At 41.3% G+C, this 67,906-nt stretch overlaps 1 protein-coding gene across 1 annotated transcript; it reads right to left on the bottom strand.

Annotated features, from left to right (window-relative positions):
• Positions 1-9,589: 9,589 nt before the first annotated feature.
• On the bottom strand, positions 9,590-34,376 carry LOC311001549 (uncharacterized protein; the record flags this gene model as incomplete). Its single annotated transcript, XM_083992633.1, has 3 exons — positions 33,990-34,376; positions 24,961-25,110; positions 9,590-9,636 (listed from the first exon to the last, which is right to left on the bottom strand). The coding sequence occupies exons 1-3, from the start codon at positions 34,180-34,182 to the stop codon at positions 9,590-9,592; spliced, it is 390 nt and encodes a 129-aa protein (XP_083848759.1). The 5' UTR covers positions 34,183-34,376.
• Between the last annotated feature and the right edge of the window lie 33,530 nt (positions 34,377-67,906).

Raw genomic sequence — 67,906 nt, 5'->3', positions numbered from 1 at the left:
CGTTTTTGGTATTAGTGCATATACTACTGTGGCATTTTTTTACACAGCAGCTGTCCCACCATGATTACTTTTAAGCGACTTTGGGGAACTTTTTTTAGGGAGACGAGCAAGTGTTTACATCCACGATCCTCCAAAGATGGCGCCCAACGTCCCACGGCGTGACGTAACTTCACATTCTCTATATGGGCAATATTTCAACAAAATTGACTTGGCTGATCTGGGCAATATTGGAGTAGTTTTAGGGGTTATTGATGATGCTGAATCCATTTCTGACATTTTAAAAATTCAAAATGGCTGTCTAAACCGGAAATAACCCAATTTTAACCGCCAGTGGGCCGATTTTGATGGATTTCAATCTGGTCACTTCCGGTTTAGACAGCCATTTTGAATTTTGAAAATGTCAGAAATGGATTCAGCATCATCAATAACCCCTAAATCCACACTAATATTGCCCAGATCAGCCAAGCAGTTGTTGAAATATTGCCCATATAGGCAATTATGCAAATGTATGCTAATTATGTAAATTATGCAAATTGCCCAATATTATCATCCGGCAGTTTCTGAATACTGGGGACCCATACTATTTCTAACATAAAACTTTGGGGTACTCAACATTTCCGTGTACTCATTGTTGACAAGCTAAAGAAGACAGTTCGCTGGATATTTGTAATAAATGTTCCAAGCAACTTCCAGGAGGAGGGAAACATAGTGCGAGCTTTAATACTTCAAACCTGATCAGTCCTGAAACAAAACCGTCACTTCGACAGAGTTTTTAAAGCTACGAGGAAAGACGCTAGTAGCATAAAGCCACCGGGACATAAACACACACACTATCTCCTTCTCTCTCTCTCTCATACACACACAGACACACACAAACTCGGTCTGTCTCTGTCTTCCTTGAGAGAAAAAAACACACACAAAAACAACAGAACCTCATTTGCTTCTTTTTGTAACTTTATGTAGTCAAATTTTTGATAGCCACAAAAAAGAAGATAAATGGAGAACAACATGTCCTCTTTCTCTTTAAACAAGGACTCTGAGGTTCATGGATGTAAAACTGAATCACCAACCTGTTTTGTTGAGAACGACTCGAGGCTGCAGGAGAACATCCAGCAGGTTCCTCTGCCGCTCGATCTCCTGTCTGAAGCCCGAAGCCTCCGCCTCGTAGCCGGCTACGACTCTGTCCACGGCCGCTAAGATTTCCTGGGAGGCGGCGGTGAGTCTCTCGGTAACGAATCCTCTCAGAAACTCCACCTCAGACATTTTACTGTCGTTGATCCCGCCAAATGACTCGTTAGTGTGACTGATTACCGTACAATTAAATTGTAAGAATAATTCAGGCACACTACATCCTGGAAGACGCCGTGATATCGCTCGTCTCGATGCTTTTCCGGTGTCAGTGCGTGTCTTCAAGTCGTCCGACTAGAAACTGAAACCTATCCTACTCTTCTTCTTAGCCACGTGGTTGGAATAAACCGCCATCTGCTGGATTTAAAACTGCTACTGCAGGGAAACACTAGAAGATGACGAGCTAGGAGTTGACCAAGGCAGTAATGTGCTTTACATAAAGACAAAAACCTTTAAAAAGAACAGCATAAAAATATTGTAAACATTAAGCATAGAGTAAAGAAGGAGAAAAAGGTCTTAAAGTTCTTAAAAAGAGCTCAGCCATAAGCACATGAAAAGAGAAATGTTATTAACCTGGATTTAAAAGTACAATCAATAGAAAGAAAACCACATAATGTGGCAACATACCGCACACTGAAGCAACACGTTTCGCATATAGCTTCTTCAGCCTGAAGAAGCTATATGCGTAACGCGTTGCTTAAATAAATCATAGATCCTCCATACCGTCTTAGTGTGCGGTATGTTGCCACATTTTGTCGTTTTCTTTCTATCGATTGTACTTTTATGCCACACTACCAGCACCTAGACTGTTTGCTGTGCACGGGCATTTTTCTAAATTCTGGATTTAAGGGGTTACAGTTGGGGCTGATTTCAGTTTCAGAAGAAAGGAAAATGTATTCAGTATGTTCTTTCGTCTATTTTATAATTGATTTATAATATAGAATCTACACACTAGACACAGATGATGATGCAACAAAAATCCTACTTAAAAGGCACTGAAAAAAATAGACATTATGATGCTTCAGACTTTTTTGTATAGATTTGCAACTTTAATTTGATTAACAAGAAACCGTGGAGGATTCATAAGCAAAGTGACAATATTAAAATATAAAAACTGATCCTGAACCAGTTTTAATCATTAAACCCAAAACTTCAGTGAAAATGGTATTCCAATTTAAAATGAATGAACCCTCAATTTGTTTAGTAACAAAACAAAAGATGTTTCCACAAAGTACAACAATACCAGAAAGAGATTTTACAGAATTTGCTACCCTTTGACAATAACTATAAAAATTTAACACGATTCATTTTTTTCAACTTGTAACTGCAGCTTCACAAACTGCTGCAGCTTTCAGTAACATTCCTGAGTTTATGTACTCAACACTCACTCGCTTACATTTATATAGCGCTCTTCATGTCACCCAACGCGCTTGAAACCATTATTCATTTATACAACATTCTTGTGTGCACGTAAAGATCTTCTTGTTGACAAAATCTCATCAAATAACTGCAACTTAATGATTTAAGGTGTCTTTTAAGACTACCTACTGCTATATATCTGCTATATACTCCACACACACTACAAGCAAATAGTTTAACTTCTGTATGGACTTTCATGTTCCTCTCAAGACAACAACTGAACTTTCCCTCCTTTATAGGATTTCATGTGCATCGTCAAATTCTCCAGCTCCATAAATGTTTTCCCACAAACACTGCAACCAAATGGCTTCACTTTTGAATGGACTCTTGTGTGTAACAAAAGATGTGACTGCTGGATAAATATGTTTCCACAAATAGCACAAACAAATGGTTTGTGCTGCGTGTGTTGTTTCTTGTGCAAAATAAAAGATGGTTGAAGCCTACATTTTTTACCACAGGTAGCACAGCCAAATGGCTTCTCTCCTGTATGAATTCTCATGTGGAGTTTAAGACTCCCTCTTCGACTAAATTTTTTACCACAGGTAGCACACTCAAATGGTTTCTCTACTGTATGGATTATCATGTGCTTCGTCAAATACCCTTTTGTGCTAAATGTTTTACCACAGGAAGCACAGTCAAATGGTTCTCTCCAGAATGGATTTTCATGTGTTTACTCAAAACGCCTTTGGAGATACATTTTTGACCACAGGTAGCACACTCAAATGGCTTCTCTCCTGTATGGACTCTCATGTGGAGTATAAGATGACCTCTTCGACTAAATGTTTTACCACAGGTAGCACACTCAAATGGTTTTTCTCCTGTATGGATTCTCATGTGGACCTTAAGTTGATCTCTTCCACTAAATGTTTTACCACAGGAAGTACAGTCAAATGGTTTTTCTCCTGTATGGATTCTCATGTGGCGTTGAAGATTCTCTCTTCGACTAAATGTTTTACCACAGGTAGCACACTCAAATGGTTTTTCTCCTGTATGGACTCTCATGTGGACCTTAAGTTGCTCTCTTCCACTAAATGTTTTACCACAGGAAGTACAGTCAAATGGTTTTTCTCCTGTATGGATTCTCATGTGGACCTTAAGTTGCTCTCTTCCACTAAATGTTTTACCACAGGAAGTACAGTCAAATGGTTTTTCTCCTGTATGGATTCTCATGTGGCGTTGAAGATTCTCTCTTTGACTAAATTTTTTACCACAGGTAGCACAGTCAAATGGTTTTTCTCCTGTATGGATTCTCATGTGGCGTTGAAGATCCCCTCTTTGACTAAATTTTTTACCACATGTAGCACAGTCAAATGGTTTTTCTCCTGTATGGCTCCTCATGTCAAGTTTAAGATGCTGTCTTTGACTACATTTTTTACCACAGGTAGCACAGTCAAATGGTTTCTCTCCTGTATGGATTCTCATGTGGATTGTAAGACTATCTTTATGACGAAATGTTTTACCACAGGTGGGACAGTCAAATGGTTTCTCTCCTGTATGGATTATCATGTGTACCTTCAAATTCCTCTTTGTGCTAAGTGTTTTCCCACACTCTGAGCAGCGGTGAGACTTCTTACCAGTGTCACATTCTTCATCACTTACATGAACAGCTTCACTGTTCAAACCTGACTCAGGTGCTCTGGTTTCTCTCCAGTCATCATCACTGTCTTCAGCTTCAGAGAACGACTCTGAGACCTCATCATCTGTATCTGGTTGAAGATCTTCAGGTTGATCTGAGTTCCTGGCTGGTTCAGATCCTGCACAGTCGTCTCCATCAGCCTCCATCTGTTCAGCTGAGCTGCTGGATGGAGGCTCTGCCTCAGTTTGTCTTTGATGAGGTTGTAGGGACTGAGGTTCCTCCTCCTCATCCTCACTCTTCTCATGAACAGAAGTGAAGGGGAACTCTGGAGTGGTCAATAGTTCTTCCTCTTCTTCTTTAATATGTAGACTCTCTGGGTTCTCCTGATCCAGACTAGTGGTCAACTCAGGAGGATCCTCTGTTTTTATCATCAACATGTGCTGATCATCTGCAGAAACAATGAAACACATCATGAACAACAGTGTCTTCATACTGTCACTCATATAACTGGTGTCTGTATGAACCCCAATTGTCTTCTCAGTGGACACCAACAGCATCTCCTGCAGCCATGTTCACCCATTCATCAATCAGTAATCCATAAAGTCACCCTGATCAAACAGAACCCTCCAGTTACCACCATCAAAGTACACCTCCATAGAAAATGACTAGTAGTAATAAAGTATTGTAGACTATTTACAACCAATTCCCTGAGAGCCCTGAGCTGCATCAAAGCTTTCAGACTGAGATAGAAAAACAATGAAATAATTAAAAGTAAGATCAATACTATTGTTACATTTTAGTAGAACTTGTTGAGCTGGTCCAACATGTACTGTTATGTCATTACTAGTGGTTAACCCTGTAAAACCCAAATATAGAAAGACGCAAAAAAAATTTTTTTCAACCATTCAGATTAAGGATGTCCCGATCAGGTTTTTTTGCCCCCGAGTCCGAGTCCGAGTCATTTGATTTTGAGTATCTGCCGATTCCGAGTCCCGATCCGATACTTCTAAATTGCAATTTAAAAAATGAAGACAGCGAAGTAACAGATCCAGGATGTCCCTGATTTTTTATTTTATTCACTTATTTTATCATTTAAAACTTATAAACAGAGCACTTCTGTGAGGTAGCTTGAACAATCAAGTAATAAAAGAATTCTTCACATTAGAGTTTAGTGCAACAATGTCTAATATAAAAATAACAGCAGCTCAACTTGAAATACCTGGCAGGCATGTAAACAAATAAGCAAATAAAAGTGCCACAGTGTTATAAAGTAAGGCCAGTAAAGTGCTTTTTGGAACTGCACTCTTAATTCTTACCCTCCTCCTCTGGCTTCACAGAAGGAAATGTATGTTTTTCTTGATGAAAACCAACATCTCTACCTTTTCAGGTTTGAGCCTGTTCCTTTTCTCATCAAGGATGTTAGCGACAGCACTAAAAAGTCTCTCACTGTCCACAGAGCTGCAGGGGGCACAGAGATACTGGGCTGCAACAGCCGCCATGGAGGGGAACTGATTAGCATGTTCTTTCCAGTACTGAAGTGGATCACTTTTCTTAGGGGTTGTTTTCTCTGACAGGTAGGTCTGCACCTGCACTTCTGCCGATGTGCTACTCACGGACCGGGCCTGTAACTGCCTCTCTTGTAGGATTTCTTCAAAGGCGCTGTCCAGGCTGCTGCATGATTCACGCCGTGGTGCCTTGCTCACTGGGTCTGCTGAAGTCCCTGCTTCTTCTGGGACTGCACTGGCGACCCTCGTCCCCTCTATCTTTGCCACCTCCTGGATGAGGTGTTCCTTTGCCAGCGTCAGGTTGGCAGACTTTGTGAAGAAGCTAGAAATAGATAAATGTAACACACAATTTAAAACAACAAAAGATAAAAGACAACACATATCACAGTTCTTCAGTTAGGCAACTGCCTTACACATGTACTCAATTAATAAACAATTAAAAATCTAAACACAGAACCAAATCTAAATTAAAAGGGAAATCAAAAATAAATTGGCCTAATACTGGTGTCTGATGATGATGACTTGACTTTATATGAACATGATGTACAAAAGGTGCATTATACTTGCCCATCTTTGTATCTGGGATCTAGTAGAGTGGCAATGTAGAAGAGTGGCTCAGTTTCAATATCAGCAAAGCGCTTCTCCACAGCCTCCAGGAGCGTCCTCCTCATGGTCTTGATTCCCTGGTCATCATTCTCCTCCCGAGACAGAATACGTTTGATGGCTAGTGAATGAATGAATGAATGAATGCATGCAATGATGATTTCTTTCAAACAATATCAATAAATGTTACAATATAAAATAATAAATAAAAATACAAATTACCTGTTATGGCAGGGATCACGTCAGCTGCAGTTGCAGTCTCCCTGCTCACGTCCCTGGTCAGCTCTTCAAAGGGGGCTAGCACATCAGCTGTCTTCTTCATCAGCTCCCACTGGCTGGCTGTCAGTGTTGCTGGTAGAGTGCGCTCAGCTGCATAGACACTGAGAGCTCGTTTTTGTTCTAGTAGGCTCTGCAGCATGTACAGTCCCTCCAGGAATTCGCGATGTTGCGATCGCAACAATTAACGCAAATTCAGCCAATCCCCGCGAATTTTTGCGATCTTGCAATTTTGTACAATCACCGCAACTTTTCCGCAAATTGGACCAATTGTCGGTGCTTTCCGCGAGTCTGGACGGAGCGCTGGTTGAAAGTGAGTCCACGGAGGAACAGCGTGGCTGGGCTGACGGCAAGAAACTTGATACAACGTGCACAAAGTGATAAGTAAAGGAACACAAGCTGAGTTGAACGTGTTGAGTGTGTGAGTTGTCCTGGTTGACCACCCGAGGCTGTGTCAACCCCACAGCACTCGCCGAGGGGGAATCCAGTGAGTGCGCCACTGCAGGGCCGGAGTGGAGCAGCCGGCGGCCAGGTGCCCCTTCCCCCATCCTGAGGCCCTGGCCCTGGACTTGAGTAGCCACCCTGCCCTTTTTATTCAAAGACTGGACTGTTTTAATAAAACAGTTCTTTTACCACGATTTTTAAACAGACATTTTAATTAAGTAAAACAACTTTCAACTCTATATAATTTTCCTGTGCCTTTCTTAACAAGTGGAAAATTGCTGGTATAACATGACATCACATTAATTTGTGACATTTCAAAATTTTCCTTTGATTTTTAATTATTCAGAACAAAACTGCAACTTTTTTTTGCAACTTTCGCTGTCTCCCGCAATTTAATCACAACAAAAGGGCTTAAAACATCGCAACATGCACCGCAATTTTTTCAAAATGTGGCCGCAAATTCAGGCATTTTAGGCCGCAACAATCACAAAAAAAGCCCGCGAAATCCTGGAGGGACTGCATGTAGAGGCTGCTGTTCCACCTTGTCTGCACATGAGACAGAAGAACAAAAATCACTTTATTTTTGTGCAAATTGGAATAGCCAGGTGCAGTGCAAGTAAATTATTAGTGGTCTATTAAATTAATTTAAAAAGTTAATGGAATTAAATCAAATAAAGTTATGAGAGGACTCTGACCTGCACATCTTGTTGTAGGCGCTTGATATCCATATTCAGGTCCATCTGGATATCTTCAAGGCGAGAGTAGGCCAGTGTGGAGTGCTTGAAATGACCTACAATCTTCCTCGCGGTGGCCAGGGTGTCTGTCACACTGCGCTGGGAAAGCAGGCCCTCATGCACGCAGAGTTGGCAAGAATGCGCGACACAGCCCAAACTCCGCACTCCCATATCTCCCATGCCTTTCTTCATATTTGCAGCGTTGTCGCGCAAAATTACGTGGACCCGTTGCTTGTCGATTCCCCAGTTGTTTAGCATCTCCTCCATCGCCTGTCGGATGCGCTCTGCTGTGTGGGATCCACGAAATTCCTGGGCATGCAGGGTCGCGCGGCGTAAAACAAAACTGGAGTCGATCCATTGTATAGTGAGACTCAGTAGTGCCATCGGAGCCACAGACGAACTCCAGATGTCTGTGGTTAATGACACATGGGGCACGGCTGATAACATGATACGGAGTTTGTCACACACCTTTTTCTGAAGCGCCGGCAGAGCTTTCTCGGTGAAATAGTGCCGTGAGGGCATGTCAAAACGGGGCTCCAAATATTCCATTAGCATACGAAAACCTGGGTCTTCCACAAGCGCGAATGGTTGGTCACTCATGGCAATCATTTGCGCTATTTTACCTGTAATCCCCCGTGCCTTCTCGCAGTCGCCGGGCATTTTTTCTCTTCTCTTCAGAGTCTCTTGCAGCGTGGGCTGACTCGTTTTCACCTGGGTTGCCTGCGTAAATTCCTTGTGTTGTGCCGGGTGTTTATTTTTAAGGTGTCGGATTAGGTTTGTGGTGTTGAATGCAGCCTTGTCCTTGCCACCTCTTGAAATCCCAAGTTTGCAAATGTTACAGTTTGCGAGAGCAACATTTCTGTCGTCGATATTAAAATACTTCCACACCGCAGACATGTTCGCGCTCCCAGCTTCAAGCTGCTGCTGTCGTCTTCTGCTTCCGCAAAGTGACGTCATGCCGCAGACGGTCTGACTCTGCACCACCACGTAACCGTAAATACCAAGCTGTAATTTTTCCCATTTGTTTTGAAATATTATAGATCAGATTTTTTTAAATCACGAGAATAAATATGCATATATCCGATCCCGGATCGGGGTGTAACGTCCGATTCCGATCGAGTCTGAAATCACGTGATCGACCCCGATTTCCGATCACGTGATCGGATCTGGACATCCCTAATTCAGATGTTGTTGTAGGAGGCCTTTGGGGCTGAAAATGGAGTGTTTTCAAAAATGTTATGTTTTAGTAAGGTTTTACGGAAATGTTGTAATATTAATGGGGAGCAGAATCTCCTGTATTTCCACTCATTGTCTGAACAGCAATACAGAACTAAGGATTCATTTGCAGGGTTTTGCTTTTCCCAAGCCAGTATATAACATGAATTATAATCTCAGTCATGTTGTTATGAAGAGTCATTTATTCCAACAAGAAGAACTTTGACATGTATTTACATTATTTACAGTGATAGTCCCAGAAGCAGTTCTTGTCCTCTGAAAAACAGAGGCAGACATCTAACCAGCATCACACTTGCTTTGGGTATTAGTATACCTTTTTGAATGCTGTACTCATTCGTATTTGTTGCCAGAGCTTCAACCATGTCTTCTGACACAAACTTTTGGAAGTATTTCAGTGGTGTGAGGAGGGAGTTGACATCATCAGTGAGAGCTGGACCAGAAAAATCAGTATTGGGACTGATAAAATCTCTTTTTTTTGCCAGCGACATCTGTCACGGGGCATGATGTGTTTGTTTGATTGGGGCTCAATGTCCACAAGCCAATCAGTAGGTTCTTGGTTTTCTTTGTCCACACAGGCATCGCTATCGGATTCTTCGTCACTTGCATCAGTGTCGTCGAAATCCATGTCCACATGTCCCATGTCCTCTCTCCGTTTTGGACAATGGCAATTACTTCCTGCACGCTGTACCGATGATCTTGCCTTGCTGGTGGCATTCTGAAATGGAAAAAATAAAATTGAAACAAATGTATATACAAATAGCACACATGCTTACTAGATTCTAGATGGCCAGAAGGAAAGATGGGGTGATGGGGAGACTGATTTCATTATGAAGTGTTTACACTTTGCACTGAAGTAGCCTGTTCACACATTTCACTGGTCACACAATACTGACCTATTGACCTATTGGAGACTGTGATTATCATCGTAATAGGAAATGCATGTAGCCTCCAGCTTACAACCACACCTTACATCCATGAACATTAGTGTTGAAGGTGGTTAGAAATTAAGTAAATTAAATTAAGTAAATTAAAATGTTTAAATATGGCAATATATCTTTGCTCTTTAGTTTCTAATACAATAAAAATATGTAAACATGTAATCCAATATAAGGCTGAAGGCTAGAATGTGTGAATCATGTGTAGTTTAAAGTTATATTGTGAAATTTTCAATTGAAGTTCCTCTCAAAAACAGGCTGTTTTGGCTACCACTCTGACCCAGCGTTGTAATATTGCAACAATTATAGAACAAGCTCTAAATAAAATGTAGGGCATATTTTCCACAAAAACTATATATGTTCATGTTCTAGACATTGTAATAAACACAAAAAAAATATTCAAAGCATTTTACTTACTTGAATTAGATGAATCCAGTCCAGTGAATCGAAGGGATGTTGCTCGATCAAAAAATTGGAGGTTGTGTGACTTCTTGACCTGGGGGCGGGCCTTATATACAAATGTTGGATCCAATCGCAATGTGAGAACAAACTATAGGACCCAATGATCATGTTAATATGGTTGAACCAAAAAAAAAAAAAAAAAATTAGACGCTTTTTGGGGATAACCAAAATTGTTGTAATTCTGCAACACTGGGTCTTACAGGGTTAAAGGAGCAACATGTAAGAATGTGGCCAAAATTGTTACTGCAATCAAATTCAAAACACAGCAGTGCGTTGTCCCCCCTCCCCTACCCCCCGGACTCCAGGTTGCGAGACAGCGACGTGCTAACCTCCGCTCTAAAGTCTCAGTAAAAAGCTAAATATTAGGGCTGCCCCCGACCAAAGATTTTGTTGGTCGACCAGTAGTTGTCACTTATGGCGATTAGTCGACCCCCCACCTTGAGGGGAAAAAAAAAAAAAAAGTTTTTGTTTGGTTGAGAATGAATTAATTAATGCTTGTGACTGGTGTTGGGTCCGAGATTCAACAACAAGCCGGTCTGGTTTCACCGTTATTACCAGCAGAAGGCCCGTTTATCACCAATAAACACAGTAGATGAGGAGCTCAGGCTGGTGGGGTGGGTGGGTGGGGGGGGGGTCTATGCCCGCACCGCTCCACGCCGCGGGTTGAAACGCGGGTCGACCCGCTAACAATCGGCATTTGGCCCCTTTCCCATTGACCAAAATGAGCCGAGCCGACTTTTATTACCAACCGGCTGGACTACTGCAATGCTCTGTATGTGGGCCTAGACCAGTCCTCTATCCAGCGTCTCCAGCTAGTCCAAAATGCGGCCGCTCGCCTTTTAACAAATACTAGGAGAACTGAGCATATAACCCCAGTATTGAGGTCTCTCCACTGGCTCCCTGTCTGCCAGAGGATACATTTTAAAATTTTATTGTTGACCTTTAAAGCCATGAATGGCTTGGCTCCCCTCTATTTAAGTGACCTGCTCGTTCCCCACACTCCAAGCAGAGCATCACGGTCAGCTGACCAATTCCTCCTCAGCACACCAAAGTCAAGATTAAAGACAAGAGGCGATCGAGCTTTTGCAGTCGCCGCTCCTAAACTCTGGAATAGCCTGCCAGTCCCAGTCAGAACAGCTCCAAACTTAGTACATTTTAAATCTCTATTGAAAACCCACCTCTTCTCCCTGGCTTTTAACCCTTGACCGATTGTTTTATCATTGCAGTTTTATTGTATGTTGTGCTTTTATCCAATGTTTTATCCAATGTTATTTTATTTATTGTGCTTTTATTATTGTGTTTTTATCTGATGTTTAAACTGTATTTGAAATTGTTTCAACTGTAAAGCACTTTGGTTCAAGGTGCTATATAAATAAACCTGACCTTGACCTTGAGTCTGACAGAGCATAAACCAGTCGTCCCGCTCTCATCCGCGGTGCAAGAAACACAGTGTCATGCCACAGCCAATTCAATTCAAAACAACTTTATTAATCCCACAAGGGGCAATTCATTTTGAGCAGCAGGTTGTCGTGGTTTGTATGGCCTACATGGCCCACAATAAATAGATAATCAGTACAACACACATCAGACAACAACACGGAGCTTGAAATGGGTATAGTATAAAAAATAAAAAAAATAGAGAAACCCTATGAGGAATTTAATAGTCTGAGTGCTGAGGGGACGAATGATTTAGAGAAGCGGTTTGTTTTACACATAGGAAGGGCATAACGGCGCCCTGAAGGCAACAGAGCGAATTCACCCACAAGGACATGGCTTAGTGGGACACAAAAATTTGAGTACACCTAAATTTTGTGCTGGTGCACCTACAAATAAAATAAATAATCTCGGCGTGCCATATTAAGTTTCGCTTTCACCACGCGCGCTGCTGTTATGCATGCACGCTTCTCTGTGGTGTGTATGTGTGTGAGAAGATGCGGAGATGAATGAAGGCGCTCGTCCGATGGGGGGGGCGGCGGCGGCGGCGAATATCGCTACATTTTAACTTTTTTAAGACGTTAGTTTAGGCGACAGCTCTTTGTTGTTAAGGCGGCCGCCTTAACAGGAAAGCGCTGCGGGAAACCCTGAATTCTTCTCTTTAGCTGCAACTCAGACTAACTGGGCTACAACAGCAAGCTGTGTATAAACGGCAGAGAAGCCGATTATTTCTACTGTGTGATATCAAGGAAATATGACCATAATAACCGATAATAGAAAACAATCTTGGTTTTTTCCCCTGCGATCTCGTTTTATCTCCCAGCCGTAGCGGCAGCTCAGGCAGCCTGGAGGCTGAAACGCCACTGACGCCGTGACTGGGAGAGAGCGCTAGGTGGAACAGGCCAACACGTAGAATTAAAAACATGAACGTGATTTGCGGTCCTAAAATTTTTTTTTTTGATGTGAATATTCTGGCTGTACTATTGTTGTTAGTGAGTTCATCATGTTATATAACATTATTCCTGAGTCTCTGTGACATATCAACACTTCTTAAAATGTTTTTTTGTGTTCATCTCTCTTTCTTTTTTGTGGCATTGTCGTGTGAGCTACTGACTAATTTGAATTTCCCTCCAAGGGATGAATAAAGTATTCTCTATACTTAAAGAATAAAAGCAAAGACGGTTTATACATACTGTAGGCCTATATGTGTATTCTGTACAAGTTCAAGAACCATTCTTATGCATTTTCTGAGTTGTTCACCTTTATTTTAGGCACCAAAAATGTTGGCTGGTATAAAACCACTGTGGCAGGTGGATTTCAAAATCTACCTGCCACAGTGGCTGGTGGCCAAAAAAGTTAACTTCAGGCCCTGATTCTGGCTGTACTATTGTTGTTAGTGAGTTCATCATGTTAAACATTATTCCTGAGTCTCTGTGACATATTATCACTTCTTAAAATGTTTTTTTGTGTTCATCTCTCTTTCTTTTTTGTGTCATTGTCGTGTGAGCTACTGGACTAATTTGAATTTCCCTCCTAGGGATGAATAAAGTATTCTCTACTCTATTCTCTATATTAGGAGGATTTTACGGCCAGTTGCTTTAGATTTCTTACATATTGTACCTTTAAATCCTGAAATAGAAAAGAATCTGCAAAACTTCAGTCAAAAAATTTACTACTCAAAATCCCTTTTCTAAAAACTTAAGTCTGTGTGTGATGAAGACACGATTCAGCACCTGGACCTAAAACAATGGTGATTTCCTGTAATTTGGTTTTAAAAAAAAAACTACAGAACAGAAAACCATGTGGGGAAAATAACTATAAATCTGTAGATGTTGGTGATGACTCCAAAAAAAGGACTATGAGAATAAATTCAAAACAGTAAACAAAACTTGGTAATCAACAACAGCAATGTTGTTTTACAGAGTAAGTCGCCTCAACACAGCTACCTTCTTAGTTTTTGTAACTTCCTGCAGTAAAATTTTTAATAGCCACAGAAAAGTTAAAAGATAAATGGAGAAAAGGGACTCTGAGGTTCATGGATGTAAAACTGAATCACCAACCTGTTTTGTTGAGAACGACTCGAGGCTGCAGGAGAACATCCAGCAGGTTCCTCTGCCGCTCGATCTCCTGTCTGAAGCCCGAAGCCTCCGCCTCGTAGCCGGCTACGACTCTGTCCACGGCCGCTAAGATTTCCTGGGAGGCGGCGGTGAGTCTCTCGGTGACGAATCCTCTCAGATCCTCCACCTCAGACATTTTACTGTCGTTGATCCCGCCAAATGACTCTATTGTTTCCCTAACCGCGACTCTCTTCCAGTTTGGATAAACATCATCCGAGTACAAACGTCAACTCCATCAAACGCTTCGTCAACCACAGACTCAGGTTAGTGTGACTGATTACAATTAAATTGTAAGAATAATTCAGGCACACTACATCCTGGAAGACTTCCGTGATATCGCTCGTCTCGATGCCTTTCCGGTGTCAGCGCGTGTCTTCAAGTCGTCCGACTAGAAACTGAAACCTATCCTCCTCTTCTTCTTAGCCATGTGGTTGGAACAAACCGCCATCTGCTGGATTTAAAGCTGCTACTGCAGGTAAACACTAGAAGATGACGAGATAGGAGTTGAATGAAGTCTGAATGCAAAAGTATGGCAAGGCAAGGCATCTTTATAGCACATTTAATACCAAGGCAAACTCAATGTGCTTTGCACAAAGACAAGATATTTAAAAAGAACAGCATACAAAAGGTAAACATTAAACATAGGGCAAAGAAGAATTAAAAAGGCAGAGGAAAATAAAATAGATGAAGTTTAAAGTTCTTTAAAAAGAGCTCAGCCATAAGCACATTGTAACAGTTGTAAATGGGTCAGTGACATATACACCAGAAAAAAGTGTTTTTTCAAAAATTTCAAATAACAAGCATGAAAATGGTTGACTTTTGTTCTACTAACTCTCATCTCTATAGAAACATATGTGGTTTTTAGATTTTCAGTTGGAATCAGATTTTATGTGACAATTTGTTTTATTAGCGCCTAAAATCGTCATATGGTGTGACATGAAAATAATTGTATATAAACTGAAAATGGATTATAGCTCTCTTAAGTTACTCACTTTATCAAAGTCATTTATCATAACTAAACTGTGAACTATTATACTTTTGTGGAAATTAATTAAATTTGTGTATTATTTTCTAAATCATTGCTCAATGTGAGACCTATGCCGTCGGTCTTTCAACATATTTTCTATTTATTGTGACAAACATTGCTATAAAATTATAAAAATATTTGTGACTCTTGCTGATACTATTTTCTATGTATTCCATGAACATTTTCACATTTTATCATTCATAAAGGTATGTCATTTTCACAATTTGGAATGTCACACCAAATGATATAGTGTCACACCATATGATCATGTCGCCATGTGTGAATGCAAACCATGTATTATCCAACTTATTATCATGTATTATTATTATTATTATTACTATAAATTAGTTGCACTGCCTACAGTGTTCTAGTCCTATGGTATTTTAGCTATCATGTATTGCCAGGCTTCAAGAAATCTGCCTAAAGGCCTTTTGAATCAACAGTGAAAGCACCCTCCCTCCCTGAATGGAAACAAGAAGTTGTTGTTTAGGCTACTTTTCTTTTCTTTTCCTCAGCAACTCCTCTCTCATTGCAGGGTCAGAATTCTGTCTCTCCCTGTATCTCTTTGTCCTCTCTGCACTTGTCATAATTACTGCCTCAAATTGACCAAAGAAAAGGGAATATGGTTTGAGGTGAAGACAAAACATTGTTTAGACTTAAACAGCATTCTAAGGTTTCTGTGAAGGGGTCTGCTGTGTCTGTCTGATAAACTAGAAATCTGTATCACCGAATAAAACTAAACTAAACTAAACACAATAAATTGTGGATAATTACAGCCTTTATGTGATGATGGACCCAAATAAATGTTTAAAAGGACAAAACATACATTTTACTTTGTTATTTATAGTTATAATAGCAGGAAATTACAATTCATATCATATGGTGTGACAATAAAATCATATGGCGTGACAGGCAGACATGTCACACCATTATGATCAAGTGTCACACCATATGATGTTTTCTGCACTTAGCACAACCTTGAGTCTTGTAGCTACACATTATCATACTAACAACATGCTAGATGTAACAAAGCAACATAGGTTTACATGAAAATATGACAAAATAATAAAATTTCTTTTGCATCTTTATGAAAAATGTGTCACACCAAAAGACATCTGGAAGTGGGACCTTTGTCAGAGTGCCAACAAGATCTGATTTATTGTAAAAATAAAAAATGATGGCACAACTCAGGTTGTACAGTAGGCTACTAGCAATACATTGCCAGTACTGTACAGTCTTCTTGAAGAGGGTCCTCTCCTTCCCAAGGGTGTCAAAGCAATTGCCCGTTGAAATATCCCAAAACAGTGTCACACCATATGATTGTGATTTTTGTGACAAAGTAATTTTGATTAGAATTGACTCAAAACATCATGCTTGGACATTGAAAAGAGTAGGCTCACAAATAGACATCTGTATTATTTTTCTGTATTTTTTTGAGAATTTTTGCATTTATTTTTCTTAGTTTTATTCAGATTCTCACTTTGAGAAAGAAGTGTCGGACAGTCACACCATATGACTTTTGTCATGTTTAGTTGAAAATTCTGAAAGAATGAGTGATGAACTGTTTAAATGTTGAGTATGTTCACATAAAGCATGATGTTCTGCACAATATTGAGAAGGTGTTTGGCAAATATATTTTTTATTCATACATGTTTGACACTGAAGACAGCAAAACTGCCATGTCACGTCATCCACCCAAATGTTCCTTTAAGAACGTAAGCGTGGCGGCGCCGGGACGTCATTGAGCGTCGCGCCGCGTTGTTTTGTTTTCAGTTGAGAAGAAGGCTACCCGATGAGTGGACGCCATTAGCTTACTGAGCTGCCGGTTTCTCCCTATGGTTTCTCCTTTTTCTTCTTCTTAACTCAGCTAACAGTGAGTAAAGTGAGACCGCTTCTTTGTCATGTATGATAGTATGAAGTGTTCGGCTCAATAAAAGGGCAAGAGTGAAGTCCCAAGTGAACTATTTTTGTGGACATTATTGTTTTTCCTGCTCACACGACCGACTCTCCCTCACGAACTGTTACAACATGGATAGAGAAATGTTATTAACTCATTGAGTGCCGCGCTCCTTTCCAAAGTTTTAGTCAAGTGTACCGGCAATTTAGACCATTTTTGACTTTTTATGTAGAGCCACAGTGTATTCTATATTATTGCCACCAACACATACTGTGGCTCAATTGAAAGGTTTACCTTAATGCTTCAAGTGGCCACAAACCGTTTGTTTCTACGTGCCTCTGTTCCTGAGAAAAGTCAAGCTAAACATGGCTGGGTTTCACCAAAATCCCTCCTTTTTTTCTAGAAAAGGAGATAGAGCGTCTTTTATGAAAGGTGCGCTGTTTGTGTCTGTCGCTCTTCTGACACTCGCATTTCTGGATCAAAGGGCTCGTATAAGATAAATATATACAACAGTTGTTGTTCTATTCACAAAACCACCATCGGGGGCGCCACTAAACAACAATAACACAGACGCACCGTGCCGTGTCACAGCTTCTCCCCGCGGAGCATGAGGGTCTGTCGGCCACCGCGGCTCGGGAAGACCGGTCCCGCCGGTGGTCGCGGTCCTTCTGTGGTACGGGTCGGTGATGCCGGTCTGCTTTGGTCCAGAGACCATCAGATTTTACCGCGGGAGGACTTTGGGGAGGACACGGTGTTGCTCCAGCTGAAGACCGGGCGGACTGTCGGCTGAGAGCTTCCTGGTTCAGCTCCGAGCAGCTCGAGCAGCTGGAGCAGCAGCGCAGGTGAGAGCAGAGCAGCTGCTGCATCTGCATGCAGAACTCGTTTGCAGAAGCCGAGTTATGATAAAAACTTCCAGATCATGAGCTGTCATGTGACTTTGATCGTCATCTATTTCAGTTCTCCTCGTCGTAGAGTCCCCAAATTTACATATAATGTGTATTAAAGTGTCTATTTTCATAATTTAAAAAAAAAGCAAAAAACGTAAAATTACGTTTTCGGCACTCAACGCATGGGAACGAAAAACGAGAAATTACGTGGTTGGCACTCAATGAGTTAACCTGGATTTAAAAGTGTTTACAGTTGGGGCTGATTTCAGTTTCAGAGGAAAGGAAAATGTATTCAGTATACGTTCTTTCGTCTATCGTGTTCATTTATAATCTAGAATCTACACACTAGACACTATGGTGATGCAACAAAAATCCTACTTAAAGGCACTGAAAAATAATAGACATTATGACCAGTCCCAGCCTGGTCAGCTGCGTACATGAACTGATGAAGCCTCTTGGATGAGAGGTGAAACGTCTTCCTAGACAAATAACTAAGTCCAGTTGCTTTCGATTTAACCTCCTTTGAAAAAAAAAAAAAAAAAAAAAAAAAATAGACATTATGATGTTTCAGACTTTTTTGTATAGATTTTTAATTTGATAAACAAGGAACCGTGGAGGATTCATAAGCAAAGTGACAATTATATCTTAAAATATAAAAACTGGTCGGCTCGACCAGCATCTCCGCCACCACTAATAATAACAAAATAACCATAGAGACAGAACGATATATTTATCGAAAATGGGCCCATTAACAAGTGTGGGTAGCGGAGATTCATCCACATTAACGTGAGACTTTTTTATTACCGAATAGAAACTCCTCGTTGTCCCTTTAACATAAATGAACCCTAAATTTGTTTAGTAACAAAAACAAAAGATGTTTCCACAAAGTACAACAATACCAGAAAGATTTTACAGAATTTGTTACCCTTTGATAAAAACTATGAAAAATTTAACAATTTATTATTATCAACTTGTAACTGCAACCTCACAAACTGCTAGGGCTGGGCGATATAACGATCTCGATACGGGATCGCGATACATTTTTGATCGATTTCGATGATAAGCCATGGCCCTATTCCTCGATATCACATGAAAGTAAATATGCGCGACAGCACCAGCCGGTCACACTTCCGTCTGATACTCCGCCTCCTGTCCTGAGCATGCAGAGTTTGTTTGAGCAGCTGCAGCTAAAGGGAGGAAGGATAAGATTTTTATGACCGCGCGGACTCGATCTGTTTCAAATGTGACACTGTATGCTCGCCTATGAAACCGCAAAAGTCCGCGGACAGTGCGCGCAGAGTCATCGCCACTCACAGTATGCGCCGACAGTCTCTCTCCCTCCCTCCCTCTCTCTCTCTCTCTGTGTCAGCGACACACACACACACACACACACACACACACACACACACACACACACACACACACACACACACACACACACACACACACACACACACACACACACACACACACACACACAGCGAAGTGAAACAACAACCTGCAGATCACCTGAGTTGACGTGAACTGCGCTCGTGGTTACCGAGTCAGATCAATAAATAGGCTTTATGCACAGCTCCACTACTTCCTGAGCTCAAACAGGCTCCTTTCCTTCCTGTCTTACATTATTGGACAAACTGATGAATCCAGGTGTGTCTGACCATTGTTGTGACTACTGAGGTCAGAGTCAGACACACCTGGATTCATCAGAGCCTGTTAAGTTCAATAAGTAGTGGGGCTCGGCATAAAGCCTGTTGTCAGAGTAGCTAAATAGCTAAATATTTGTCTACAACCTGTTCAAATAACTAGAAAGACTAAAGCCTTGTGATTGACACATTTTAGAGCTGATGTATGGTAGAAAAAAGACAACAGAAAACAACAACAACAATGTAAATCAAATCAAACTGTGGATTATTGAACTGTTCCACCCTTAATGAACATTGAAGTGAACTCATGTCATCCTCCCAAACTGAACACATTCTCTGGTTTCTTCAGGATTCAGTCAGGATGCTGCTCGAACTGGCAGCGTCAGCAAAAAAATACATATTGAGATGATATCGCGAATCGATCGAGAATCGATCAATATGGAAAAACATATCGTGATAAAGTTTTTTGCCATATCGCCCAGCCCTACAAACTGCTTCAGCTTTCAGTAGCATTCCTGAGTTTACATATACTCAGCGCTCTTCATGTCACCCAAAGCGCTTGAAACCATTATTCATTTATACCACATTCTTGTGTGCACGTAAAGATCTTCTTGTTGACGAAATATCTCGTCAAAAAACTGCAACTAAATGATTTAAGGTGTCTTTTAAGACTACCTACTGCTTTATATCTACCCCACACACACTGCAAGCAAATAGTTTAACTTCTGTATGGACTTTCATGTTCCTCTCATGACAACAAATGATGCAAAGCCTGCGAAGCTAGTTCAAGCAGAATATGCTATCCATGCTGTGCTTCAGCTTGCTATGCTTATGCTCAATAAATGATTTCTTCTCATTCCAGAGATTTTAGGGTCACGATTCGATTCTCGATTTTTTTTCTTTTTCTTACAGCACAGAGGCCTATGCTATTTTCAGACTAGTCTAGTCTACGATCATTGGTTTTATTCATCAAATTTTGTACAGTAAATCTTATTTCAAAAGATGGGATACATATAAGTGATGCAATTTCCATAATGTATCACATTAGGCACTAATGGTCACATTTAAATAATTTCTTTACAATATAAAGGTAACATGCCCCCAAAAATCATGATCCAGGGGCCAAAATTGCCCCCAAGGTTTTGAAACAAATATACATTATCATAATTTTATTTTCATTAATTTACCGTCGTGTCTCATTATTCTCCTGATGTCGGCTTAATGTAATACGAGATTGCGCTGATAAGCGAGAGTCATGTGACAGACAGCGGGGCAGAGCTGCAGCTGCTGTGCTGCCATGGACCTGATGATCAGGTCCCGATCAGACTGGCGGTGGCCCACAGTCAATCAGTCCCGGATCCTCCACCGTCACCAGATCCCCCGAAAGCCCCCGCAAATAATACATCGACAAAAAGTGGCAAGTTGCACCTTTTCGTCGGCTTATTATTTGCGTTTTTTTTTTTTTTAATCTTATAACGTCTCTGCAACATGCGGCTCTCAGTGCTTGTCGGTGTTGTGTAGTTAGAGCTGTGTCTCCCTCCTGTTCCCCAGGTAGGAGGGGGACAGTAGCCCACCAGGACTGGGTGATAAAACGCTATAAATTGTGAAATAACTTTTCTTCGATAGAAATATGAGACGTGGTCGATAGTTTTCATTCATCCATGTTTTGGCAAATAGCCAATGATATTGAGAGTTGCGCCGTGTCGAACCAGTCACGTGGCTGGAATAGAGCCAGTCAACATGTGCATTTGTTTGGGTTGCTGCAGACGCGCACATCAGCTGACACCGCCGGTAAAAAAAACAAAAAACAGAGTGACTGTTGTCTCGAAATAAAAAGTAAAGGAAAACTCGGACCAGTGACTGACAAACGCTTGGTGCGCAATGGGGACCACGGGCAGTTGTAGCTTTGCGGGGGGGGGGGGTCGTCGATCCTCTCTTTGACTTCGATGCTCGAGATCGCGACGTAATTTCGATCGATTTCGATAAAAAATCGAAATCGTGACACCCCTACTGATTGAACTAAACTTTCCCTCCTTTGTGGGATTTCATGTGCATCGCCAAATTCTCCAGCTCCATAAATGTTTTCCCACAAACACTGCAACCAAATGGCTTCTCTTTTGAATGGAATCTTGTGTGATACAAAATATGTGACTTTTTGGTAAATCTTTTTCCACAAATAGCACAAACAAATGGTGTCTCCTGTGTGTGGACTCTTAAGTGCAAAGTAAAATTCCCTCGAGACCTAAATTTTTTACCACAGATAACACAGCCAAATGGCTTCTCTCCTGTATGGATCCTCATGTGGTTATTTAGAGTCCCTTTAGCACAACATTTTTGACCACAGGTACAGATGTAGCCACCTAGAAGTTCCCCCTGGTCCCTGGTGGGACCTCTGCGGGACCGTGATGGGTCCGTGGTGGGTCCATTAATGCATGTTGCTCACATGCTTTTATTTTGTAAAAGTCTGTTGCTGGTTGCTGCGGTGTAGAGTCGCCGGACACCGTAAACATGCGCTGTGCACCTCTGTAAAATTCTCAATAAAATTTCATGAATGGGTGTATTTTTCACCACAGAATACTAATATCCCTCCCCCTGCGCTATGCTGACCTGACGCGTCTAGGAGTGGTTGACAGCTCTCTCTCTTTTCACTTTTAATGATAAAGTCACGTCAAACCAGCCATTCCCATTAAGAGAGCCAAATGTCTGACGCGCGATCTACCGGCACTGACGCACCTGTCTTAATATGGAACTCAACTCTTATTTCCATCTCACCCCACACACGTCGACCTGTGTCTTGTGAGGACGTACAGCGCGATGGAGAGAGAGAGAGAGAGAGATCATACAGTAGACTATACAGCGCGCACTGCACACCAGCTGATCCACTGAGTGGTATAAGCAAGTTAGTCAGATAATCAGGGCCGTTGCTAGGAATTCTGGGGCCCCTGAAAGAATACTAAAGTGGGCCCCTGACTTTTCCACTTTTTTTCTTAGACTACGTATGTATGATCATTTTTTATTTAGCCTACTTTGTTTTGATGCTAATGCAGCATTACTATGAGTATTAATCAGGGTCTTATGCAGAATAATTCAGTCATACAAAGATTAGACTAGGTGCAGCAGGTGTCTTCAACTTTGTGAAGTTGTGATATCAAATCGGAATGGGGTTTATAGGGGGATTGACAGTATAGGCTAGTGCTATAACTAGTAAATTATAGTGAAAAATCAATACATTTAATTAATAAATTTAATCAAGAGGAAGTACAGAGTTAAATGAAATTCCAGCACTGACTCCATGTGTGTGTGTGTGTGTGTGTGTGTGTGTGTGTGTGTGTGTGTGTGTGTGTGTGAGACAGTTGAGGGTCCTGTCACTATGCCTCCTATTGATTATGCGCCCTGGCTACTTGGCCAAGGGGATGTCCCTTTGGCCCAATGGTTAGCGCACATGACTGTTACCCGAGAGTCTGGGGTTCGAAGCCCGCCCTGGACCCTCTTCACCTTGCCACATGTGCCTTTCCTAACCTCTGCCATGAAGCACTGTTGCAAAATTACAACATTTTTTGTAAGATAGATAATAATGTAAGATAATCATGAAAATAAAAATGTTTAAAGCAGGACCTTCTAAGGAAATACCTGCTCATTTTCTAATCAATTCATAGTCAAAGTGGTGGGGGATGCTTGGAGATGGTAATGCTCTGGAACAGGTGTGAATGTTCAGGGGTTTGGGGTGTGTTGCTCAGCAGAGAGTCTGGTCCAGCTAGCCTTCCAACATAACCTCCCCTCCCCCGGTCCTCCTTCAAAGTTGAACAGCCAGCTCCATTGCAGGCTCTGTGCGATTTGTGTGACAATGGGTGACCAATAGGTGGCCCATTAGGGCAAACAAAAGATTGAGCAATGATAATGCTAATTCCCTGGTCGAAGGCATGCACTGAATACCTGCAACTGCAAACATCTTAAAAAGGCTTTCATCACTCCCTTAGTTTTTTCCTATTTAAATGTAGAGTCACAGTAAATAAATTGTGATAAAAAAAATTGACAGTAGGTATTATTAGCTACAACAATTTATTTCCAGATAAAACAGTGGCCAGCGCATCTCCAGTAGCTAGGTCTGTTATAATTTCACTTCTTAAATCAAACATGTACGTGGTTCTATGAATTATGTGAATTTCCACTCATCGCAGCGGCGGCACTTTAAATGCCGCCTCTGGCTATATGTACTGTTCTGTGAGAGAAGCGCCATCTCCTGGTCATGTCATGTATTGCATTGAATGGGTGGAGTTCCAGTAAAAACTAGTCACACCCAGGAAAAGGAGGGGGTCACTCCAGCTGCTGGGACTTTGCTGGAGCTCTGCTGGAACTCTCATGGGAACAGCATGGGAACAGCATGGCAGGGGAATTTCTATGTGGCTCCCACTGTAGCACAGTCATATGGTTTTTCTCCTGTATGGATTATCATGTGGAGTTTAAGATTCCCTCTTCGACTAAATTTTTGACCACAGGAAGCACAGTCAAATGGTTTCTCTCCTGTATGGATCCTCATGTGGAGATTAAGATGACCTCTTCGACTAAATTTTTGACCACAGGTAGCACAGCCAAATGGTTTTTCTCCTGTATGGATTTTCATGTGAGTTGTAAGACTACCTCTTTGACTAAATTTTTGACCACAGGTAGGACAGTCAAATGGTTTTTCTGCTGTATGGATTCTCATGTGAGTTGTATGACTACTTCTTCGACTAAATTTTTGACCACAGGTAGCACAGCCAAATGGTTTTTCTCCTGTATGGATTCTCATGTGGAGTTTAAGATTAGCTCTTCGACTAAATTTTTGACCACAGGTAGCACAGTCAAATGGTTTTTCTGCTGTATGGATTTTCATGTGAGTTGTAAGACTACCTCTTTGACTAAATGTTTTACCACAGGTAGCACAGTCAAATGGTTTTTCTGCTGTATGGACATTCATGTGAATTGTAAGACTACCTCTTCGACTAAATTTTTGACCACAGGTAGCACAGCCAAATGGTTTTTCTCCTGTATGGATTCTCATGTGGAGTTTAAGACTACCTCTTCGATTAAATGTTTTACCACAGGTAGCACAGTCAAATGGTTTTTCTGCTGTATGGATTTTCATGTGAGTTGTAAGACTACCTCTTTGACTAAATGTTTTACCACAGGTAGCACAGTCAAATGGTTTCTCTCCTGTATGGACATTCATGTGGACTTTAAGATTACCTTTAAGCTTAAATGTTTTACCACAGGTAGCACAGTCAAATGGTTTCTCTCCTGTATGGACTATCTTGTGTATCTTCAAATCTGAGGGTTTTTTAAATGTTTTCCCACACTCTGAGCAACGGTGAGTCTTCTTACCAGTCTTACATTCTTCATCATTTACATGAACAGCTTCACTGTTCAAACCTGACTCAGGTGCTCTGGTTTCTCTCCAGTCATCATTAATGTCTTCAGCTTCAGAGAACGACTCTGAGACCTCATCATCTGGTTGATCTGAGTTCCTGGCTGTTTCAGATCCTCCACAGTCGTCTCCATCAGCCTCCATCTGTTCAGCTGAGCTGCTGGATGGAGGCTCTGCCTCAGTTTGTCTTTGATGTGGTTGTAGGGATTTAGGTTTCTCCTCCTCATCCTCACTCTTCTCATGAAGAAAAGCGAGGGACAACGTCGGAGTGGTCAATAGTTCTTCCTTTTCTTCTTCAATATGTAGACTCTCTGGGTTCTCCTGATCCAGACTAGTGGTCAATTCAGGAGGATCCTCTGTTTTAATCATCGACTGCTGATCACCTGCAGAAACAATGAAACACATCATGAACAACAGCATCTTCATACTGTCACTCATATAACTGGTGTCTGTATGAACCCCAATTATCTTCTCTTATCATCCCAATTATCTTCTCTTATCATCTCCTGCAGCCATGTGCATCCATTCATCAATCAGTGATCCATAAAGTCACCATGATCAAACAGAATCCTCCAGTTACCACCATCAAATACACCTCCTTAGAAAATGACTAGTAGTAATAAAGTATTGTAGACTATTGGACTATAACCAATGCCCTGAGAGCCCTGAGCTGCATCAAATCTTTCAGACTGAGATAGAAAGTGTACAGAATGAAACAATTAAGAGTACCATCATCAATACTATTGTTACTCTTTAGTAGAACTTGTTGAGTTGGTCCATCATGTATTGTTATATCATTATTAGGGTCCGGGCAGCACAGCTGCCAGGACACTATTGTATTCCTAGGAATTCTTCTTCTTCTTCTTCCTCCAAGGAAGTCATACTTCCCATGGGTGAAAACTCACCAAACTTCACAGAAACGTCCGACCCCATGCCAGATTCACTCAACTCCAAGGACATGTGCCCCCCCCTCCCCTCCTAGGGGGGGCACAATAAGCGTTTAAATTTAAAAACTTTAAAAAATTCCTACCAAACCAACGGTAGATGCTACAGTTTTGAAACTTCACCACAATGTAGCCTCAATACTGCTGAAACTTTTGTCCACTTAAACTCATTACAAATTATGAAGTCCATCACTCTGTTTTTTTCAATAACTGTAAAACTTTTAAAATGTATCTCCTCCCACAATTTTTGCTCGATTGTCACCAAAGTTGCTACAGAGCATCTCCAGACTGTCCTCCACAAAACTTGTTTCTCTGATTTTTGATTAAGCAAAAATTGAGCCTACAGTGCATGAAAACGTTTGACTGTAAACAGTACTGTAAACATATACCATCAAATTCTTGATAAATACATTCAGGGTTTCCCCCAGTGTATTATAAGCCTGGCGGCCCGCCAGGCCTTCCTTGCCCCCCCGCCAGGCTAAGCATCATTTATTATTTTTTTTAAATCAGTTTTTATACTCAATAAACACGTGATCAGGTGTCTTTTTCATCACCTGACAACGTCACAACTTCGTCGCACATAACGGGACACGTCACGGACATCATGCTCCTCAGACCGCATCTATGATCAGACCGCTGCTTCACCAGCTGACCGAGAGGAACGCACCGAGTCCATGTTAACGTGAGCCGAGCCACGGCTCCAGAGGCTGTCAGCTGCTGCAGCTGGTAGCTGTTAGCACGTCGTCCCCTGCCATAGATATCCCCTGCAGCGTCAGAGCTCCGGACTCCTGTGAGCCGCGGGGCTTTTACCTGATGTGAAAATGATCCATTGTTTCATTTTTCAGCTCGTAAAGTTCGCGATCACACACGTTTGTTTTCTCTGGTCCAAACAGTAATCCGCGAGTGTCACGTTTCCATGACGACTGACTGGAAAAAGAGCGTGGTACGTCATTGCGTGACTCCAAATCTTTTACAGTCTATGCTCCAGCTGTAAAAAATCTCGGAAAATAAAAATAATAAAATCTGAGAAATAAAGCTAAAGGAGACACCAGGCAGTTGATCTTTTTAGTTTTTAATGCAAACAGTTGATGCTATTTATTTAAATATTATTTTATAATTATAATAATTATTTATTTATTTTTGTGGTTATTGAACAGAATTTCAAGAGTGCCTTTCTGTAAGACTCTGCTATAGCTGGTGTTTAATATGTTCCATAAATGTCTTATAATAACAGATGTTTATGAAAATATTTTCAAATTTCCAGTAAACTTTTAACATTGATCATAAGGCCTTATGGAATCACACCTTATAAATGCTACTGCTCCATTAATGAATCTGTTACCTACAGGGCCCTGCCATCAGTCAATGGTCAGGGTCAGGCCCCTGTCACAAAAAAAACATGCTTGGGCACCGGTGGCCAGCGATGGGCCGCGGATGGGCCGCCGGTGCCACCCTACCACCGGGCTTAACCAGTTTTCTGGGGGAAACCCTGACATTTTCAATCTTCCTGAAAAAAAATGACAATATTTTGGAGTCATGGTTGATGAAGTTTGGCAAATATCAGAATTTTAATTCAAAAACTGAATTTTTGAGAACATTTTGAATTCTGCTCTCATGGGAACAACTGCAGTCAATGTGAGAGTGGGATTTTTAAACATCATATTTTCTCTTATGAAGCAAAACACTTATCATTAAAAACAAATCACCAACATTTCCATGCTGTCAAGATGCAATTTATGTATTATCAGATTTTTGCTTAGATGACTGAATTTCTGACATTTTGACCATTTCATCACAACAGCTGCCCGGGCATTGACTCCCTGAGTCGATAAATAAAGCTACACAGCAGGTTTCACTACCAGCTAATTAGCTCAGCGAGTTAAGAGCTGGTTCTTGGTGTCGGAGATTGTGAGTTCGAAACCCAGCAAGGGTGATGATGATGATGATCACAGATCAAAATGTCAGATGTCCTCAAGCTGTTTTGCTGTCTAGATGCAATTTATGTATTAGCAGATTTTCTAACAGAATTTCTGACATTTTGACCATTTTTGAAATCTGCCTTTACAACAGCTGCCCGGACACTGACTCCTTGAGTCTATTTGAGAAGACACACACCATGTCTCACTTCCAGGTAATTAGCTCACTGAGTTAAGCGCTGGTTTGTGGTGTGGGGATGTGGGTTCAAGACCCAGCAAGGGTGATGATGACAATGACACATCAAAATGCCAGATGTCCTCATGGTGACATCACAGCAAGCCTCTAAATAAAAAAAACCCAAAACGGGGCGGTGCATGGCGCAGTGGTTAAGACGGCCGCCCCATGTAGAGGCTACAGTCCTCAACGCAGGCGTCCCCGGTTCGAATCCCGCGTTGGGCAGACCTTTCCTGCATGTCATTCCCCCTCTCTCTGCCTCCCCCTTTCCTGTCTATCTCTACTATGGTTATCAAACAAAGGCATAAAAAGCCAAAAAATATATACTTTAAAAAAACCAAAAAAGATTATAGCTGCTGCGCAGCGATGGGTCGGGTCCGGGCTACTTTTGGGCAAATTTAGGCAATTCTGAGCAACAAACAGGTGAATAGGAAGTCAAGAAAGTTGACCTTATAATGTCCAATTTGCATCAGTTGAGGATTGAACCCACAACCTCGGGAACCAAAGACCATTGTCTATCGCACTGAGCTAATTGACAAGTGGCAGTTCAACAGTGGCTTCACAAATTGAGTAAGCCATTCACTGTCGTGCAGGCAGATTTGAAACCACAGTAAAAATAAAAATCAGTTTTTGAGGTAAAATAATGATATGTATTTGTCAAACATCTACTGTGACTCTAAGATGTTAGGAGCCTTCGCACATGGTCCAGTCCAAGCTATTTGGATTTTTAAATTTAGAGGCTTGCTGTGATGCCACCATCAGTACAACTGTCTTGTGTTTCATGTTGAGGACATCTGACATTTTGATCTGTCATCATCATCATCACCCTTGCTGGGTCTCGAACTCACAATCTCTGACACCAAGAACTAGCTCCTAACTTGCTGAGCTAATTAGCTGGTAGTGAGACCTGCTGTGTAGCTTCATTTATCCACACAGGTGAGTCAGTGCCCGGGCAGCTGTTGTGATGAAATGGTCAAAATGTCAGAAATTCAGTTATCTAAACAAAAATCTGATAATACATAAATTGCATCTTCACAGCATGGGAATGTTGGTGATTTGTTTTTAATGATAAGTGTTTTGCTTCATAAGAGAAAATATGATGTTTAAAAATTCCACTCTCACATTGACTGCAGTTGTTCCCATGAGAGCAGAATTCAAAATGTTCTCAAAAATTCAGTTTTTGAATTAAAATTCTGATATTTGCCAAACTTCATCAACCATGACTCCAAAATATTGTCTTTTTTTCAGGAAGATTGAAAATGTATTTATCAAGAATTTGATGGTATATGTTTACAGTACTGTTTACAGTCAAACGTTTTCATGCACTGTAGGCTCATTCATTCATTCATTTTCTATACCGCTTATCCTGCACTAGGGTCACGGGTGAGCTGGAGCCTATCTCAGCTGACTTTGGGCGAGAGGCGGTGTACACCCTGGACAGGTCGCCAGTCTATCGCAGGGCTAACATATATAGACAGAAAACCATTCACACGCTCATTCACATCTATGGGCAATTTAGAGTCACCAATTAATAGGGATGCACGATAGTTATCGGTCCGATAATTATCGGCCCGATATCAGGAAATTATGACGTCATTTCGATAAATCCGATATCATAACTTATCGGCCCGATAAGATTTATTATATATTTTTTGTCAGCACTGCGGTGTGGGTCTTTTTTTTTTGGAAGCGCTCTCACTCGGAGCGCTCTGCTCTACTCCTGCATGAGACCTGCGGCCTGCAGTGAATGCTGCGTTCAGGTGGCCTCCCTATAATCGGAAAAACAATATTCTAACTGAAATCAGAGTAGTCCCTCATTTCGGAAAACAACTCGTCAACTCGGTCATAATTTTGGTAGTTGCCTGAATTGACTTGACTTATCCCAATTACCCTTAGTAGGCTACACATAAACCATAGAAATATGATCATAAAAAGGTCTGAAGAACGGCTCGCAAAACGGGAACTGGGAACTCCCGTCAACACGTGAACGCAGCACAATGTGCGTACTGGGTTTGTAAACACAGAACATGACGGCGCTAATGTGGGACGGTAATAAAGAAGACAGTTCGCTGAATATTTGTAATAAATGTTCCAAGGAAGCTCCACGAGGAGGGAAAAATAGCGCGAGCAAACCTGGTCAGTCACCTGAAACATGACCGTCGCGCCGACGGAGTTTTTAAAGCTACGAGGACGATGCTAACGACGCTAGCAACATAAAGCTAACTGTAAGAAGCCACCGGGACACAAACACACAGACAAACTCTCCCTCTCTCTCCCCCTCAACCACACACACACACACACACACCCCTGCACCCCCCCCACCCCCTCTCACACAGACACTCTGTCTGTCTGTCTGTCTGTCTGTCTGTCTGTCTGTCTGTCTCTCTCTCTCTCCCCCCCTCTCTGAAAAGTTATTCATTTGTGTGGAACCAACCAAGCTTTTTTAACTTGTGGGATGCACTTTTCCCACTTTGTATTTATTCTAAATGAGTAAAATAAATAAATAAAATAATGCAAAGTATTTGCATCAGTTCTAGAGTCTTTCATTTTTATATCAATAAGTAATGCAGCTTATTTAAATAGATGTTCATTTGAGATATCAAATAGTTTTGTCTGATATCTTTTAGCAAATGTTTGAAAGGCTTGTTAATAGAATATCTTCATTTAAAGAGTCAAAACTGTTTTTGGTTTGTTTATAGTATTGATGTCATGATATTTTAGGTCCTCACTAGTCTTTTTTTATCTCCAAGTATGTTATCGGTTATCGGTTATCGGTATCGGCCTTCGGAAGCAGAAAGTTATCGGTTATCGGTATCGGTTTCAAAAAAATGTTATTGTGCATCCCTACCAATTAACCTAACCTGCATGTCTTTGGTCTGTGGGAGGAAGCCGGAGTACCCGGAGAGAACCCACGCATGCACGAGGAGAACATGCAAACTCCACACAGGAGTTCGAACCCAGAACCCTCTTGCTGTGAGGCGACAGTGCTAACGACTGCACCACCGTGCCGCCTACTGTAGGCTCAATTTTTGCTTAAAGGGCCCATATTATGCAAAATCCACTTTCTACAGGTTTTGTAGTGGTCCTATGTGTTCCCGTAGGCCTTTCTATTACCCCTTTCCCACTGGTCAAAAAAAAATTTGGTCAATGGGAAAGGGGCCAAATGCCGATTGTTAGCGGGTCGACCCGCGTTTAAAAAACCTGCGTCGACCAGCTAATTTTAGTGGGAAAACGGCTTAAGACGCCTGGAGGTGAAAAAAGTCTGTTCACTCCCTTAATTGATTTCTATACTTTTTTGAGATCGTGTCTCCAAACGGGCGAATTGGAAGTGCTAGCAGACTTGACGTCAGGATGCGCTGAACTCAAGTGACTCCACCTCCCGGTACTTCCTTATACTCCCCCTGGGCCAGTCTGGAAAAACGTGAGCTCCGCCCGCTGACACTTTTCCGGAACAGCGACCCCCCCCCCTTTGACAGTTTGACACAGAACTTTCTGATGGTAGTAGGAGTCTCTCAATGTTTCTCCTTCTGCCACAGTAAAAAAAAAAGAAAAGAAAAGAAAGAACGAACATTTTTTCAGACAAGATGCCAGTCTCTTCTTTTTTTTTTTTTCAGAAATCAATGCCCGACCCCTGTCCCAATGTCAACACTGGCACATGTACCTGTAGTGAAAACCACACCCTCTCCCCATGACAGGTGTAGAGTGGACGTGGTTTACACATCTTATTTGCATTTCAAGGTGCAGACACAGAAATGGCTCGTTCGCAGGAGAGCTCTGGAGAGCCACTTTTAGATTACTGAGATGTAGAGCTGCAGATTGATTTGGGGACAATACACTAGGAATACTATATGGTTGGACAACTTAGAACCATGTGAAATAGTTGAAAAACTGCATTATATGTAGGGCTGCAACAACTAATCGATAAAATCGATAAAAATCGATTATTAAATTCGTTGGCAACGAATTTGATTATCGATTCGTTGGGTAGATTAACTTGGCCCAGAGCCAGGGAAAAAAAGAAAATATTTCTTATCTTTACCCTGTCCAAAACAGTCAGCAGCAGCAGCAGTCATCCAGCTCCAATAATCCACTAATATTATTTCCGTTTACATTGCGTTCCTGGCGGCTAGCCTGTTTCATTCATTTGCATCATGTAAAAAAAAAAAAAGACGTATTTTTAGCGGCGGCAACAGCCGTGTTTCTGATCAACCGGACCTGTGTTGTCCGGTTCCACCCCATTGTTTACTCCCGGTCCAACGTTACTCCCACACGGACACAGTCCGCGCGGTTCGGACGCGGTGTGTCACGGACTGTCTGGAGTCTGGACCGGTGGTCTGGACTCGGTACCAGCAGCAGAGAGGCTTCACTGTCTCCTCTGTCAGCCTCTCCTGTCAGGAGTTGAAGCTAAAGCTAACGTTAGCTAAAACTTTTTTTTCACACAATGCAAATGAATGAAGCACGCTGGCTGCGAGGAATAATATGTAAGGTTTTACAGTTATTGAAAAAAACAGAGTGATGGACTTCATAATTTGTAATGAGTTTAAGTGGACAGAAGTTTCAGCAGTATCTGGGCTACATTGTGGTGAAGTTTCAAAACTTTAGCATCTACCGTTGGTTTGGTAGGAATTTTTAAAGTTTTTAAATTTAAACGCTTATTGTGCCCCCCCTAGGAGGGGGGGGGGACATGTCCTTGGAGTTGAGTGAATCTGGCATGGGGTCGGACGTTTCTGTGAAGTTTGGTGAGTTTTCGCCCATGGGAAGTATGATTTCCTTGGAAGAAGAAGAAGAAGAAAGAAGAAGAAGAAGAAGAAGAAGAAGAAGAAGAAGAAGAAGAAGAAGAAGAAGAAGAAGAAGAAGAATACAATAGTGTCCTGGCAGCGAAAAACAAATAGTTTGGACCGGACCATGGGCGAAAGCTCACAAAATTTTGCACAAAGGTCCAGTGTCATCTTCTTCTTTCTACTTCCAAGGAAATCATACTTCCTATGGGTGAAAACTCACCAAACCTTACAGAAATGTCCAACCCCATGCCAGATCCCATGTATTATCAGATTTTTGTTTAGATAACAGAATTTCTGACATTTTGACCATTTTCGAAATCTGCCTTGACAACAGCTGCCCGGGCATTGACTCCCTGAGTCGATAAACGAAGCTGCACAGCAGGTCTCACTACCAGCCAATTAGCTCAGCGAGTTAGGAGCTGGTTCTTGGTGTCAGAGATTGTGAGTTCGAGACCCAGCAAGGGTGATGATGATGATGACAGATCAAAATGTCAGATGTCCTCAACATGAAACACAAGACAGTTGTACTGATGGTGGCATCACAGCAAGCCTCTAAATTTAAAAATCCAAATAGCTTGGACTGGACCATGTGCGAAGGCTCCTAACATCTTAGAGTCACAGTAGATGTTTAACAAATACATATCAGAATTTTACCTCAAAAACAGATTTTTTTTTACTGTGGTTTCAAATCTGCCTACACAACAGTGAATGGCTTACTCAATTTGTGAAGCCACTGTTGAACTGCCACTTGTCAATTAGCTCAGTGCGATAGACAATGGTCTTTGGTTCCCGAGGTTGTGGGTTCAATCCTCAACTGATGCAAATTGGACATTATAAGGTCAACTGTCTTATCTTCCTATTTTCCTGTTTGTTGCTCAGAATTGCCTAAATTTGCCCAAAAGTAGCCCGGACCCGACCCATCGCTGCGCAGCAGCTATAATTAGTGGTTAAATTCCGAAACAGAAAAAAATCTTAAATCTTTAAATTTAGGCTACTTCTCAAAAGTCCCTTTTCTGTGTGATGAAGACACGATTCAACACCTGGACCTAAAAGGTGTCACTGTCTTCCTGTAAATTTGGTTTAAAAAAACTACAGAACAGAAAACCATGTGGGGAAAATAACTATAAATTTGTAGATTTTGGTGATGACTCCAAAAACAGGACTATGGGAATAAATGCAAATAAAAAAAAGTTTGTAGTCGATAACAGCAATGTTGTTTTACAGAGCAAGTTGCCTCAACACAAATACCTTCTTAGTTTTGGTAAATTCCTGTAGTGAAATTGTTGATAGCCACAGAAAAGTTAGAGGATACATGGAGAACAACATGTGCTCTTTCTCTACAAACCTAGACTTTGATTTTCATGAATGTAAAACTGAATCACCAACCTGTTTTGTTGAGAACGACTCGAGGCTGCAGGAGAACATCCAGCAGGTTCCTCTGCCGCTCGATCTCCTGTCTGAAGCCCGAAGCCTCCGCCTCGTAGCCGGCTACGACTCTGTCCACGGCCGCTAAGATTTCCTGGGAGGCGGCGGTGAGTCTCTCGGTAACGAATCCTCTCAGATCCTCCACCGGAGACATTTTACTGTCGTTGTTCCCGCCAAATGACTCTATTGTTTCCCCAAACGCGACTCTCTTCCAGTTTGGATACGTGAATAAACATCATCCGAGTACAAACGTCAACTCCATCAAACGCTTCGTCAGCCACAGATTCAGGTTAGTGTGACTGATTACAATTCAATTGTAAGAATAATTCAGGCACACTACATCCTGGAAGACGCCGTGATATCGCTCGTCTCGATGCCTTTCCGGTGTCAGTGCGTGTCTTCAAGTCGTCCGACTAGAAACTGAAACCTATCCCCCTCTTCTTAGCCATGTGGTTGGAACAAACCGCCATCTGCTGGATTTAAAACTGCTACTGCAGGTAAACACTAGAAGATGACGAGATAGGAGTTGACCAAGGCAGTAATGTGCTTTACATAAAGACAAAAACCTTTAAAAAGAACAGCATAAAAATATTGTAAACATTATAGCATAGAGTAAAGAAGAAGAAAAAGGCAGAAGAAAAGAAAATAAAGTTTAAAGTTCTTAAAAAAGAGCTCAGCCATAAGCACATGAAAAGAGAAATGTTATTAACCTTGTTTTAAAAGTACAATCAATAGAAAGAAAACCACATAATGTGGCAACATACCGCACACTAAGACTGTATGGAGCAACGCGTTTCGCATAGCTTCTTCAGCCTGAAGAAGCTATATGCGTAACGCGTTGCTTAAATAAATCATATCCTCCATACCGTCTTAGTGTGCGGTATTTTGCCACATTTTGTGGTTTTCTTTCTATTGATTGTACTTTTACGCCACACTACCAGCACCTAGACTGTTCGCTGTGCACGGGCATTTTTCTAATTTCTAAATTCTGGATTTAAGGGGTTACAGTGGGGCTGATTTCAGTTTCAGAGGAAAGGAAAATGTATTCAGTATGTGTGTTCTTTCGTCTATTTTGTTCTTGATTCATTTATAATCTAGAATCTACACACTAGACACAGATGCAAAAAAAAAAAAATCCTACTTAAAGGCACTGAAAAATAATAGGCATTATGATGTTTCATAGATTTTTAATTTGATAAACAAGGAACCGTGGAGGATTCATAAGCAATGTGACAATTATATCTTAAAATATAAAAACTGATCCTCAACTGAGAAAATGGTATTCAATTTAAAATGAATGAACCCTCAATTTGTTTAGTAACAAAACAAAAGATGTTTCCACAAAGTACAACAATACCAGAAAGAGATTTTACAGAATTTGTTACCCTTTGTGAAAACTATAAAAATTGAACACAATTCATTATCATCAACTTGTAACTGCAGCTTTCAGTAACATTCCTGAGTTTACATATACTCACACTCACTCATTTACATTTATATAGCGCTCTTCATGTCACCCAAAGCGCTTGAAACCATTATTCATTTATACCACATTCTTGTGTGCACGTAAAGATCTTCTTGTTGACAAAATATCTCGTCAAAAAAAACTGCAACCAATTGATTTAAGGTGTCTTTTAAGACTACCTACTGCTTTATATCTACTCCACACACACTGCAAGCAAATAGTTTAACTTCTGTATGGACTTTCATGTTCCTCTCATGACAACAAATGATGCGAAGCCTGCGAAGCTAGTTCAGGCAGAATATGCTATCCATGCTGTGCTTCAGCTTGCTATGCTTATGCTCAATAAATGATTTATTCTCATTCCAGAGTTGTCTGATTTAACTAAACTTTCCCTCCTTTATGGGATTTCATGTGCATCGCCAAATTCTCCAGCTCCATAAATGTTTTCCCACAAACACTGCAACCAAATGGCTTCTCTTTTGAATGGACTCTTGTGTGGTACAAAATATGTGACTGCTGGGTAAATCTTTTTCCACAAATAGCACAAACAAATGGTTTCTCCTGTGTGTGGACTCTCAAGTGCAAAATAAAAGTCTGTCGAAGCCTAAATTTTTTACCACAGGTAACACAGCCAAATGGCTTCTCTCCTGTATGGATCTTCATGTGGTTATTTAGACTCCCTTTAGCACAAAACTTTTGACCACAGGTAGCACAGTCATATGGTTTTTCTCCTGTATGGATTATCATGTGGAGTTTAAGATTCCCTCTTCGAGTAAATTTTTGACCACAGGTAGCACAGTCAAATGGTTTTTCTGCTGTATGGCTCCTCATGTGGAGTTTAAGATTATCTCTTCGACTAAATTTTTGACCACAGGTAGGACAATCAAATGGTTTTTCTGCTGTATGGATTTTCATGTGAGTTGTAAGACTACCTCTTTGACTAAATTTTTGACCACAGGTAGCACAGCCAAATGGTTTTTCTCCTGTATGGATTCTCATGTGGAGTTTAAGATTATCTCTTCGACTAAATTTTTGACCACAGGTAGCACAGTCAAATGGTTTTTCTGCTGTATGGATTATCATGTGAGTTGTAAGAGTACCTCTTTGACTAAATTTTTTACCACAGGTAGCACAGTCAAATGGTTTCTCTCCTGTATGGATTCTCATGTGTGTCTTCAAATCCGAGGGATTTTTAAATGTTTTCCCACACTCTGAGCATCGGCGAGACTTCCTACCAGTGTTACATTCTTCATCACTTACATGAACAGCTTCACTGTTCAAACCTGACTCAGGTGCTCTGGTTTCTCTCCTGTCATCATCAATGTCTTCAGCTTTAGAGAACGACTCTGAGACCTCATCATCTGTATCTGGTTGAAGATCTTCAGGTTGATCTGAGTTCCTGGCTGGTTCAGATCCTCCACAGTCGTCTCCATCAGCCTCCATCTGTTCAGCTGAGCTGCTGGATGGAGGCTCTGCCTCAGTTTGTCTTTGATGAGGTTGTAGGGACTGAGGTTCCTCCTCCTCCTCCTCACTCTTCTCATGAAGAAAAGCGAGGGAGAACGTTGGAGTGGTCAATAGTTCTTCCGTTTCTTCTTCAATATGTAGACTCTCTGGGTTCTCCTGATCCAGACTAGTGGTCAACTCAGGAGGATCCTCTGCTTTAATCATCAACAGGTGCTGATCACCTGCAGAAACAATGAAACACATACCATGAACAACAGTGTCTTCATACTGTCACTCATAGAACTGGTGTCTGTATGAACCTCAATTATCTTTTCAGTGGACACCAACAGCATCTCCTGCAGCCATGTGCACCCATTCATCAGTGATCCATAAAGTCACCCTGATCAAACAGAACCCTCCAGTTACCACCATCAAAGTACACCTCCATAGAAAATGACTAGTAGTAATAAAGTATTGTAGACTATTGGACTCTAACCAATGCCCTGAGAGCCCTGAGCTGCATCAAAGCTTTCAGACTGAGATATAAATTGTACAGAATGAAACAATTAAGAGTACCATCATCAATACTATTGTTACTCTTTAGTAGAACTTGTTGAGTTGGTCCATCATGTATTGTTATATCATTATTAGTGGTTAAATTCTGAAACAGAAAAAAATCTGCAAAACTTAAATCTTTAAATTTAGGCTACTTCTCAAAAGTCCCTTTTCTAAAAACTTAAGTCTGTGTGTGATGAAGACACGATTCAACACCTGGACCTAAAAGGTGTCACTGTCTTCCTGTAAATTTGGTTTAAAAAACTACAGAACAGAAAACCATGTGGGGAAAATAACTATAAATTTGTAGATTTTGGTGATGACTCCAAAAACAGGACTATGGGAATAAATGCAAATAAAAAAAGTTTGTAGTCGATAACAGCAATGTTGTTTTACAGAGCAAGTTGCCTCAACACAAATACCTGTTTTGGTAACTTCCTGTAGTAAAATTATTGATAGCCACAGAAACGTTAGAAGATACATGGAGAACAACATGTGCTCTTTCTCTACAAACCTAGACTTTGATTTTCATGAATGTAAAACTGAATCACCAACCTGTTTTGTTGAGAACGACTCGAGGCTGCAGGAGAACATCCAGCAGGTTCCTCTGCCGCTCGATCTCCTGTCTGAAGCCCGAAGCCTCCGCCTCGTAGCCGGCTACGACTCTGTCCACGGCCGCTAAGATTTCCTGGGAGGCGGCGGTGAGTCTCTCGGTAACGAATCCTCTCAGAAACTCCACCTCAGACATTTTACTGTCGTTGACCCCAACAAATGACTCTATTGTTTTACGAAACGCGACTCTCTTCCAGTTTGGATACGTGAATAAACATCATCCGAGTACAAACGTCAACTCCACCAAACGCGTCGTCAACCACAGACTAGGTTAGTATGATTACAATTAAATTGTAAGAATAATTCAGGCACACTACATCCTGGAAGACGCCGTGATATCGCTCGATGCTTTTCCGGTGTCAGTGCGTGTCTTCAAATCGTCCGACTAGAAACTGAAACCTATCCTCCTCCTCTTCTTAGCCATGTGGTTGGAATAAACCGCCATCTGCTGGATTTAAAGCTGCTACTGCAGGGAAACACTAGAAGATGACGAGCTTGGAGTTGAATGCAAAAGTATGGCAAGGCAAGGCATCTTTATAGCACATTTCATACCAAGGCAAACTCAATGTGCTAGAAAACATAAAAAAAAAAAAAAAAAACAGCATAAGAAAAAATAGGATACATTAAACATAGGCCAAAGAAGAATTGAGAAGGCAGAAGAAAATAAAATAGATTAAGTTTAAAGTTCTTTAAAAAGAGCTCAGCCATAATATGCACATGGATAGAGAAATGTTATTAACCTGGATTTAAAAGTGTTTACAGTTGGGGCAGATTTCAGTTTCAGAGGAAAGGAAAATGTATTCAGTATACGTTCTTTCGTCTATCTTGTCCTTGATTCATTTATAATCTAGAATCTACACACTAAACACAGATGCAGAAAAAATCCAACTTAAAGGCACTGAAAAATAATAGACATTATGATGTTTCAGACTTTTTTGTATAGATTTTTAATTTGATAAACAAGGAACCGTGGAGGATTCATAAGCAAAGTGACAATTATATCTTAAAAAATAAAAACTGATCCTCAACTTCAGAGAAAATGGTATTCAATTTAAAATGAATGAACCCTAAATTTGTTTAGTAACAAAAACAAAAGATGTTTCCACAAAGTACAACAATACCAAACAGAAAGAGATTTTACAGAATGTTTTACCCTTTGATAAAAACTATAAAAATGTAACACAATTTATTATTATCAACTTGTAACTGCAGCCTCACAAACTGCTTCAGCTTTCAGTAGCATTCCTGAGTTTACATATACTCAGCGCTTTTCATGTCACCCAAAGCGCTTGAAACCATTATTCATTTATACCACATTTTTGTGTGCACGTAAAGATCTTCTTGTTGACAAAATATCTCGTCAAAAAACTGCAACTAAATGATTTAAGGTGTCTTTTAAGACTACCTACTGCTTTATATCTACTCCACACACACTGCAAGCAAATAGTTTAACTTCTGTATGGACTTTCATGTTCCTCTCATGACAACAACTAAACTTTCCCTCATTTATGGGATTTCACATGTGCATCGCCAAATTCTCCAGCTCCATAAATGTTTTCCCACAAACACTGCAACCAAATGGCTTCTCTTTTGAATGGACTCTTGTGTGATACAAAAGATGTGACTTTTTGGTAAATCTTTTTCCACAAATAGCACAAACAAATGGCTTCTCCTGTGTGTGGACTCTTAAGTGCAAAGTAAAATTCCCTCGAGACCTAAATTTAGCCACAGGTAGCACACTCAAATGGCTTCTCTCCTGTATGGATCCTCATGTGGTTATTTAGACTCGCTTTAGCACAACATTTTTGACCACAGGTAGCACAGCCAAATGGTTTTTCTCCTGTATGGATTATCATGTGGAGTTTAAGATTCCCTCTTCGACTAAATTTTTGACCACAGGTAGCACAGTCAAATTGTTTTTCTGCTGTATGGATTTTCATGTGAGTTGTAAGACTACCTCTTTGACTAAATTTTTGACCACAGGTAGCACAGTCAAATGGTTTCTCTCCTGTATGGACTCTCTTGTGTATCTTCAAATCTGAGGGTTTTTTAAAATGTTTTCCCACACTCGACAGGCGTCTCCACGCTTCCAAAGCTTCCAAAGCGTCCAAAGCGTCACCAGATGAGAAGTTGAGCCCTGGTTAACTTCAGGGTAATTAGCTATGACGCGGTTCGGCGGCAACCTGTCAGAATAGAGATGTCAGTCGGCTGCCTTTTTTTTGTATTTCGGCTCCCCAATGACCAGCACGATCGAACTTTGACGTCAGTCACGTTACGAGCGACCAAAGCGGCTGAAAATATTTGCCGTTTTGGGAGCTGTCTTGTCTGACGCCCACCCTCGAGCGTTTTTGACGCTTTGGAAGCTTTTGGTGTGAACGCAGTTACATGCTCACCCTACTAAGATTTTCTGACCTTTGCAACAGGTTTCCTAATGTAAACCCAATTTTCTCCCTTTGCAGGCCTGCTTTTAACTCTCTCCTCTCCTTCTCATACTCTTTACACTCCATTAGAACATGCTGTACTGTTTCTATCTCTTATCTCCTCTAGAGCACTGGAATAAGAGAGTAAAGACACGTATTGGTCCAATGGAAGCGCCTCCTGATGCCGGAATATGGGTATTGCAAAAGCGCCCAAGAACTGACATCTCTGCATTGTTGGTGAATGAGCAAGTGCGGTATTTTCAATCATTTAAGGACATTTCTAGACCACCCACATTAATAGCATCATTGAGGACCCCTTACAGATAAAACTTAACACAGAGGCAAGTAAAAAAAACAAAACAAAACAGTTTTCTACATTAATGTTTCAATCTATATTTTATAATAAACAAATTATAAGTGTAATCTGATATGACCAAGACACCTAAAAACAAAAACACAGCCGTTTTCATCAATTTACAAGCAAGTGGGCAACACACATACATTGGAGTGAATAGGTTTTCTGGGCTCTTTTGCAATACCCATATCCTGCCACTCGGGGGCGCAAAATGCTTAGCCTCATATTCCAGTGCTCTAATCTCCTCCAACCTTCTTGTTGCTCCTCCTCCTTCTCCTTCTCCTTCTGCTTCTTCTTTGTTGTTTCCTGAAGTGTATCGTGGTTGTTGATTGTTGATAAACTCAGTGATGATTCTTTTATAGATTTGCAGTTTTAACTTAGTAATCAAGCAACAGTGGAAGATTTAAAAGTAAAGAGATAAACACATTTCAAAATGTCAACTTTTGTCCACGACCAATTTTAAACATACAATAAACTTCAGAAAAAAATGTGTTTAAACTTGTTACGATCCCGCAATAAATGAAAACTTAATTTATTTAGTAACAAAACAAAAGATTTTTTCACCAAGCACAATTATACCAGAAAGAGACTTTTATTGTAATAGTCTGTTACTGATCAACTCAACCAACAACTCTGCAGCCACAGGTAGCCTCATGCTGCCTCAATATGTGTTTCCATGTACAACAGATTTGTAACATGTATTTGTAGCAATGATTCCATTAACACATTATTTTACATTACATACACTCATGTGTTTCCTCTTGACAGAAATACCTGAGAATTTATGGCTACAAAAACTGCAACTGTAGGTTTTTTTTCCCATGTATGGATTTGTGAGTGTGTCTGAAGATATTTCTATTGAACAAATCTTTTCCTACAGAGACTACATACAAATGATTTCTCTCCTTAATGGGATTTCATGTGTCTTCTGACATTCCCTGCTGTTGAATATTTACTCCCACACACCCTACAAACAAATGGTTTCGCTTTTGTTTGGATTTTCTTGTGCTTCTTAAGATCATGACGTTTATGGGATTTCACGTGGAAGACCAAATTCCCTCGTGCCTTAAACTTTTTTCCACAAGTTGCACAATCAAATGGTTTCTCTCTTGTGTGAACTTTCATGTGGGTCTTAAGAGTTTCATGTCGGAAAAATATTTTCCCACAATCATTACAACTGAATACTTTCCCTCTTTTATGGGATTTTATGTGCAAACCAAAATTCCACAGCTTCATAAAAGTTTTCCCACAAAAACTGCAACCGAATGGCTTCACTTTTGAATGGACACTTGTGTGGTAGAAACAATGTGCCTGCAGGGCAAATCTTTGTCCACAAATAGCACAACCAAATGGTTTCTTCCCTGTATGGAGTATCATATGTCTTTTTAGACTCCTTTTATATCCAAATTTTCTACCACAGGTAGTACAGCCATGTGGTTTCTCTCCTGTATGGATTCTCATGTGTCTCTTCAAATTCCCCTTTCCACTAAGTGTTTTCCCACACACTGAGCAGCGGTGAGACTTCTTACCAGAGTTACATTCTTCATCACTCACATGAACAGCTTCACTGTTCAAACCTGACTCAGATGCTCTGGTTTCTCTCCAGTCATCATCACTGTCTTCAGTTAAACAGGACGACTCTGAGACCTCATCATCTGTACCTGGTTGAAGATCTTCAGGTTGATCTGAGTTCCTGGCTGGTTCAGATCCTCCACAGTCGTCTCCATCAGCCTCCATCTGTTCAGCTGAGCTGCTGGATGGAGGCTCTGCCTCAGTTTGTCTTTGATGAGGTTGTAGGGACTGAGGTTCCTCCTCCTCATCCTCACTCTTCTCATGAACAGATGAATCATCTGCAGAAACGATGAAATACACATCATGAACAACAGTGTCTTCATACTGTCACTCATATAACTGGTGTCTGTATGAACCACAATTATCTTCTCAGTGGACACCAACAGCATCTCCTGCAGCCATGTGCATCCATTCATCAACACTGCAACCAAATGGCTTCACAATTGAATGGACACTTGTGTGCAAGAAACAATATGTCTGCAGGGCAAATCTTTGTCCACAAATAGCATAACCAAATTTTTTTTTTTATCTGTAAGGAGTTTTATATGGTCTTCAAGATTCATTTTATGTCTAAATGTTTTACCCCAGGTAGCACAGTCAAATCGTTTGTCTAACAGTGGAGGCTGGTCCATAGAGTCAGAGGAGGTTGGTCCTCCTCTATTTTTGAGAGGCAAGAGGAAGATCAACATATTTTTAATAAAGAGTAACTGGTTGAAATAAACCTTTACCAAATCATTTATAATATATTTTTTAAATCTCTTTTATGGAAGAAAATCCACTAAATCCACTTAAAACAGCAGGCGGAGGAGACAGAGTAGTCTGTGTGAGGAGCATGGAGCAGGAAGGTGGGGGCTTAGGGGAGGACGGAGGGCTTCTGTCCTCCTCCAGGCGCCTCGGGGCGGGGTCTCCTTCCATTTACTCAATGCATTTAGGTGTTTTTTCATGCTGATCTATGATTGGCCAAGACACGTAAAATGACGCGCCAAGGGAGGACGTCCTGCCTTACCAATCAGCAACCAGAACACACGATTGACATCAGGTCGGTCCAATGACAGTTCTCCAACCCCCCTTGGTTACTGTTGCTATGTGCGCCAAACTTTCACTCCCAGCTGTGCTGCTCATGCTGCTCCTAGCACAGGAAATGCGGAGTTTTCAGCGATATTGGCATCGATTTTAAAGGAAATATCAGCAGATTTCTGGATAAACTGTTCGGAGATATCAGAGAGAAGCAGTCAGAGAGATTGTTCATAGTTTTCAGTTACTTTCTTTATAGATCTCATAATGAACCTTGAGGTTTGTTTTTCGCCACCTGAGCTCAGCTTTTCGACATTCTCTTTTTTCAGCTCTTACCAGCATGGCGTTTCTCCAAGGAGATTTCTTCTTCTTCTCAGAGACAACCTTTACTTTCCTTAGAGCAATGGCATCAATGATGTTGGCCTTTTTAGTATTGAAAACATCCACCAGCTCATTCACTGATGCCCAGGACACGACAGGCCTGATTAAATCTTTCACAGGTGTTTTCAGTGATACATCGTTTTGAGATGATTTCCTTTTGAAGACCTGCGTGCACAGAGAAAGTGCTCTCAAAGAAAACACAGGCATGATCAGATAAAGCAACATCAGTCACTACAACCTTTGAAATGTTCAACCCCTTCAAGATGATTAAGTCCAGAGTGTGCCCCTTATTGTGTGTGGCCTCTGCCACATGTTGAGTCAGCCCAAAATGATCAAGGACATACCATAATTGTTGGGTGCCTCTGTCCTGAGGGTTATCAACATGGATGTTAAAATCACCAACAATAGCTAAACAGTAAAAAACCATACATATTGTAGACAGCAGTTCAGTGAAATCATCAAAGAAGTTAGCACAGTATTTCGGTGGCCTATAAACATTAATGAATATGACTCGAGAGGAGGATTTTAGCAGAAGAGCCACATATTCAAAAGAAGCAAAACTCCCAAAAGATAGTTGCTTACATTGGAGTGAACCATTAAACACAATAGCAACCCCTCCTCCTTTCTTATGTGCTCTAGTCTCACTCATAAAACTGAAGTTTGGGGGGGGGTTGACTCAATAAGAACAGCTGCACTGCTGTTTTGATCTAACCAAGTTTCTGTTAAAAACAGAAAATCAAGCTTGTTGTTCTCAGTGTTACAATCACTGATTAAAAATGATTTCCCTGCCAAGGACCTAATGTTTAATTAGCACAGATTCAGTGTCTTAGGAGTGTTATCCATCAGACTCCCAATGATAGGCTGTGGCTCACAAGGAATGGACTTTAAATTTGATAAATTTGCAGAACCATATAGAGTTACCGTTGTTTTTCTATTACCTATCCAAACAGCTATTTGCATAAAGGGCCCCGACTTGTCCTGGAAGAAGTAATGACTGTCCTTAATTTTGCAGCCTGGACCCTTCACATATCAGTTTGAGTCTTGTGTGGTTTGAGCACAAGCAACATTGTCAGCTTTCTCAACCTTATTAGGCTGAGGAGAGAGACAAGGATGATGCAGTCGTGGAGGGGGAGTTGGTGGTGGACGCAGCGATGATAGATGTCTTGGAACCGGTGGAGGTGGGCGGGTTGGGGGGGGGGGTTTGGGAGGGAAGATGAGCGAGGGGCGAGCTGTAAGTTTGAATTCCAAGAAGGGGGAGTGAGGAGAGAGGGCGATAAGGGATGAGTTATGGAATTGGATGAAATTATGGAATTTGGGGGGGTAAAGGAGGTGGAGGGTTTGAGGGGGGTAGAGATCCCTTCCCCGTGCAAAGAAGGCAGTGGTGTTCCCTCCTCAAGGTTGTTTTGATGGTGCGTTATGTCTTTTTCCTGGCTGCTATCTCTTGGCTCTTGTCCTTGGCGGGGGGGGGGGGGGGGGGGGGGGGGGGGGGGCTAGAGGCAGTCTTACTCTCGATTTGTTAAAGGGATAGTTCACCCAAGATTGAAATGTCCCTCATTATCTCCTCCCCCTCATGTGGACTAAGGGCTGGGAGAAGTTTCAGAGTCCTCCGTGGCTTCTCTGAGTTACAGGGGGTCTCGGCGTAGCAGTGCATGTCCATATAGCGGTTGCAAATGGATACCAACTGTCTTCGTGACAAAAAGACACACCAAAAAACATCCAAATACCTCCATGCTGCTGGTATGTAATGTCCGTCTTGTCTTGAAGCCCCGAAATGCGAAATTAAATAAGTCTATATTCCAAGCTTGTTTTGTAGCGGAAGCTCCTCTTCCTGATCCGTCCAAATCTCACGCGATTTGAATTTTGGGTGAACTATCCTTTTAAGGCATACCCCATCTGCCTTAAAAAGGTGTTTTCATCCCCAAAAGATGTTAAAATTCAGACCTAAGAAACCTGTTCAGAGCCCACAGCCTGCTGAATCTCTCATCTCCTCCTTTGGCCGCTGGGAAGAAGATCCGGAGATGTACAGTTTGGCTTTCACAGAGCATACAGTTTTCAAAGCCAAATATGTATGTAATTTGAGTGGAACACTTTGCTTTGTTATTAATAATTACATATTTTGGTTCTATGTTCTATTTTGGTTCTATTTCTACTTTCCATGGTTTTTGTTTTTCCTTTTTAAATCAGAGGGTGTGAAATCCCCACTGTGGCATTTACAGGTGTTGAACAGAGGCCTGCTTTTTTTTTTTTTTTTTTTTTACATCCCACATCCATGATAAAGGCTCTGTCTTTTTCATTAGGCCTGTGTTAATCTGAAACAGTAAGATTGAATAAAATGATGTTGTTTTTAAGAAATCTTGTGAGACATTATTTTTTCTGTCTAATTTTCATTGAATATGAGAAAGTAGGGATAAGTAGTCAACTAGTATAAAATAGCATGACACCGTGGATTGGTGTTCCTCCTGTCCTGCCCAATTTTTTCAGTCACCAGCCGCCACTGTTCTCTAATGTATGGATTCTTCAAACTCCCCTTTCCACTAAATGTTTTCCCACACCCTGAGACTTCTTACCAGTGTTACATTCTTCATCGCCTACATAAACAGCTTCACTGTTCTCACCTGACTCAGGTGCTCTGGTTTCTCTCCAGTCATCATCACTGTCTTCAGTTAAACAGGACGAATCCGAGACCTCATCATCTGTATCTGGCTGAAGATCTTCAGGTTGATCTGAGTTCCTGGCTGGTTCAGATCCTCCACAGTCGTCTCCATCAGCCTCAGTTTGTCTTTGATCAAGTTGTGATGACTGAGGTTTCTCCTGGTCATTCCCCCTCTTCACATGAACGGAAGAGAGGGAGAACTCTGGAGCTGTCAATCCCCTTTCTTCTTCAACATGTAGACTCTCTGGGTTCTCCTGATCCAGACTAGTGGTCAACTCAGGGGGATCATCTGCAGAAACAATGAAATACACATGAACAACATTGTCTTCAATCAGTCACTCACAATTGGTTTCCGTATGAACCCCAGTTATCTTCTCAGTGGACACCAACAGCATCTCCTGCAGCCATGTGCACCCATTCATCAATCAGTAATCCATAAAGTCAAACTGAACCCTCCAGTTACCACCATCAAACTACACCTCCATAGAAAATGACTAGTAGCAGTGTTGGGGAGACTTAAAATGTAGTTCAACTACACAGTTTTACTACAATTTGCTGTAACTTGCCGGTGTTATCATTCATTGCCGGGGGGGTGCAGTATTCGGCACAGCAGTTTTTGAACCTGCCAAGATTTGCATCCCCTGGCTTTTTAAATCACTCTCCTACTCTGAGTGCCTCCGTTCCCACTATACCAATTAATAAGAGTAGTTAAATCGATAGTTCAACATTCAGGCAAATTTGCCTATTGCCATAATCCCTATAGTAGAGAACCTACCCCTTATATAGGCATTATGGCAATAGGCGAATTTGACAAAATGTTGAACTGTTGTTGAAACATTAATGGTTAATTGTGAAATCAGTTAAACCTGCATTAACAACATTTTGATAACATTGTATGAAATTCCTCCGTAGTAGAGAACCTATCCTATATGACTATAATAGCCAAAATGTTGAACTGTCCCTTAAAGTTAAAGCACAATAATCTATTTTTGCACTCAAATAAAACACAATGGTAGTATCTGTTTTACAGGGAACTTGAATTGAACTATGCAATGAACACTGTGTTTATCAGTTATAAGAAGGGGGGTTGCTCAAATGTCCAGTCCACTTTTAGCCAGAAGTGAAACTTTAATGAGCGTCGTAATACTGAGATCAGGAGACTTACGGAAGCAATAACTCCTAATAAAGAATGTTAGTTATGCAGCGAAGGGAGGTTCTCTTTCCACAGCGCTGTCTCCTGTGGTTGAATGGATCGTGTGCCCAGCTTGTGCACCAATGAAGGGATTTCTAAGTTTAAACCACAGCCTCACAGCCCCCCCAATAAATAAATAAATAAAACGCCTAACATTCTTACAAGGCTACTTAGTAGAACTTGTTGAGTGTGTGAAGCATCTCCTGGTATATCATGGTTAAATCCTGAATTAGAAACAAACTGATAAGCTGATAAAATGTATGACTCAAATGTTTCTAAAAATTGAAGTCTGTGTGATGAAGACATGATTCAACACCTGAACCTTCAACACTGGTGTCTTATGCTGCTGTAAATTCGCCCTTAAAATTAAATGTAATAATTAAGAACGGTAATAACAAATAAAAAAGAGCAGTAAACTGTAATAAAAAACATAAACCTGTAGATTGTGGCGATGACTCCAGAAACAGGACTACAGGGATGAATCAAATAAAAGGGATGCTTTTTTGTTTGTTTTTTTACTTAGTCATTAATAGCACATTTGATTTATAAAGTGGCCTTGTAATTCTTGTAACTTTGTAACTTCCTGCTGTAGCCTTGAAATGTAGTACAACATGTCCTCTTTCTCTATAAACAGGGACTTTGAGGTTCATGGATGTCAAACTGAATCACCAACCTGTTTTGTTGAGAACGACTCGAGGCTGCAGGAGAACATCCAGCAGGTTCCTCTGCCGCTCGATCTCCTGTCTGAAGCCCGAAGCCTCCGCCTCGTAGCCGGCTACGACTCTGTCCACGGCCGCTAAGATTTCCTGGGAGGCGGCGGTGAGTCTCTCGGTAACGAATCCTCTCAGAAACTCCACCTCAGACATTTTACTGTCGTTGATCCCGCCAAACGACTCGATTGTTTCTCTAACCGCGACTCTCTTCCAGTTTGGATAAACATAATCCGAGTACAAACGTCAACTCCATCAAACGCTTCGTCAACCACAGACTCCGGTTAGTGTGATTGACTCTGTTCAGGACGCCTCGGTATCTCTCATCTCCTTCTGCTTCTTCTTTAATGTTTCCTGCAGCGTAGACTCGTTCAGCCGTGTTACTGCCCTCTACTAATCTTACAGGACTTTCTTCAGTCTTGTTGTTGTTCTTCTGCGGGGTTCAAAAGGCTTGAAATAATTGTAAGAATAATTCAGGCACACCACATCCTGGAAGACGCCGTGATATCGCTCGTCTCGATGCTTTTCCCTTCAAGTTTCAGGGCGTGTCTTCAAGTCGTCCGACTAGAAACTGAAACCTATCCTCCTCTTCTTCTTAGCCATGTGGTTGGAATAAACAAACCGCCATCTGCTGGATTTAAAACTGCTACTGCAGGTAAACACTAGAAGATGACGAGCTAGGAGTTGAATGAGAAAAGTTGAATGAAGTCTGAATGCGAAAGTATGACAAGGCAAGGCATCTTTATTTATACAACGCATCTCATACCAAAGCAGACTCAATGTGCTTTACATAAAGAAAAAACATTTAAAAAGAACAGCATCATTTTTTTTAATTAAAAAAAAAAGTCAACATTAAAAATAAAGCAAAGAGGAATAAAAATTTAGAAGAAAATAAAATAGATAAGGTTTAAAGTTCTTAAAGGGACAACAAGGAGTTTTGGAAAAGCGAAGCGTTTTCACACTACATTTATGAGCCTCCGCACGCACCATGAAATTCTTTGACCGGTGCAAGACAGACTCATGTTTTCATTCATCAATAATTAAAGTCAGAGGTTCAAAGAGGTTCACATACCGTCGTAGTTCTTTCTTGATTAACTGAAGGAAAATTTGGTTCATCCAATTTTTGACTTGCTCTAAACAGTGACACAATGACTCGATTTGACCGAGATGTATTTGTGTGTGATCTGCATAACTATGATAGTTGACATTAGAATTCTGCAGAATTTGACCCAAAGGCAGCATATATAGGTTGAACAGAAGGGAGCATCATATCGTAAAAATATTTTTCCACAATCATAACAACCAAATATTTTTTCTCCTTTATGTACGTTCAAGTGCAACAAAAAAAATCACCGGCTTCATAAATGTTTTGCCACAAACACTGCAACCAAATGGCGTCACTTTTCAATGGACTCTTGTGTGAAGCAAACTACTTACCTGCTGGGTAAATCTTTGTGTTGATTCTCATATGCACTTTAAGATGCCTTTTAAGTCCATATATGGAGTCTTGTATGATTTACAAGATTCCCTTTATATCTAAATGTTTTACCACAGGTAGTACATTCATATGGTTTCTCCCCTGTATGGCGTCTTACATGTTCATTAAGACTTATTTTATGACTAAATTTTTTACCACAGGTAGCACAGTCAAATGGTTTCTCTCCTGTATGGATTCTCATATGGACTTTTATATTCCTTTTATATGGAATTGTTTTACCACAGATAGCACAGTCAAATGGTTTCTCCTCTGTATGGAGTTTTATATGGTCTTTAAGAGTCACTCGTTGTCTAAATTTTTTACCACAGGTAGCACATTTATATGGTTTCTCCCCTGTATGGAGTCTTATATGTTCTTTAAGACTCCTATCATGGCTAAATTTTTTACCACAGGTAGCACAGTCAAATGGTTTCTCTCCTGTATGGATTCTCATATGTTCAAGAAGATGCTGTCGTTGTTTAAATTTTTTATCACAGGTAGCACATTCAAATGGTCTCTCTCCTGTATGGACTCTCATGTGTGTCCTCAAATCCCAAGGTGCTTTAAATGTTTTCCCACACTCTGAGCAGCGGTGAGACTTCTTACCAGTCTTAAATTCTTTGCCACTTACATGAACAGCTTCACTGTTCAAACCTGACTCAGGTGCTCTGGTTTCTCTCCTGTCATCACGGTCTTCAGTCACACAGGACGACTCTGAGACCTCATCATCTGGATCTGGTTGAAGATCTTCAGGTTGATCTGAGTTCCTGGCTGGTTCAGATCCTCCACAGTCGTCTCCATCAGCCTCCATCTGTTCAGCTGAGCTGCTGGATGGAGGCTCTAACCCAGTTTGTCTTTGATGAGGTTGTAGGGACTGAGGTTTCTCCACCTCATCCTCACTCTTCTCATGAAGAAAAGCGAGGGAGAACGTCGGAGTGGTCAATAGTTCTCCCTTTTCTTCTTTACTATGTAGACTCTCTGGGTTAGGGTGCTGATCACCTGCAGAAACAATGAAACACACATCATGAACAACAGTGTCTTCATACTGTCACTCATCAATTTTCTTCTCAGTGGACACCAACAGCGTCTCCTGGAGCAATGCATCTAATGGTCTGTGCATTGACCTTGTAAAGCCACATTATATAATGATGTAATAAAATTGTATGTCATTATGTAATAACGCCACATTTTGTAATAATCTGCCACATTTTGTAATAAAAATCTTGAACGCAATATGTAATAAACTTTGCCGCATTTTGTAATAAGTTGTTACATTTTGCGTCACTTATTAAAAATTGCAGGTGTTGCACTTTTTTATGAAGAAAATGTAATAATTTGGTGTATTATGTAATAAACCACCAAAATGTATGTCTGAATTAGAAGAAAAAAAACATAAGGACCATCAGAGCAACACTGCCAGCATGAATCATATATGAATTCATTTCTGAAGCCATAGGATGGTCAAAACTAAATCAAATATAACTTTATTCATTATAATAGGCTACATCCCCTGTGTACTGCTTTCATTCTCATTCAAGCTTTTTTCTCTCCTCCTTTTCTCACCTGCAGCACAAGGTGAGCAGGGCATCAAACATAACAACACCAAAGTATGTGTGCGTCAACCAACGATGCCCCTTGCGCTCCACACTCACACATACCGGTACACACACAATTCCACATGCAGGAACAAGAGGAACAATCAAATCAGTTGGGAGTAGGGATGCACATGTTTAACTGTTTAACTGATAACAAGAACTTCCATGTGCCTTCAGTCATATTTCCCAGCAAAAAATTATACAGGAGGACTGACAGCCGCCGGGGTCCGACCTCATTTGGCATAATAAACGCCGGTTCAATTAAACGCCCAGGCGATTAAGTGTTTACCATAGTCTTGCACAGAAAACAAAAGTTTTTTTTTTTAACAGCGCTTCACCGGCTCTCACCTCTTCTGTCAGTCAGCCCCTCCTCTCGCTCTCTCTCGCATGCACACGCACACACACACACACAGAGGGATATAGATAAATGCGCTAATGTACAGTGTTGAAATTACTGCGATCGACCCCCCCTTCCGTTATCATTCATAACACTGCTCTGATCAGCTCCCTGTGTCGCGGTAACACAGACAAACTGTCTTTGTATTTATTGTCTGATGTCAATAAAGATGCATCGGGGGAAAAAGTAGTTTTGTTCCAGTGGTGCTATGGTGAGCTCCTTGTTCTTTGCATGATGGTCTGGTGCTGCTCATTGCAAAAATAAATTGTAGCCTGTTGCAAATACGCGCCTGGTTCTTATAAACGCCCGGGGTCCAAGTCGATTTAGCATATTAAACGCCCGGGCTACTAAATGGTCATCTACGGTAATTTTGTTGCTGATTAACACGCACCTTTTAAGAAACAATAGTCAGGAATAGAAGTAACCCCTGGTTCTCTCCTTTAATTGCTGCAAAGTTGTGTAATAGGGACATTGCCTAGAACAGTTCCCCGAGAGAGTCCTACCAAGAGATTCTGAAAAAATTAGGATAAATATGTCATATATAAGTATAAGTTGAAAAGCCCTCAATATTGAGATTCTCCGACACCACCCATTCGTGCCTTAGCACAGTACGGAACAACTGGCCCTAGTGTGAGTGCACCCTAAGGATTATTATTATTTGCTGTTGTGGTAAATATGTTCCATTACACATAGGAGTCTACTGACGTGACTGATTATATAATCGCAATATTTCCCTTGAGAGTGTTCTTTGACATAATTTGAGCACAACAGTGATACAGTCAGGACCGAGGTCCACAAACATCACTGTCACTCTTGGGTAATATTGCTTAATTAAAACCTGTTCGTGGTAAAAGCAAACCCAGATCAAAACCGGGATACTGAAGTCGCTAGTAAAACATCGGAACATTACCCGTTCCAAAATGTATGCTAATAAAGTGAAATAGAGAAAAATTACAGAAGTTTTAGTATAGGCGGAATCTCAAAATGTGCCATTTTGGCTCCACATGTGCCATTTGAAATTTTTCAGGTACCAAACTATATATTTCACATATGTCACCATAGGTGTTCATGACATCTAAATACCTTTTCCCAATCAAAGAAAACCATACAAAGGAACTGAAGTTTGATTCCAAGTGGAGCAGATTTATTCATAATGAAAATAATCATAATGATAATAATAATAGCAAACTGTAAACCACTGCAACACATGTAAAAGCAACACAACTATACACCACTGTCCTTGCTTGTTTGTTTTTTTCAAGTGAGGCAAGGGTTGGCGAGAACAGCCTGCTTGGAGGTGTGTCAGGCTATTGTCCATTATGCCACAAGAGAAAGCAGTTCTTTTTTGAGCTGAGGCAGAGAGGGACCTGGCACCTCCTGCAATAAACAGGTGTCTTCACCCGCGGTAGGTCAGCATCCTGGCACCTCTTACAAAACTTCCTGATTCTGGATCCTTCACCGTCAAAGAAGGTGGGCATGCAGGTGTTGGCAGGAGGCGGTGGGGGTTGGGGGGGTGCAGAGCCTTTAGCAAACTCCAGCATCTCTGTAGCCAGCTGCTCCCTGAAGGATTTCTGGGTGTGTGGCTTTGTCTGGGTGGGGTCGTTCCCAGCCCCCGTTTGCTTGAACAGCTCCTTGTGGAGAAGGAAACTGTTCACCGCAGCGACGTCCACAAAATGGTAAAAAAAGGTTTTATACCATTTCATGGTTTTGTGGTGAGCACTGTAGTAGCCGGTGAGTGCGTCCGACAAGACCACATCTCCCATGTGACGGTTGTAGTCTACTACAGCGTCTGGAACAGGGATAGACTTTGTTTGCCACACACCAGCCTCCTTCTCTTTTCTCCTCACCGTCTGTCCACTGAAGGCCTCATGCACCGTCGAGCACATGGTCACTTCACGGGTGTCCATCCATTTGACGAAGAGGAGTTTGTTGTCCCGGATCCACCTCAAATCTCCCCTCTCAGCCTTTTTTGGCAGGTCATTGGCCACAGTCTGTGGAAAACCAACATGGTTCCTCCGAATGGTTCCACAACAGCCGATGTGCTTTTTTTCCAAGTCCTGGAAAAGGGTGGGGCTTGTGTAAAAATTGTCTGTGTACACAATGTAGCCCTGACCAAGCAGAGGGAATGGCAAAAGGTCCATCACTGCATTGTAGCTCAGACCCTGGCCTGTGGTGAGCACACTGTTCCCTGTGTACACAAAGAAGTTCCAAGTGTAGGCCGTTGAAGCATCCGTCAGCACAAAAAGTTTGTAGCCCCACTTTGTGGGCTTCTCCTTTATGTACTGCTTCATGGCAATTCGGGCCTTGGGCACCACCATCCGCTCATCAATTGAGATGTTTTGGTACGGCTGGAAGTGTGCTTTACAAGCATTCACTATCTCTGTGTACAGCGGCTTTATTTTGAAAAGCCTGTCATACGCTGCAGTGTTCCTCTTCTTCTCATTCTCCTCGTCTTCTTTAGGGTCACTCAGGTGCAGCGACCACAGGATGGCCTCAAAGCGGTCCCGTGCCATTTTGTCACTGGGGAAGGGGAAGTTGTAAGGCCATTTCTTCCTCCAATAGTCCGACCTGTGATGGACTGACACAAGGCCAGTGTAGATCACAATAGCCAAGAAAGTGTAGAAGTCCTGGACTGTCAGTGGTTTCCACCTGTACTTCTTTCCAGCCTGCAATCTCTTGGCAGCATTGGCGTTTGTGTTGTCTATCACAGTCTGGACAGCAGAAGAGGAGAAAAACAGCTGGAAGAGGGTGAGGGGAGACCAGGATGCAGTAGTGTCAAAAGTAGGCCCAGGGGTCCTGGCTGGCATGAATTGCAGAGGGTCAGGTCTTCTGTCACTCTCCTGTCGGTCATGCCACCTCTCCTCTTCATCTTCCATCTCTTCCGTGGCAGACGCACCCTGACCACGCTTACTTGGTGTTTTGGATATGGCTTTTCTTTTGCGCTTGGTCTGCCTCTCTTCAGGTGAGTCCGAGTCAGATGAAGACGAAGGCGGAGGAAGCGGGTCAGAAACTTGGCAAGCGGATGTTGTGCTCTGCAGCTGAGTGGTGGGTGCAGGTGTTGATGGGCCTGTCTGAGGTGTTGATGATTGGGTGGTGGGGAGAGGTCCTGGAGCTGAACAATGACTGGATGAGCCTGCCTCTGTCAAAGGAGCTGACTGTGAATTGAATTGCAGAGGGTCAGGTCTTTTGTCACTCTCCTGTCGGTCATGCCACCTCTCCTCTTCATCTTCCATCTCTTCCGTGGCAGACCCACCTCGACCACGCTTACTTGGTTTTTTGTATATGGCTTTTCTTTTGCGCTTGGTCTGCCTCTCTTCAGGTGAGTCCGAGTCAGATGAAGACGAAGGCGGAGGAAGCGGGTCAGAAACTTGGCAAGCGGATGTTGTGCTCTGCAGCTGAGTGGTGGGTGCAGGTGTTGATGGGCCTGTCTGAGGTGTTGATGATTGGGTGGTGGTGAGAGGTCCTGGAGCTGAACAATGACTGGGTGAGCCTGCCTCTGTCAAAGGAGCTGACTGTGGGGCTGCAGCAGGTCTTGATGCAGTGTCATTTGATGAAGCTGGCTCATGATCCTCATCGTTATTACTGTAAAACAAAACATAATAAGAAAAACAAATTACTCACTGGCCTAGATTTAAAAGTGTAACACGGCTAAACACACAAGCAAAAACCATGATAACCAATAAACACACACTGTGCTGGGGAAGTCAATGAACAACAAACCCTGTTTTACTGTACTGAGTTTACTAAATGCACACACTCAAAGCGGTTCAAACTGGGTTGTATAGGACAGCACAGGAAAAAAACTTTGCTTTTGTGTTTAGACATACACTATTACACGTTCAAAATACATATACATTTATTTTGAACAGGTAGACACCTAATCAATATGTAATTGATAAAACAAACATTACATACCTTTCTGGTAATGGAATAGAGTAATCAGAGTCGTCGCTGTCCTGTCTCGTCTCGGGATGAACAAGATCCTCGTCGTCGGAAGAAGAGTCAACAGGACAAACTCGAGCCCCGGCGTCCTCTGCAAGTAGTTCCAGAACATCCTCGGTCCTAAGGACTCTTCTGAAACGTGGGTCTGGCACAGGCAAAAAAATGTTGCTAAAATTGTCAAGAACTGCAGTGAAATGCGTCCCAGGGTGGCTCATTCCGCGAAAACCGAGCTGGTTGTAAGATATGCACGGCGGTAACGCAGGTGTAGATCGGTCAATTTGGATGATTGAAACCTCTATCGAACCGTCAGAGCCAGCAGAATCGAGTGACAGGAGGCAAGCATCACCAACTTTTCATCACAAAACAGCAAGTGTAAGATATCAGGGGTAGGGTAGCTGTATAAAAGTGTTTTTTTTTTTTTTGCTCACCTCTGGCTGCTGGTTTACAGAGTTTTGGTCGTAGAGTCTCAGCTTTCATATGACACAGCATTTGTGGATGTAGCATGAAGAAGCATACTGCTAGTGGTGAATTAATTTGCTTGGTGTTGGTGCTGTGTTTGAAAATTATGTGTATGAGCTTGTAGCCGAGTTTCTTCTATTTAATTTGATGTGAAGCATTAATATGTTTCTACATGATTAGTGTGCGGTTAGAGCAGTGATTCTCAAACTGTGGTACGTGTACTGCTAGGTGGTACACAAAAGATTCACTGAATTAAACATGAATGAAATACATTTCAGATGCACCGAAAATTCGGCCACCTCATATTTTTGGCTGAAAATGTGTTTGCAGGATGTTGTGATGATGCAAGCAAAAACCTGCCGAAAATGCCGACATGGTTATCCACAAGTACCAGAGTCCAGGCACAGATCCAATTACACGTTTACCTGTTAGCTCCGTTAGCTTGAAGTTGAACAGACGCGGCCCGTTTATAACGTGAAATGAGCAGCGCTTCAAATAACCTGCGTAGTGTCTCCGATGTTAAAGTTTAGTGTTACTTCTCAGAGTTTTATTTTTATGATCGGGGGTCATGTAAACATGATGTACTGCTCATCTTTTCCGTTTGGACCCGAGGGAAAACAAACGTGTGTATGAGCAATAAAATGAAACAACACATGACTGTATACCGCCATTATAGTTATTAATTATTATTATTATGAAAACACACACTGTTCCTTCACTTAGGTTTTTAAACCACTGCTCTAGAGGTTAAAAACGACGGTAATCTGCAAAACTCCAATCATACAATCTGACTTTTAGGTTCATGGATTTAAAACTGAATTACTAACCGTTTTTGTTGCTCCAGTCATCATCACTGTCTTCAGCTTTAGTGAATGATTCTGAGTTCGTGGCTGGTTCAGATCCTCCACAGTCGTCTCCATCAGCCTCCATCTGTTCAGCTGAGCTGCTGGACAGAGGCTCCAACTCAGTTTGTCTTTCGTGAGTTTGTAGGAACTGAGGTTTCTCCTCCTCATCCTCACTCTTCTCATGAACAATAGCGAAGGGGAACGTTGGAGTGGTCAAAAGTTCTTCCTTTTCTTCTTTAATATGTAGACTCTCTGGGTTCTCCTGGTCCAGACTAGTGGTCAACTCAGGAGGATCCTCTGTTTTAATCATCAACTGTTGCTGATCACCTGCAGAAACAATTAAACACATTATGAAAAACAGTGTCTTCAAACGGTCACTCATTTACCTGGTGTCTGTATCAATCCTAATTATCTTCTCACTGGACACCAACAGCATCTCCTGCAGCCATGTGCACCCATTCATCAATCAGTAATCCATAAAGTCACCCTGATCAAACAGAATCCTCCAGTTACCACCATCAGAGTACCTCCATATATGACTAGTGGTGATAAAGTAGGCCATTGTAGATAATTCGACTCTAACAATACCCTGAAAGCCCTGAGCTGCATCAAAGCTTCCAGACTAAAATAGAGAATGAGGAAAAAATAGTAGTACTATCAATAAACTTGTTGAGTGTGCCCAACATGTCCTAATCATTACTGGCGCTTAATCCTTTATTATAAACATATCTGCAAAAAATTCAATCATAAAATTTGCCACCAAAGCAAATAAAGTAACAAATAAATAAATAAAAAGTTGATCACAAAAAAAAAATCATAAAATTTGCTGCTCAAATGTCTCTTAGATTTAGGTCTTTCAGTGATGAAGACAAGAGTCGCCATCTGAACCTAACATATGGTAAGATATCAACTTGAAAATTAACGACAGAGCTTAAAATGATCTGTAACTGTAAGGCAAGGTAAGTGTATTGTGTACAACATGCCATCTTCCGTTACAAACCGAGACTTCTCAAGAGGTTCATCATTTTGATTTAAAACTGAATCACCGACCTGTTTTGTTGAGAGCGACTCGAGGCTGCAGGAGAACATTCAGCATGTTCCTCTGCCGCTCGATCTCCAGTCTGAAGCCCGAAGCCTCCGCCTCGTAGCCGGCTACGACTCTGTCCACGGCCGCTAAGATTTCCTGGGAGGCGGCGGTGAGTCTCTCGCTAACGAATCCTCTCAAATCCTCGACCTGAGACATTTTACTCAAACTCTCGGTTGCTACCGCCGAATGAATCTATTGTTTCCCCCAACCGCGACTCTCTTCCGGCTAGGTAAGCCACGTGGATATCATCCGAGTAAAACTGGGTCGCCTTCAACAAATACTTCGTCAGCCACAAACTCTGGTTATAGATTAACTGTTCTGTTCGGGACCCCGTGGTATCTCTTATCTCCTCCAGCGAGAGTACCACTTATTTGCTCCTCCTCTTCCTCCTTCTGCTTCTTCTTTGTTGTTTCCGGAAGTGTAGACTATTCTAGGTGTATCACTGCCCTCTACTGGAAAACAAATTTGCATCTTCTCTGTTACATACAGTATGTTAGTTTGGCTCATGTGCTACTTTTGATTTCAGCAACAATGAATGATGTAAAATAGTTATTACAGATTAATGAAAGATGATTGGCAACAAAGAAAATATCTATATTTTTTAGTGTTTGTTAGTTTATTCATTTAATTTATAGCTATTATACAGTGGACTTTAAAAAATACAGAGGTTTCTTTACAATGATTTGCTCAAAAATATGAATATATCTCATTGTAAATCCAGCTCTTATACAGTGTTTGAGTTAAAATTAAAAAAGAAAGAAACAAAGGTTTTTTTTACAGACTAAAAGACAAGTTAAGTCATATCTGTTATAGCAGCAAGGTCGGGGCCGGGCAATTTAGGTAAACTTGGGCAATTTGAAAGTGAAAGTTCCAAAGCTGTAGCACATATGGTTGATTTGTTATGAAGTTTCAAAGTTATGAAATTTAGAGGCTTGCTGTAGTGCCGCCATCAGGACTATTGTCTTGGGTTTCCAGTTGAGGGCATCTGGCATGGGACTGGACCTTTGTGAAAAGTATTGGTAGTTTTCTCCTATGGAAATGTTGCATGAGCTGAGGCTTGAACTCACAATCTTCAACACCAACAACCATGCTCTAGCTCACTGTGCTAATTGGCCAGATGAAATGTCACATGTACTGTAGCTTCACAAATTGACTAAGCCATTCAGCCTGTGTGCAAGACAGCTGCTGTTGGTGTGTAAAGGCAGATTTCAAACGGCTGTCAAAAATTCAGTTATCAAGACAAAACTCTGTAGACGGCATGGAAATGTTGGTAATTTGTTTTTAACAATGATTTATTGGCTCCATAAGTGAAAAATTGATACAATTTTTGCATAGACTCCAATTCTTCACACAGCAAAATTCAAAATGCTGTGTAAAAAAAAAAAATCAGTTTTTTGAGATAAAATTCTGATATTTTCCAAACATCATCTACCATGACTCCAAAATTGTGTCATTTTCTTTTATGAACATTGAAAATGTATTTAGCAAGATTTTGCAAGTATAGAGGAAAATTTCACAATTGGACCTTAGTAAACACCACCACAGTGATGATTTTTCCTTTTTTGTATGGATGATTCATACTGTCACTCATAACTGGTGTCTGTATGAACCCCAGTTATCTTCTCAGTGGACACCAACAGCATCTCCTGCAGCCATGTGCACCCATTCATCAATCAGTAATCCATAAAGTCAAATACAACTCCATAGAAAATGACTAGTAGTAATAAAGTATTGTAGCAAAACAACACTGATGTGTCTTCTGATGTTTTAGTGACTGTGATTGTGTCAGTGATTTGTGTTAATATATTGATTTGTATATATTTTGTGTTTAATTAACAGCTCTTACGGTGTTGATGTTGGAATTGTTGTGGAAATTTTTGCCTTTTGCTGTTGGTGAATAATAAAATAGAGACTTTGTCGGCCGACAAGCTTTTTATTTCCTTGCAAAGAAAGGTCAGTCCTCACCCGAGCGGAGATGGTAAAGGAAAGACCCTGAACATGGGGAAAACCTAAACATTTATAGTTGAGGGAAGGTCCACTTCTGGGGTGTGATTTACATCTTTTGTCTGAGGGGTCAGCCCCCCTACTCAGGATGTCTATTCACACTCTTGTCTTTCACAGGTATTGGCACTGACATCCTGGAGTGTGATGAAGAGGTCTAATCAACACAATTTAAAATACAAAAGGGTTTGAGTAGCCTATGTCATGAGAAAATGAGAGGTTGGGTGTCTCTGAAACTTGAAATGCAGTTACAAGGTTTAGACATTAAAATACACAAACAAAAGAAGATCTGATACCTTGGAGGGAAAGCAGGGGGTGGGGACGTCACAAGTGATTAAAACAAAGGAATATTCAAATTTACCATTACAAAAGGCAATGGAATGGTTGGCTATATCAAAACAGCTAAAAATCTACCGATGTCTCATCAATACTTGTAAGGGAAAAACCATCGATTGACCGGGGAACGCTACAGTATGAGGTTGACGCCGCTGCTTGCCACCACTGAGGGAGGAAATCGCCACTGCTGGCCGCTATGAAGGGAGGACATCACCGCTGCTCGCCGCCGAGGATATCACAGTAAAAGCTTGGCCCACCCGTTGCCATGCTGCACAGCGTCTTAGCAACAAGTTCGTAACGACAACGGAGAACGGACGCAGCAAAAGTTGATCTTTGAAACTAACAGTATTGCTGAGCTGTCCGGTTGTGCCATTGAACAGATGTTACATATTCAGCTCATTTCTGCTTCTTGACATGGTACCTTGATGTCTAAAAGTAATGTTAGTAACATGCTTTGGTCAGAAAAACCAAAAGATTGAGCACAGCTGGGTTCTCTACACACCAGTTTCACAGCCCTGCTCTAAACGGTCGGTTTAGAATCTTTGCTCTGGTAGCTGAGGTAACCATGGTAACCTCTGTTGTTTCCTCCAGCCGCGACTCTCTTCCGGTTTGGGTCGTCGTGTGCACAAATATCATCCGAGTAGAAACTGCGACAACTTCATAAAACGCTTCGTCAGCCACATGCAGACTCAGGTCAATAGGCTCTATGCCGAGGGTCACATGACCAAACCGGAAAACGGGTAACTCCACTTCCGCTGAGATTCTGACAAGCACAACGCGCAGTAAAAACGAATCAAACCCACTTCATTTTTCCACGATTTTGTTGTTGCTCTTCCCAAGATGGCACAACAACTTTTTTATTCACGATGCCTGCAGGAATTACCCAATCTGAGCGTGTCCGACGTCCATCGAATCATATCTAAAGCTCCTACCACGAAAATGGACAAGCTTAATGTTAATAGTTGTGCTAATGCTAACTCTCGCTGTCTGTACTGCCAGGTTATAGACTACTTGTTCCCTGCAAATTCTCACGATTGATTACTGGTTGAGTTAATCTGTTTTTATGAGCCTGTCATCGGTTCACTGCTATTCCAACATGGAAATAAACATTAAGACTTCCACCGCTTATTTTCTTCATATGTAATGTAGCCTATAATGTAAAAAACATCTTGTGGACATGGTAAAAAGGTTAAAAGCTCTAAAAAATGCCTTCTCTATATTTCTGTATACTTTGCAATTACCAGTTTGAAAAAAAGATTACACAAAGGAATGAAATATGAAGTTTATTCAACAATGTCCATTGTTAACATCAAAAAACATTTAATACACAACTTGTAACCTCCTTGTATGACGTCGGTCTGAAGGAAGTGCCGGCTGCAGACGGTGGTGCTCTTTTTTATTATTAAGTTTTTTCTTTTAATATTGTGAATCCACTTCTTTCTTTGGTCCACATAGGGCATTCAGGAACACAGCAAAAGCTGTGGTTGCTAGCACTTCACCTTCTTTTCCCTGTCTTTACTCAAAATTTTTCAAACATAAAACATAAAAGCGATAAAAAACATTATACATTACATACAACATAAAAGAGACTATAACGTTATAACTACCTGTAGCAAAAGAACGCGTAGAAGTAGCTGGCTGTGGTCTGTTTGATTCGTTTTTACTGCGCGTTGTGCTTGTCAGAATCTCAGCGGAAGTGGAGTTACCCGTTTTCCGGTTTGGTCATGTGACCCTCGGCATAGAGCCTATAGGAGCTTCAGTAGTGCCTTTAAATTTTAATATCTTCGTTCTTCTTAAAACCAACGGAAGATGAACACACTACACACAGTAGAGGAACAACAAGTGAATAAAGTCCCGTAAGACTGTCCAGTAGAGGGCAGTAATACGTGGACGCGTCTACACTTCCGGAAACAACAAAGAAGAAGAAGAGGACGAGCAACGACGTCTTCATGTTCACAGAGCAGATAATCCCACTAACCCCGAGTCTGTGGATGGTTAGGGGAACAATAGAGTCATTTGGCGGGAAATGTCTGAGGTGGAGTTTCTGAGAGGATTAGTTACCGAGAGACTCACCGCCGCCTCCCAGGAAATCTTAGCGGCCGTGGACAGAGTCGTAGCCGGCTACGAGGTGGAGGCTTCGGGCTTCAGACAGGAGATCGAGCGGCAGAGGAACCTGCTGGATGTTCTCCTGCAGCCTCGAGTCGTTCTCAACAAAACAGGTTGGTGATTCAGTTTTAAAGCTATGGACTACAAAGACGATGAGAAAGATTTGAAAAAGCTTATGTCCCTCCCCTCGGAGCCTCCTAACGACACACCCCCTTCAGCAGAGCAGAGCAACAAGCCTGCCAGCAGAAACCAAACACGGCGCCAGCTTTGAACACGGACTGACAATGTCCGATTCACAAGTCACAACTTCCACAATAAAAACCAAACATTACCCGTTCAACATAAACTCTGCTGTATCAGCAGCATCGCTTCTCAGGCTCATATCTTGGTGGAGCTTTCTCTCCATCTGTCAAACGATCCGATGATTACTTTAGTTTTGTCGCATAGAGTCTTCCTCGCTGTCTTTTCAAGCCCCATTACGTAGTTTTTCGACCTTAAAGGGATAGTTCAACATTTTGGCAAATTGGCCCATTGCCATAATCCCTATAGTCATAGCAGTAGGTTCATTACCTTTAATTGTCGATGCAAGCTATTTTTAGAACGGCGGAGTGGAGCCGTGAGCTGCTCAGAGCTACGCTACGGAGGCTAAAGGAATTTCTTGGTTTCCCTCATCAAATACAAAATACAAAAACTCCAAAACGCTTCTGTGGACAAGTTGTGACCTGCACATTCACCACACTATGAGATAATAATAACGGAACGTTGCGAAACGGAGCCGTTTTTGAGGTAAATACGGGGTAAATACAGAGTCTGCTTGCTGAAAAACTGTCCCTGAATGCAACGCGCATCAGCGGTTTTGCATGTATTTCCCTCTAAAACAGCTCCGTCTCGTAACGTTCTGTTTTTGGATTTTGGATTTGATGAGTTTGATGAGGGAAACCAAGAAATCCCATTAGCTTCCGTAGCGTAGCTCTGAGCAGCCTGCTGCTCCGCTCCGCCGTTCTAAAAACAGCTTGCACCGACAATTAAAGGTAACGAACCTACTGCTATGACTATAGGGATGGGCCAATTTGCCAAAATGTTGAACTATCCCTTTAAAATAGGTTTCTAAACTCATTGAAGTGGTAGAGATATGGCTAATAGGATGAATGGTGCCGCCGCTGCAGCCTTAGTGGGTCACGTCGGTGAAACTGCTGCACACCGCAACTCCGCTGAGCTCCAGAGCCCGATTCTCCCTGCTCCTCTAACCCACACACCAACGCCCTGTGCTGGCCCGTGCAGCCAACCAGCTTCCCTCGAGCTCTGGAGCTTTGCTCAGTACTGGTACTGTAGCGGACAGGGCAACAGCAACTGGCTCCGGTACTGGCAACAGGACCGCTGTTACCGGCGACGCGGCACCGGTACAGGTAACGGCGAAATTCTGTGCCTATGTACTCTCCTTTTCTGAATCCAAGTGAGGCTTTCAGACTGGATGGAGGGTACGAAAAATTGACCAATAGGAGCCATGCGGACTGCATAGTTCCTATTCTCTCCAGGCCTGCAGCTGCTAGAGAGAATGGCTTTTTTTTAATTCCTTTTGCTCTTCACATTGTGTAGGTTGATAGGGCCATAACCACCGTCTAAATTACGTTAATAATCATCATCAATCTTTCAAAGACCATAACTTTGAATCCATGAACGCCGAAGTCCCGGATTGTAGGGAAAGAGTTCTAACAGGACCTTGAAAATGAAAGGCAGCTGGTCGCCGCTTGTGGTGTGAACGCAAGGTTACTCTGTAAAACAACATTGCTGTTGTTGACTAACTGTTTATCTTTTTTCATTTGGATTCATCCACATAGTCCGGTTTTTGAAGTCATCACCGTGGTTATTTTTCCCACATAGATTAGATTTTAGATTTAGATTTATTTGTCCTTTTCAGGACAATTGTTTCCACCTTCCATACATACCGCCTACAGGACTACAGGAGTGTATCTTAGACCACACTACATACATTCCCACATTTCATACACCCACAAACATGGTTTTCTGTTCTGTTGTTAATTTTTAAACCTTATTTGACACCATTGTTTTACATTCAGGTGTTGAATCATGTCTTAATCACACACAAAGAGTAACGATACTGATGGTACTTGTAACTGTTATTCTCATTCTGTACATTTTCTATCTCAGTCTGAAAGCTTTGATGCAGCTCAGGTCTCTCAGGGCATTGGTTAGAGTCCAATAGTCTACAATACTTTATCTATTATCGACTAGTCATTTTCTATGGAGGTGTACTTTGATGGTGGTAACTGGAGGGTTCAGTTTGATCAGGGTGACTTTATGGATTACTGATTGATGAATGGGTGCACATGGCTGCAGGAGATGCTGTTGGTGTCCACTGAGAAGATTATTGGGATTCATACAGACACCATGAGTGACAGTATGAAGACACTGTTGTTCATGATGTGTGTCATTGTTTCTGCAGGTGATAAGCGCCAGTTGATGATTAAAGCAGAGGATCCTCCTGAGTTGACCACTAGTCTGGATCAGGAGAACCCAGAGAGTCTACATATTAAAGAAGAAAAGGAAGAACTATTGACCACTCCGACGTTCTCCCTCGCTTTTCTTCATGAGAAGAGTGAGGATGAGGAGGAGAAACCTCAGTCCCTACAACCTCATCAAAGACAAACTGAGATAGAGCCTCCATCCAGCAGCTCAGCTGAACAGATGGAGGCTGATGGAGACGACTGTGGAGGATCTGAACCAGCCAGGAACTCAGATCAACCTGAAGATCTTCAACCAGGTACAGATAATGAGGTCTCAGAGTCGTTCTCTGAGACTGAATACAGTGATGACTGGAGAGAAACCAGAGCACCTGAGTCAGGTTTGAACAGTGAAGCTGTTCATGTAAATGATGAAGAATGTAACACTGGTAAGAAGTCTCACCGCTGCTCAGAGTGTGGGAAAACATGTAAAAAAGCCTGGAATTTGAAGACACACATGAGAATCCATACAGGAGAGGCACTATTTCACTGTGCTACCTGTGGTAAAATATTTTGTCTCAAAGGTAACCTTAAAGTCCACATGAAAATCCACTCAGGGGAGACACCATTTGACTGTGCTACCTGTGGTAAAACATTTGGCACAAAAGGGGTTTTGAAGAGACACATAGTAGTCCATACAGGAGAGAGACCATCTGACTGTGCTACAATTTAGACTTTGAGGGAAATGTATTATGCAAGAGAGTCCTCACACAGGAGAAAGCTATTTGCTAGTGCTATTTGTGGAAAAAGATTTACCCAGCAGACAAATCTTTTGTTTTACTCAAGAGTTAATTCAAAAGTGAAGCCATTCATCTTCCTTTCTTCTGTTGTTTATGTCGGACTGCACATTTGATTGTTTATCTTGAATTTGTCTATGTTGTACAAGGTTGGTTGGTTGACTTTGTTAATCCCTGTGAAGGGAAATTAGACATGAAGACTTCTTATTGTTTATCTTGAGTTTCATGTAATTCTTAGTTCGTCAAATCAAATCAAATTTGGGTGCAGCTCATCACAACATAGTTAAAATGAATTTCACATGTAAAGTATTTTTTTTTTTTTTAAGTTTATGATTTAAAAATGTGTATGAAACAGATTGTTCATGAAATGAATGCTACCAGTACATGGTACAAGTCTGTAGACACATGTATTGAAGGCAGCAGTAAGTGAAGCTGCAGAGTGTGGTTGAACTGAACTGTAATGGGTCATTACAAGTTGATAAAAATGAATTGTGTTAAACTTTATTGTTTTCATAAAACAGTAACAAATTCTGTAAAATGTCTTTCTGGAATAGTTGTACTTGGTGGAAACATCTTTTGTTTTGTTACTAAACAAATAGAATTTTAAATTGGAATACCATTTTCTCTGAAGTTTTGGGTTTAATATTTAAAACTGGTTGAGGATCACATTTTACATTTTAAGATGGAATTGTTGGAATTGTTTCTTATGAATCCCCCACTCTTGATTTTTTCTTTTTTTTACCAAATTAAAGTTGCAAATGTATACAAGGGGATGTTCAATTAAAAAGGTCCAATTGTGAAATTTTCCTCCAATGAAGGTCTGGAACATCATAATCTCTGTTTGTTTTTTGTTCAGGGCCTTTAAGTAGAATTGTACTTTCATCAGAATCTGTATCTAGTGAGATTAAGTAAATAATACAATAGATAAAAGAACACACTTACTGAATATGTTTTTCTTTTCTTGTATCAAATAAAGATGGCATTTTAAAACAGTGCACTGCAGAAAGTTTTTGGTTGTGCCTCTTAAAGAAAGTCCACACCGTCTCCTCAGTCCTTCTCCCGGATTGTAGCAGGTCTGTCGTCACTGGTTGTTGTGGTTTCACACCAGGATAATGACTTGGTGTCAAGAGTAAAAACCAAAGACCCAGCAGCCTGTGGTGGAACGTAACATCAAATGTATCAGATGTGTATAAATTAGGGTGATTAAGCATTAACCATAACTAAGATCAGATGAACATCTGTCTGGTGCCTTCTCTGTTGCTCACCCTGAGGTTTCTCCTGTTTTTCCCTGTTAAAAGGGTTTCCATGGAGTTTTTCCTCAGTCGATGTGAGGGTCTAAGGACAGAGGATGTTGTTACGATGCCATGTAAAGCCCTTTGAGACAAACTGTTTGTAAAAACGGGCTATACAAATAAAATTGCCTTGCCTTGCCTTGCCTTGCCTTGCCTTCTTTGGAGGAATCTGGACTTCACCAGAAGCTGCTAACTGACAGCTCCTTTGACCTAAAACCTCCTGTAACAGGCCGGCTGATACAGCTGCTGTCTACTCTGGACTGGTGAGCGCCTTAATCAACACTGCCCTCTAGTGGCTGGAAACACCAACAACATTTGGCAGCAGTCACATCCCAAAACACAATCACAGCTGTTACAGAAAAACTATTCAGGCTAAAGATTGTGATGAGACATCACCGCAACGAAAAGAGACACAAGTCATTGTCTCCTTGTAGCAACAGTGCCTTGCGAAAGGATTCATACCCGGGTGGATGACGTGACATGGCAGTTTTGCTGTCTTCAGTGTCAAACATGTATGAATAAAAAATATATTTGCCAAACACCTTCTCAATATTGTGCAGAACATCATGCTTTATGTGAACATACTCAACATTTAAACAGTTCATCACTCATTCTTTCAGAATTTTCAACCAAACATGACAAAAGTCATATGGTGTGACTGTCCGACACTTGTTTCTCAAAGTGAGAATCTGAATAAAATTAAGAAAAAT

The sequence above is a fragment of the Trachurus trachurus genome (genome assembly GCF_905171665.1).
Source record: "Trachurus trachurus genome assembly, chromosome: 18".
Taxonomy (NCBI): domain Eukaryota; kingdom Metazoa; phylum Chordata; class Actinopteri; order Carangiformes; family Carangidae; genus Trachurus; species Trachurus trachurus.
Note: the sequence above shows the minus strand (reverse complement) of the source record. Positions and strands in the feature narration are given on the sequence as shown.